We start from the raw sequence: 67,431 nt of genomic DNA, 5'->3' as shown, positions 1-67,431 counted from the left end.
AGCTTCTTCTCCCCCCACCCACCGCACACCCCTAAGGAGACAAGGAGGGGCAGGTGCAAGGTGGGGAGGCGGCAGCCACGTCCTGAGGACCCCCCCGTGCGCCCAGCCCTCGACACGCACGGTCTCACTTCATCCTTCCCCGCACGCCACGAGCTACGGGATCTTCACAGAGGCTCTGACTTGCCCAAGGTCACGGAGCCGAAGCGTGGCAGAGCGGGAGCACAGGTGGTACGAGGGGGAAGAGAGGCCACAGAGCTCACCCCCTTCAATCTCCGGGGGCCACCCGTCCGCCTGCCCCCACCCACGTCTCCTCCAGGGTGGCCAGAGGGGCCCCCCCAGCCCTGCCTCCAGACCAGGCCCAGGGCGCTCAGAAGCATAAGCCCCAGCGCCTCGCGCTCTGCCCCCAGGGGTCTGCCTGATGTCACGAAATGGACAATTTACTAATCCTGCATTGCCCCCACAAGGCCCCCTGTGCCTCCACACTGACCCCGTTTTGCCGTGGGGAAGGGAAGAGGGGGCAGGTCTCAGTGGGGGGCCCACTCATACCGCAAACAGAGGCGAGTCAGGGACAGAACCCAGCGTCCTTCTCCCCGTCTGGGGCTTTGCTGGGCAGTCTGGGAGCTGGACAAGCCCCTCGCGTCACAGGCCGGCTGGGCCTCCCCACGTCTCCCGACCCTCCTCCCGCCTCCCCCAGCTCTGGCTCTCCCGCCACAGCCTGCTCTGGCTCCCTGCTGCCTTGCTGCTCCTGACCTGTGTGACGGGATAGTCCTTCTCCTCCATCCGGTCTTTGATGATGCGGATCAGCGGGCCAATGTTGTAGAACTCGGCTTCCTCTAGGACCCCTGGCACAGACAGAGAGGCCCCCGGGTCACTCGGGCTGCCCCCGTGCCCTCCTCTCCCCGTGTCCCTTCTGCCCCACACCCACCCACACCCGCCAGCACCCCCATCTGGGGGCTGCTTCAGGGCTGGCAAGAGGCAGCAGACTCACTGGGGCCGGAACCTAGAACATCACAACAAGAAGGACCTCGGCTGACCCCCCATCACACAGTCCCATCGATGAAGCCCGTGCTAAGTGCCAGCTACCGTGCTAAGCATGTTACGTTCTCTACTGCAGTTAATTCTTAGCGCTAGAAGTAGGTACTGTCATTGCCCCCACCGAACGATGGGGGAAACCGAGGCCCGGAAAGAGAAGCAGCTGCCCAAGGCTCTACCGCCGGTAAGCGGCAGAGCTGGGATCCAAATTCAAGTTCCTCTGACTTCAGAACCCACTACAGATGCATCATCTTTGTACATGTCCGTCCCAACTACCAAATCCTTTACAAAGCCCCCTCAGGCACTCAGCAAGAGCCCTGGGGACACAGGGAAGCAGGCATTATTGTCCCCACACAGCTGAGGGAACTGAGAGTCTCACCGACAAGCGGAATGGCCCCAGGCCTTTGGAGTCTCCTGAGTGCCTACAGGGCAAGGATCCCTCTGGTTCTTTCCTTGACTGGCCTCCGGCCCCCCCCCCCCCCCCCCCACCAAGGACCGGGCCGTGTCTGATCTAGCCTCTGTCCCAGGTTGCCTACACAGCACCTAATACCAAGTAGGCGGCCCGCGAGTGTCGCTGCCTGAGTGCGCCTTGGGGAGCCCTGCCCATGACAGATGACGAACACGGCGTCAGTGACCCTTGGTGCCAGGTGCTGCGCTAAAGGACATACTTGTATTCCTTCCCTCCGCCCTCACAGCAGCTCAGGAAGGCGGGTGCTCTCGCCACCCCGCTCCACAGACGCGGGCATGGAGGCACAGAGAGATAAGTGACTTTCCGGGTGTCCCACAGCTAGAAAAATCTCGTCCCAGATCCTCCGGGGCCCTCGATGGGGGCCCCAGCCCTGTCTCAGGTGCCGGGAGTAGCAGAACCGGCAGAAACCCAGCACCTGTAAACAGATGTCGGCGGTGACGCAGTGTTTACGTCCCCTCCCCGCGGGCCCTGTTCCTGGGCCCCAGCCGTGCCCGGGTACCTGTGCTCCCCTGAGGGGCTGCCCGAAAGCCGAGGGGCTGGTGCCTACCGTGGGCTCCGAGTTTGAAACCCCAGCCCACTGGGGAGCTACGTGGCCTTTAGATCGCCATGTCCCACGGGGGTCAGCAGGGGAGACCGTTGGCCCTGCGTGAGGAAGGATGGGCTGTTCTAAACACCCACAGGGTACAAACACTGGGATTCAGGACACCTGCTGTCCCCAAACACGCTCTCCCCGATGTAGATCGCCGCCCCTAATTGATATAGACATGTGGAGGCTCAGAAAGGAGAAGTGACATGTCCAAGCTGGCCCGGCAGGGTCAGCTGACCCGGAGCCACGCCTTGTGCCCCGAGGAAGAGTTGACTTGGAGCTGTTTATAGTTCTTGCCCCCCCACCCCCGGCTGAGGCTTTGCCCAGAGGATATTGGCTCGGGCATGGCTTCCCCGCCATCTGCTGAAGCCGGACATGGGCATCTACAGGGCCTCAGCCCTAGGCCCCCGGAAGAACCAAACCCCTGCTGGGGAACTGGCTCCCCCTCCCCCACCTCCACCCACAACCAGCTGTGCCACAGAGGCTGCTGGATTTGCAGAAGAGTCACCTGCTCCACCCGCCTGCTGACTGTCAGCCCTTGCCAGGCATCTCAGATACCGGATCACCCGCAGAAAGAGAGCCCGTGCCTCCTCCGGTGCCTGTCTCCACCCTATTCACACCTGCCTTCCCAGGAGGTCAGGAGAAAGGGCATCCCTGCCCACAACACACACTGCCGGCCTCACTGTCTTCTGCCTTCTCCACCTCCGTCACCTCCCCAACAGCGCTCGGCCAAAGCTCAGGCTGGTCAGCTTGGTGCAGCCCCCAGGCTCAGTCCAGGCAGAGGCTTTGCGATTCAGTCTTGTCAGGGACAAGGAAGTGGGAAACATGGAAGGAATCAAATGTCCCCCCAGCCCTGACTGGGAGAAATGGCTTTGGACTTCCACGGAAGGCTCTGGCCGACTGCAGAGGGCAGGCCTAGGTAGGATGCAGTCCCCCCGGCCAGCCCCCTGGACCAACTCACCCTCCTCGGCCATGTCCTTGTCCAGCACCAGCTTGCCATGTCGGAGGAAGTTCAGGATGGGCCCAAAGTAGGTGGGGTCACGGTCAATGAGGTAGGCCCCAGTCTCATCCTAAGGAGATAAGGGGCACAGGCAGTGAGAGGAGAGGCCTCCCCCAACCCACCCGCTTACTTCAGGCCCAGCAATGGTTGGAGGGAGGGAGGGAGGGAGCGTTGAGTCTGCTCTTCCCTGGAATGAAGTGGCATGATGGGACAGAAAGGCTTTGCTGTCAGACCCACGTAGGTTCAAGTCCTGCCTCTGCCATTTCCTCACTATGTGACCTGGGGCCAGTGACTGGGCCTCTCTGAGCCTCACTCCGCTCCCCCATAACCAGGGGTCATGGTGAGCATCCGGTGAGTTCTGAGCAGCACCTGCCGCAGAGTAGGGCTCGGTGATTGTCCCTCTTAGAGGTTGTTCCCCTGAAGCCAGCCCTACACTATCTCCATCAGATCCCCAGTCATTCTGGGGATGTTGGATGTTTACAAGTTTCCAAAGGAGTCGCTATCTCATTGGACAGGCTCGGCCTGCAGGGAGGCAGGGCGGGCATCTGGACAACTCTACGGAGGGAAAGCAGGCACGTCAAAGGGTGAGGAGACTTGCCCAAGGTCACAGCATCAGAGGGTCAGGGAATGAGGGAGAGGGGGCCCTTCAGGTCACCTGCAGACCAGCCTCCTCTGGTTACAGACAGGAGGAGGCTGCTCCTGGAGCAGGGAGGGGTCCGACCCAAGGTCATGCAGGCAGTTTGCAGCAGAGCAGGGATGGGAGCCCAGAAATGGTGGCCGACAGGCCAGGGCTCCTCCCTGATGAAACCCAGCTCGGAAGGCACCCCAGGACTTCTCTACCCAGCGCGCAGCACTCCTAGGCCACCCACACCGCAAAGGGCCCTGGGGAAGCCACCGCAGCCAACTCCTTCCCCGGTGCGGGAGTCCCGTTTGGGTAGGAGGGAAGGCCCCAAAGGAGCGCGAGGGTCCCGATCCACCAGCCTCCTGGGGTGGGAGCCCAGGGCGGTGGTCCGAATGCCCTAAATGGCTGCGGCCCGGCGTTGTCCCGTTGCCACGACAATGGGCACATCCCGCGCTCTCCCTCCTCCCTTCCTCCGACCAGCTCTTCCTGCCTCGGGCCCTGGGGAAATCAAAGCAGCCGAGTTCCCGGCCAGGCCGGCCCGGATTCGGGCGGGCAGAGGACCCCGCCCGACGGCCGCCCCCCGCGCGGGCCTCACCCGGTCCGACTGCAGCTCTTCCCCCTGGCACAGGCGGCTGAGGAAGGACTTCTGCTCCCGGCACAGCGTCTGCCGGGTGGTCAGGAACACCGTGCCCCCCACGTTGAGCCGCACCCACTTGCCCCAGCCGCCCGGCGCGCGGCCGCCCGCCCCCGCCGGCGGCGCTGCCTCCCCGGCCTCCATCCTCCCCGCTCGCCCCGGCGTCTGCATCCTCCGGGCGCGGCGGCTGGGGGCGGGCAGGTACCGCGCGCCGGGCATGCCGGGAGCTGTAGTCCGCGCCCGGGGCGGGGCGGGGCGGGGCGAACGGGGCAGGGCGAGGCGAACGGGGCGGGGCGAGGCGGCCGGGGGGGCGGTCCGCGGGGCCCGCGCTCCCAATCCCACCGCCTGGGTGCTTCCTGGGCGGCCGGCAGACCCGGCCTCCAGAAGAAGCTCTTTGGCCAAATCACCGTGTTTGGGGAAGGTCAAGTTCGAGGTCAGTGGGGCAATAGTGAGTGCCACCCCAAATCGGTGCTCCTTCCTCCTGCGTGTTCTTCCGATAACTGTTTTCTCTTGCTCCAGTTTGGGTTATTAAACAATTGGTACCGGGAGAAACGTTTGCTCTCAGGATTCTGTAGCACTCACCTGTATCTGTTTTCCAAGATTCTTTCATTCTTTCATACTGCCCTTTGGGTTGGGGGGGGGGGTTGTTGAAGCGGGGGATGAAGGGGGGGAGGCTGGGTTCTTTGCCAACATAAATTGAGGACAGCATAGTTGGGCTTAAAGTCGACTGACCACCCACTACATTCCAGATGCTTTGTATGTCTGTATTTGGCCCTGAAGCTCTCAGCAGCCCTGTGAGGTTGGTATTACTGCACCCATTGTACGGATGAGGACACTGATGTGAAGTGACCCCTCTGACTCACACGGCTGGTGAGTGGCAGGCCAGCAAGGACCCAGGTGGGCTCCAGGTGCCTTTCTGCCACCAAGGCCCCTTTCCTGCTCCCCTGCCTTGGGCTGTCAGTGCTCCTTGGGAAAGGTTTCTAGGGAAGAGGGTGGAAGGGGCACTGGATCAAAGTCGAGAGAACTGGGTTTTCATCTTGGCTTTTGTGGGACGAGGTACTGGGCAAGGTCTCAGCTTTCCCATCTGTAATTTGGGAGGGAGAGAGGGACTGGTTGTGTGCGCCCCCTTCTAAGCCAGACAACTTGGAGTTGGGACTGTTGCCATCATGGGAACTGCAGGGTGGGGAGGGGAGGGGACTGCAGGGTGGTCCTCTGGGACCAGGGAGGGACAAGGGCTGAAGGGGAAGCTGTCCTTAACTTTCTCACCTTCTGGATGCTTGAGTCTTTTTTTTTTTTTTTTAATGTTTTTAATGTTTATTTTGAGAAAGAGAGACAGAGCATGAGCAGGGGAGGGGCAGAGAGAGAGAGAGAGAGAGAGAGAGAGAGGGAGACACAGAATCGGAAGCAGGCTCCAGACTCTGAGCTGTCAGCACAGAGCCCGACGTGGGGCTCAAACTCACAAACCGTGAGATCATGACCTGGGCCAAAGTCAGACGCTTAACCGATGGAGCCACCCAGGCGCCCCAGTGGATGCTCGAGTCTTGATCCCGGATTAAGGGAGAGGGGTCTGAGGCTCCTCTCAGTGATCCCAGTGTCCCCCTCCTCCCAGGGCTCCCCACACTGGGCAGCCTGGCTTCGTGCTGAGAGGAAATCTCCTCCCCTGGGCAGGGAATCGGTCACTGCTGCTACAATGCATGCTCTTGAGCAACTTCCTCTCTGAGCCTGTTTTTCCTTTTGCAAAATGGGAACTCTGATAGTTGCTACCGTAGAGCGTTGCCATGAAGATTAAATCATATAGTGTCTATTAAACACCCGGCCTAGGATTAAATCGTATAATGTCTATTAAACACCCGGCATAGTCCCTGGTCTTTAGCCTATTGAGTTGAGCAGGGGGCTGAGAGGTCAGTCTGGGGCCAACCTGTGTTTGCCATGCCTGTGGGGCAAGTGACAGTTGTCCCTCCAGGTGTGGCGCTCTGGAGAATTACTTGGACTGGAGAGGGGAGGAGACCGCCCACCAAAGAGGACAGGAAAAGCCCCATGCGTGGGCCAGTTGGAAACAAGTTCATATGAGGAGTAGGTTGAGAAAGCTGAGGCTCAGCGTGATGATGCCTCAGGAGCCCAGGGCTGGCCAGACCCAAACTGCTCCCACAGACCTGCCCCAGGACTGGAGGCACAGAGTGACTTGCACAGGGTCACTCAGCAGGACGCGATCCGTTCCCACCTCCGTCCTCCAGAAGACGAGACCGTGGCTCCCAGACCGTGAGCCTTCACAGGTCGTGCTGGAACTGGCTGCCGAGCGCAAGGCAGCCTCCAAACCTGGTCTCGTCGTGGGTTCTGGAGCCCAAGCCAATAACCACCCTGCTATCCTGCCTCCCGCGGAGTCCCGAAGCCGTGCCCTTAACCCCGTCATCAGATGAGGACACCGTACTGCGGTCACAGGGCTGACACCCTTCGCTCCCACCAACCATCACTCGGTGCCTTACTGTTTGTTGAATGCCAGCCACGTGCCAGACATTGAAACACGGAGGTGAAGACATCAGTCGTGGTCCCTGCTTTAGAGGGGACCTCGGGTCGGGGAGGTGAATTGGAGTGGCTTTGACAAAACATGGAAGCCCAGACGGTCCTGTTTCTGATTATGGACTGGCACTCTTCCTAGGTGTGTGTGTGTGTGTGTGTGTGTGTGTGTGTGTGTGTCTTCCCCGTTTAGAGGACAAAACCACAAACGCCCCTTAGACAGTTTCTCAGGATGATGGTTACCCAGGACGCGAGCCAAACTTCAAATGCTTGCTGGTTACACCGCCCCCTGCTGTCCCCTTCTGGGAAGAGCAACTTTCAGGTGCTTTTTAATAAGGCTCTAAACTGGGCTTCTGAAGGCAAGCGAGAGAGGAGGAGAGGTGATTGATTAAGGGGCACAGGCTCCCAGACAAGGATGCCAGCCAGCCTTTGTGGCTTGCTAGCCAGGGGACCTTGGCAGAGTCGCTTAACCTCTCTGCACCTCAGTTTCCCCACTTCTAAACTGAGAATAATAATAGTATCCGGCTCATGCTGTTGTGAGGGGTCGTGTCAGCAGCATCCCTGGCTTGTCTCACATCAGCCGTCAGTTCCGTGGCTAAGATGTCACTCAGCCCTGCGGGGATTTGGGGTTCAGCCCTCCCCTCCCCACGTTCAGATGTCAGAACATCCTGATCAGCCTCGACTCTTTGTTGTTGTGTTTACATCACATCCAATCCAGTCGCTGCCTTGGCCATCAGTTCTGGCTCCTGCGTCTGAGTCACCTTTTCAGGTCACCTGAGGAGAGAAACAAGGCATATTCAGTCAGGGGGAGTGTGTCCTGACCAGCCAGAAGTATTCGGACAGACTTTCAGAGGCCAGTGGTCCAGGGGGTGGACTCCCCGGCTCCCTGGCTGTGAGACATGGCGGCCAGTTACACAACCTCTCCAACCCCCTACTTTACGGCTTTTGCAATATTTACATCATAATGTTATTCATACTTCTTAGCACTCTTTCATGCACTAAATGTTAGCTATTATAACTGACCACTTACTGGGACTAGAAGTATCACTCCAGCCTAGGTCAGTATTATTGTGCCCATTTTTACAGATGGGGCTCAGAGAGTCGGCACAACTGATCCGTAAACTTGAATATTTATTAGAGAGCAAAGATGCCTCGATGTTTTTACCTAGACCTTCCTCTGATGGGCAACATTCACCAAGCCAGCACCCCCCCCACCCCTCCCCCCCACCCCCCACCCCCCCTCCCCCCCTCCCCCCCCACCCCCCCCTCCCCCCCGCCGCCAGCGCTGGACTGTAAAGTTTCCAGAATCAAGGAGCCCCAGACCTTCGCCAGGAAGAGCTCACACAGCCGGCCCATAATTTCTGCAGGCTCCAGGGGGCGCCATTCGCACCGCGAAAAGGCCGTCGAGTGTGTGGAGGAAGGGGCGCCTTTCTCTCCAGTTTGCACCAAAGGGCCGCCGGGCCTGGCCGCGACACTGCCCTCCCGCCCCCTCCCCTCCCCTCTCCTCCCTTCCTCCCCTCTCTTCCCCTCCTCTCCTCCCCTCCCCTCCCCCGGGTCCTCAGCCTGGGCTCTGCCCTCTTCAGCCAGGGGTCTGGACCTCGTCCCGGGGGCCGGCGGCAGGGGGCGCGCCACCCCGCCCGGGTCCGTGGAGCCCCATCCCGCCTCCACCGGCGGCGCGCCCCCAACCACCAGGCAGGCCCACGCGGTCCGTCTGCTCCTGCTGGTTCTCTTTGCAGCTCAGCTCCCGGGAACTGGGGCCCTGACAGTCGGTGGGCTCAGTCTTAGCGGCCTTCTCCAGGGACCTCTCTTGCCTGCAAACGGCGCTCTGGCTCCTGCTGATGTCCTCTCACGGCTTGAATTAGGACTCACAAGGAACCAGGAATCTACTGCCCATCCCCCTGCCCCCCTCGGCTGCCCCAGGGACATTTATGAGCACGTCCATGGGCCCACCTCTGCGCCATGCACTTTCACGGATTATCTCTTTTCATCTCAACCCAACAGGGAGCTGCGATGGTGATTGCCGTTTTACACAGGGGGGACCCCCTCGGGGTGTTCTGTGCGCCCCCAGAGTCCCCTGCTCCTCCCCCTCCTCTCCTCGGTGGCTGGTGGGGAATGAAGATGGGAAAAGAAAGGGAAGATTTCCCTTGCCTGGGGCGCACGTCCTCTGGTGGCTTGGCTCTCGCCAGAGCGACGACCCAAGCTGGCTAGGTTTTTTTTTTTTTTTTCCTGAAGGACTGTTTCGAGGGTTCTTTGGAGCCCCCACTGCTAGGAGAGGCTCACACTGTACTTTCCTTCCTGGGCAGGGGCTCCTCTGGGGGACACCGTACTCAAGGACCACCTCCCACCGGGTGCCACTGCCCACTCCCCTTGTGTCCTGGCCCTGCATAAAGTCTCTTCTGGGCGGCAGCAAGTCATGGCTCCTGACCCAGGTCCTCAGCTGGCCCCCTGGAAGCCAAGGCCCGGCACTGACGGGGTTCACCCCGTACATCCCATTCCACCACGGACCAGCCTGCCGGCTCCGCTTCCCGCCTACAGGCTTTCCCAGGCTGGGGTCCCGCCTAGCCTCTGAGCGCCACCGCCACCCCTGTGCCCCGCCCCCCCCGCCACCCCTGTGCCCCCACCCCCCAATCCAGGGCACAAAGGCCAGGCTCTGCAGATGGCCTCGTGGAAAACTCTCTTACTCAGCCTTCAGGGAGGGGAGCACCACCCCACCCCCCACGGGGCGGGAGAAGTAAAGACCCACAGCACCCCAACACCTCCCTGTGGAGAGAGCCCCCCTCTGCCTGCCAGCTGCTCCGATGGCGTCTGTCTCCGCCGTAGGTGGGAGGCACGGTCTCCCGAGGCTTCTAAAACTAGTTCCCAGCCACCTGCTTTAGAAGGTCTAGCACCTCGTTTTGGAATGTGGGTGCCGTTGGCAGCCCTGGCTGGAACCGGATCAGAAGAGCCTGCGTTTAAAAAATAGCATTTTATTTTGCAGCACTCTCAGACTTTGAGCAAAGCCGCAAAAATAATACCAGACTGGCGGAGGCTTCACTCAAGAGTCACCAAACGTTCACATTTTTTTTTTTTTTTTTTTTTTTTTTTTACTACATGTGCTCTTTCATTCTCTGTCCCTCCTTTTCTCGTTTTTCTGAACCGTTGGCGAGGAAGTCATGGAGTTAGTGGCCTTTCGCTCTTAAACTCTTCAGGGTGATCTACAAATGGGGACCGAGGTACAATTACCCGCGTCAGGAAACGAGTTGTCCTGCTAATGTCCTTTGCGGCCAAAGGGGGGCGGGGAGTACTTGAGGCTCCCCTCCAGAAAGGGTTCCATTCCGCTGGCCTGTCGCTTTAGTCTTCTGATGTGGAATGATTCCTTGCTCTTGCTCTGTCTCCCATTCTTGGGGAGAAGACGCTGTGTATTTCGTAGAATGCCTTCAGTTTGGGTTTGTCTGAGATTTCCTGGCGATTACACTCATTGTGTGCATGTTTGGCAGGAATATCAGAGCGGCGAGGCTGTGCGCTCAGGGTCCCCCCGGCACGAGGTACACCTATCAGTTTATGCCATCACTGGTAAGGTGAACTGATCACTTAGTCAAGCCGCTGATCGATACAGTTCCTCTCTCACGCTTTGAGTGTCTCAGCATCTTGGTGGGGAGATACACTGAGGCTCTATTAATATCCTATTTTCCAGCAAACACATTTATCTCATCCTTAATTTTAATATTCGTGGATGGTTCTTTTTTTCTTTTAGGTTTACTTATTTATTTGGAGAGAGAGAGCGCACAAGCAGGGGAGGGGCAGAGAGGGACAGAGAGAGAGAGAGAGAGAGAGAGAATCCCAAGCAGGCTCTGCGCTGTCAGCCCAGAGCCCAACATGCAGGCCTCGAACCCAAGATCATGACCTGAACCAAAATCAAGAGTTGGACGTTTAAACGACTGAGCCACCCAGGCGCCCCCATTGATGATTCTTGCTATAATAAGTACTATGGAGATTGCCGAATTGTGATTTTTTTTTCTAATTCCGCCATTTCCTCTATATTCTCAAAAAAATTTTTTTGATGTTTTATTTATTCTTGAGAGAGACAGAGTACAAGCAGGGGAGGGGCAGAGAGAGAGAGAGAGAGAGACACAGAATCCGAAGCAGGCTTCAGGCTCTGAGCGGTCAGCACAGAGCCCGACACGGGGCTCGAACCCACGAAGCGTGGGATCGTGACCCGAGCTGAAGTCGGATGCTCAACCAGCTGAACCACCCAGGCACCCCTCTTCTGCATTTCTTAGTGGCATCCTCTTGTCAGATGGGAGCTGCCAGAGCAGACCCCACAGCGAGTCAGGCCAAGGGCCAAGTCAAGAAGGTGGAGGCCGGACATGAGTACCAGGCCCATGAAGGGCAACCAGGCACCTGAGAAGTTGCTCAGGGCCAGGGGAGCGAGGAGCCAGCGGGCAGTGAGGGTGGGCAAGCCTGAGGTCACATACCTCCCCAGGGGACCTCTCCAGCTCTGCTCCCAGCGGTGCCCAGAGCAGCTCCTGGTGGCCGGAAGTTCTTGCCTGGCCCACTGCGGTCTCTAGCTGTTTCTGTCTGTCCCTGTCCATCACATCCCGCACCTCACCTCTCCCAGAATCGTGTGAAGCCACAGGCACCGCGTTTGTAGCCGCAGGCTGTCGGAAGAGCCGTCATGGGTCTGGTACCGAACTCCTACCCTAACCGGCCCTCCACAGGTGGGGGTGGGGGGAGTGCTTACCTACCACGTTGGACCCCAACCCTCTTGGAGAGGAGAGAAAGGGGTGCTTCCCGGAACCCTAGGGAAAGAAAGAAACCCAGGTGAGCAAAACTCATTACCTACCTGCTTTCTTGCTTTCTTTTTTTTTAAAGTCAACCGGGCAGCATTAAAAACGTACCCATCCTGGGGTGAGGTTTTCTCTTTTCGTGATCTAGCCCGGGGGTTACACGAGCATCAAAAGCCCATGCTTTTCACCCACAACGGAAACTCTTGGGCCGTTTACTTGATTTGCTCTCTTCAAGGGCTTGTAACTGCGTTTCAAACCTTTCATGGTTCAGAAATGGGGAAAGTCTGTGCCAGGAAGCAGAAGCTGGCAGGGGAAGAGGAAAGAGCAGACACAGCCAGCCTCGGTGGGGGAATAAATCCCCACGCACCAGCCCCGGGAAGCCTCCCTGATACCTTGGCCTGGGGACTCCTGCGGGCCCCTCCTGCCTCGTTCTTGGCCACACATTCTGGAGCGTGGCTCGTGTCTTCAGCGAACTATTACGGCCGTATACTCATTGCCTCCAGGACTCCGATCCTCGCCCTAACCGTCCTGCCCCCTCTCTAAGGCCTGACGCTCCTTCTCTGTAAAATGGGGGAGAAGAACACGAGTTCTCAGGGTTACGGATCCAATGAATACAAAAACACTTAGCATCTTCCCTGGCAAGGAAGGTGCTGGATAAATAGGAGGGATTATTAGGGTCTCTCTCAGCCCCGCCAGGGTATGGATGCGATGGCAAACATTCACAAAGACCTGTGCACGTCAGTCACGGTGCTAGGGCCAGGAGGAGAACCATAGATAAGATAGGCACCGTGAGGGTGTATAGGCCGTCACAGGGAGGCAGGAGTGAGGGGCAGCACAGCATGTCAGTTACAGTAATAACGCATCTATGTGGTGCTTCCTGGGCTGGGCTTTGTTCCCAGTTCTTTGTATAAATCTGATCCTGTGAGGCAGGTCCTGGGTTAGACCCACGGAGGTAGAATCTGGAGACTCACTGCCAGGTCTGGGCACGGACGACCCCGGGGCGGTGGCCTCGCGTCCTGAGACAGGGAACATGGACAGGGGAGCGGCGTTAGGGTACCAGCAGGCAGTGGACACGGGGGTCTGAAATAAATAGGGATCCGGGCCCAGCGAGCTGCTAGGGGCCCAGATTTGAGAGCGACTGGTTGAGCAAAGTGGGTTAAGCCACCAAAATGGCTTATCCGTTATCCAGAGAGCATGGGCCCACCTAGAAGCAGGCGGAGACTCTGGAGAACATGCCAGTAACCGGGAAGGACAGTCAGCAAGAATAATCCAGACTTGGGAGGACCTGGAGAGTCACACGGCAGTTGGGGCCACTTAGTTTAGGGGCAAAGCGCCCCCAGAAGGTATCAGTAAAGCCGCTGAGTGCTCAGGTGCCCCCGGTACAGCATGCTCCCCCTCCAATATGTTAAACCTTTCGGTGCTTAAAATGATAAAGCTTCGGTAACCTAAAAATCTCATCTCTTCCTGAATGACTCATTCCCCACGAGTTAAGAATAAACCTCTATTGTGCTCATATAGCTGGGTTATTCCAGTGGGAGTGACACCTGATATTGTTGTGAACTTTACCTTACCTGACATCACATCTAGAATTTGCTCTCATTTCTCAGCCTGGGCGACTTGAGCCCCGCCCCGGCCTGAAGGATCTGGAAGGCAGACCTTTCGGGGGGCCACGTGCAGCCCTGCTTCCACGGCCCCGGGACCGATTCATTATTCAGTCCGCCGTGTGCGGGGTGGGGGCTTCGGGCCCTGATCCTTCGTGGCAACGATCCAAGGAGTGAACACGTCCCAGTGCAGCCGGTTAGACGAGGCTGGGAAACTTCTGACTGTCCCTGACACAGGAGGGGTGTTCCGGCAAATATTTGCCAAGCGGATGAAAATTTCATCATCCTTGTTATCCAGGGCGGCAAGTTCCTGCCGGGAACACAGCCGGTGGGTAGGATGGGCTCTGGCAGAGGCCAGGACCCTGCAGTGAGTGGTTAATTATTCTGGGAGTTCAGACTTGAAGGGGCTGAGGGCGGAGCCCAGCCAACTCCTCAAAACGGCGGCTCCGGGAATCCTAGAAAGGCGAGGCTCAATTTCCTTTCTCCCGCCTCTGGGCCCTTCTCTGAACCTGTCCAGACCCATCCAGGACCTTCCCAGGAGGAAAAGCCTCAGCTCGGATCAGCCTGGGTTCCTTCCTGGGAGGAGGACCCAGGGAAGGGAAGGGGAGCCTAGCTGAACTCCTGGCTCAGAACCCCACAGCTCAGAGGGTCTCCTCGTGGAGCTGGGAGACACGTGGCCGTCCTCCCTGAGCTTGTCACTGGTGCGTCCAAACCCTGCGTTACACTCCATTCTCCCTTAATCGTGAAATCTGGAAAACCACCACGGGCAAGACCCACTGGAGGGGCGTCTCCCCTGCAATTTCTAACTGCGGGTGAGGCCCCGCTCTCACACTAGCTGTGTGCCCTTGGGCAAATCGCTCAACCTCTCCGATCTTGTTTTTCTCACTTCTAACAGGAGTCTGTCATCACTTCACGGTACTACTCCCTTCCTTCTGGAAATATGGTAGCACGGGCCAGTTTTACTCCCTGGCTGGGAAGCTTTACCAGGGCAGGAACATAATTCTCACATTCATTGTCCCCTCTCCCTGAACGCAGACGTACAGGAGACACTCAACATGCTGCATAAGTAAAAGTCCCTTAAAAAGAACAACAACAGGGGGCGGGGCACTTGGGTGGCTCAGCTCAGGTCGAGATCTCAGGGTTTGTGAGTTCGAGCCCCGAGTCGGGCTCTGTGCTCACGGCTCAGAGCCTGGAGCCTGCTTCAGATTCCGTGTCCCCCTCTCTCTCTGCCTTGCTGCCGCTCTCTCAAAAATAAACGTTAAAAAAAAAAACAAAAAAAAAAACCAGGGGGGCACCTGGGTGGCTCAGTCAGTTAAGCTTCCTACTCTTGATTTCGCCTCAGGTCATGATCTTATGGTTCGTGAGTTCGAGCCCCAAGCTGGGCTCTGCACTGACAGTGTGGGGCCTGCGTGGGACGCCTTGCCAACACCTCTCTCTGCCCCTCCCCTGCTCTCGCTCTCTCAAAATAAATTTTAAAAAATTTAAAAAATAATAAAATAAAATTAAAAAATAACAGGAACACCTGATATTTACTCTGATATTTACCTGATATTTACTCTGTGCCCAGCACCAAGCTAAGCGGTTTCAGTGCATTCTCTCATCTAATCCCCGTATTTCTCAAGGAAAGTATGATGACTCCCTTTTTAACGATGAAGAAACTGAGGCCCAGAGAGGCTCAGCAGTGTCCAAGGTCAGGCAGCCTCGTACGGGGCAGCTGAGACAGAAGCCAGATCCGAACTCACATGCATCTGTAGACGAAGCCCTCTCCCTGAAGCAAAGAGGCGGGGACGTTTCCAGGAGAGAAAACGAGGCTTGGAAGCATAAAAAGGAAGTATAAAAGGAAGGAGCTTTCTGGACGGCTAAACTCAGCCTCCAGGGGGAGGGGTCGTGATGAAGGATCCCCTCCACCTTGGGAGTCCTTGTCTACACTGTTTCTGACTGCTGTGCTCAACTGTTATTTGCTCCTAAAGCAGTGGGTCTCAATCGAGGGTGATTTTTGCCTCCCGGGGGATACTTGGTGATGCCTGGAGACGTTTGTTGGTTGTCACAACCGGTCCGTACTACTGGCTGGGGGCCAGACATGCTGCTAAACGTCCTACATTGCACAGGACAGCCTCGGCAACAAAGAATTATCCCGCCCGAACGTCAGGAGCGCTGAGGTTGTGAAACCCTGAGCTCGAGAAATGGGACTCCGCAATGCCGAAACCTTTGTCTGACATCCTCCTCCCGAGCTACGCATTATTTCCCTTTTACAGGTGAGGAAACAGACTCAGAGAGGTTGGGACTTAATTTAGAGCTCTCATTCAGAAAACCCGATCCTATCCTATCGGCTCCCTCTTGCCCGTGGACTTGGGAGGTGACTCAGTGTCAGAGGAAATGGGATGGGCGGGGGGGGATCGCAGGTACAAAGAAGAGTAAGTTCGGAGTTTGGGAAATCTGGGTCTGGTCCAGCTCTGTTGTAATCCATCGTGTGACCTTGGGTAAGTCAATGCCCCCTCTGGTTTCATTCTTCTAGGGTTTAACCCCAGTATCGACTGATGCGGCCTGTCTACTACTGAGGGGTTCTTTGGGGGCTTGGAGACGGGGAGGGGTGACCTGGCTGCAGGCAGGGGCCATCTGGGGCCTTCTCAGACACCATTTCCATCTCTGCACAAAGGACAAATACAGAAGGAAGAAGACAGAGCCTCGACCCTTGGGCCTGGGGTGGGGGGTTTGGGGGGGAGGCAGAGGTTTTCCTTATCACAGCAAGATTCACCTTTCAGTAGCCCAGAAGCCAGAAGGGGAGACCCCCAGCATTATGGGGTGGAGGATGGTTGGCTGGGGGCATTCTGCTCACAGGACTAGAAGGGCTCTGGGGCTCCAGCCCTGCTCGGAAGGCAGGGGCAGGATCCCCCAGACCCTCAGGCTCCACTGAGCTCCCTTTGCTGGGCATTCTGGAACCACCGGCTCCTTAGGAAAACCAGGCAGCCCCACAGTTGGCAGCATTTAGCACTGTGCTGTTTTATTTCTTCAACAGGGAAAACAGAAGGGAGGCAGGACCCCCGCTCAGCACGTGGGGCGCTGCCTCCCTCTGTCCCACCACCACCTTCTCTCCGGCCTCGGCTGGGAGCCCGCAGGTCGACAGAACTCCTGGCCTCTGGGATGTCGCCCTCTGCGCCACCTGACTTGCAGGAAGAAACACTCTCTCGGTCGAGGCAGAGTCAGAACAACCAGGCCGGGTGCTGCCTCCTGTGTCCTGACCCTCCCCTCAGTGGGTCTTGCCCCGGCCCTCGGAGATGACTTCCTCTGGCTGGGCTCGCATGTACCACTCTACCCAGGAGCCATCATAGATGGCCACGTCGGGCTTGCCGCAGACGTAGGCCCCCAGTGCCACGTGGCAGGCTGTGACGCCGGAGCCGCACGTGGCCACCAGTGGCTGGGACAAATCCACCTTCTTGTCCTGGAACAGACGGCGGATCTCCTCGGGGCTCTTCTCCAGGCCCTCCTGGGTCAGGAAGTCCGTGAAGGGGATGTTCACAGTGCCGGGGATGTGGCCAGGTTCGATGCCTGCAGCAGGAGGGCAGGAAGGAGGGAACACATACAAAGGGGGTATGAATGGCCCCTGGGTACTGAGAGCCTCCCATGCGCCCACGGAGCTAACCCTCTATGTGCATCATCTCGTGTAGTCCTCACAGCCAGGCAACCCAGGCGCTATTCACAGGCATTCCCGTTTTACGGACAGAGATGCTGAGGTTCCGTACTGCCCAAGGTCCCGCATCCAGCAAATTGCTGGCTAGAATTGGAACCCAAGACTCAGACCCCACCAGAGCCTCACTCTGCCCCCAGTTTCCCGATCACCTATGCGCCCTGGGGGCAACAAAGATAAGTAAGCCCTCCGCCTGGCCAGGAGTCATTGCACTTGTCCTACAGAAATTGATCTGGCAGGGCAGACAGGCAATAACTGAGCCATTATGAGTATGAGGGTGTTACACCCTGCGGGGGGTTATGGGGGCATATTATAAGAGGTATTAACAGTAATCATGATGGCTCGTGTTACTGAGCGCTTACTTTGTGCCGGGCACTGTGCGTAGCCCCTCTGCTGTATTTTCTCCCCCCCGGACTCTAGGGGACAGAAATGATCATCCTCCCTTTTACACAGACGAGGAGCGTGAGGCACACAGACTAACTTGCCCGAGTCAGAGGGGCCCCAGAGGGTGAGCAGGGTTCTATCAGGTAGAGAGGTCCGGGCAGTGGGGGCTGAGGGCACGCCAGGCTGGGGAAGGGGAGTCTTTAGAGGGGATAAAAGTCATTGGGCCAAAGCCCAGACATGGGGGGAGGTCGAGGCCCAAGAGGAACCAGGAGGCACGGGAACACCGTAGCAGGCCTGGATTAAGACGTAGGGCTTTGGGGCACCCGAGTGGCTCAGTGGGTTGAGCGTTTAACTTCGGCTCAGGTCATGATCTCTCAGTTCATGGGTTCGAGCCCCATGTCGGGCACTGTGCTGACAGCTCAGAGCCTGGAGCCAGCTTCAGATTCTTTGTCTCCGCTCTCTGCCCCTCTCCCACTCACATTCTGTCTCTTTCTCTCTCTCCCAAAAATAAATAAACATTAAAAAAAAAAAAAAAAGACGTAGGGCTTTGACCTGACTGCAGGGGGAAACCAGACTTCCGTTTTCAAAAGATCATTTTGATCCTAGCACAAGAACCCTAGAGGGCAAGGCTAGAACGCTGTTCATAAAGAGGGCCATTCCCCTAAACCCGGTCATTTTGGTTTCACCACCCTCTGAGGGGCAGGTGTTAGTAATATTCCCATTTGCACGCCAAGGACTGAGACTCGCAACAAAATAAACCCTCACAGCCCATGATTCAAAAATCCCGGCCATTCAGACTCTAGGGTGAGGCTCTAGCCTCGTGGCTTCTGCCTCGATTTCCCCCTGCAGCGGGTGACACTCCTACAGAGAGCTGCGGACCCGTGTCGACAGTTACTGCTAGACCTCAGCACCCGGCCAGCGCTCTGAGCCCCCTGGTGAGGTTGGAACGCGCCCTGCACCCCCAGTTAGGTGCAGCAAAGCCTCACTGAGAGACATCACGTAGAGACCAAACTGGAGCAAGGAAGGAGAGCAAGCTCTCGGCCCAGGTTGGCCGCTGTCCGAGCAGGGCTGTCCCCGCGCCTCGAACCCCGCCAAGCAAAGCAGGCTTCCCCCACCCCTGCTGAACGACGGCAACGCCGTGATGCCCTCCACTGATCTAGATCCAGCTTTTACGCGCACTGGCTCGGTCGGTCTCTACAACAAGCCTGCTAGGTGTGTGCCATCATCTCTTCCTTTACGGGTGAGCAAGCAGGAGGGGTGAGCATTTAAGCGCCTCTGTAAAGCGCCAGGAGCACGGACGAAGCACACAGGAATTACGTCACCCTCCTTGAGGGCACCTTATGTGTGCTGAGCGCTCTATACGTTTCTTCTCGTTTGACGTTTGACGCTCACCGCATCCTTACCAAGCCCTGTTTCTCCTCTGATTTTGCACGCGCAAACGCTGCAGTTCAGAGATTAGATTAGGTGACCCGCCAAGTGGCTCACTGCCCCCACCCCCTCCCCCAAAGGGCTGAGCTGAAGGACCTAACGGGTTCAAGGTGGAACCACATAAAATTGTCACCTATGCGGGTTCCAAAATGGCTGGCTATCAGCAGTGCCCTACGGTTGGATCTCAGGTCAACACTGCTCTGCACGGTTCCATGCAGCGGGGTCCTTCTCGAGTCCCCAGATCTCTCTGGGACGTTGATCCCATGCCAGCTGTTGGGTCAGTCTTCGGGGATGCACGGGGAGCAGGGCCGACCCTTACCCTGGGGCCATGCGGAACAGTGAGAGGCCGGGATGGGCCCAAGCCGCTTTGTAAGCACTGAACAGAAGCCCCACCCTCATTCAGGGGCGGTAGGGAGGTGGATGCCATTCAAGGACAGACTCCCAAGACCAAGTAGCAACTTCCTTGCATCCCCCCTGAAAAAGGCACCAGAGACAAAAGGCTGGGTAATGACTGCTTGCTCACTGCAGTTAAATGTACCGCCCCAGCGCCTGGCCGGGCTGCTTCCTGACCTCCAGCAAGGTAGCCATTCTGAGACTCCATTTCCTCCTGGGTACAATGACGGCACCCATCTGTCGGGGTCATTGAAAGGCTCACACGACCGTGGCCATTGGCCTACCCGTTTGCGGGGAGCCCTGCCCACGTCATCCAGGGCTTCCCTGTGGTCTCCTTGCCTGGAGAATTCAGCTCCCAGACACAGGGCTCTGCTCCAACCCAGGCCAGCAGCCACCTCTATTCAGTTTCTCTCCAACCTGGGACCGGTGATCCCGCGCGCGCGTGCGCGCACGCATGGCCCCTCTCTCGTGCCTTCTGCAAGCCTTGACCCCTCTTAGGGGCCTTTCATCCACTCCCCTACCCCAGACTCCTCCCCCTCCTCCTCCTCCTCCAGTCTGCCTCCATCAACAGCGGGGGTGGGTACACCCGATCAGGCCCCATCCCTTTGGGGGCTTTTCCTGCCGCCCCTCCTGTTCCGCAGAAACCGCCCTACATCCGCAGAATTGGGGTGGGGCTGTTTGGCTTTTCTCACCCTAATACAGGGCACCCTGGGTTCCCAATGAGTTTGGGGGCGAAGCAAGTATTCGTGTCCACTTTTAAGGAATAAAGCCCGGGAGGCTCAGAGAGTGAGACGACTGGAAACCGCATCTCACGGCCCCGCCCCATGCGGCGTCCTTCAAAGGCGAGGCCGAGGCAGGGCTCAGCGCGCCCCTGACCCCGAGCCCCAGGTGACCTCCCGCCCCTTTGCGCGTGTTTGTTACCGTCTCGGGGCTCGGGCTCGGTGCCGCGGAACCGGCCGGCGGCGCGGGCGTCCACTACCTGGAAGCGCCGGGATTCAAGGTTCTCCTTCATATCCTCGTACGTCTTGACGAAGGCGGGGTCAAGCGAGGCTCGGAACTCGGCGGGCGCCGGGCGGCTCTTCCCCGAGCTCAGCGGGAGACCCAGGCGGAGCCAGTGGCGGAAGCCGCCGTCGAGCAGCGACACGGTGCGGTGGCCGAAGGCGCGGAACATCCACCAGACGCGCGGCGCAGAGTAGAGGCCCTGGTCGCTGGCGTCGTAGATCACGACGTGGGTGGCGGCGCCCACGCCCAGGTGGCCCGCGTACTCCGCGAAGTGCGCCGCGCTGGGCAGCATGTGGTCGTAGGGGGACGTGCGGTCGCTGCACTGGTCGATGTCGAAGAAGGCGGCGCCGGGGATGTGGCGCTCCTCGAACTCGCGGCGCGCGTCGCGGCCCAGCTTGGGCAGGTACCAGGAGGCGTCTAGCAGCTGCAGGGGCTGTCCCGCGCGCGGGGTCCGCAGCGCGTCGGCCACCCACTGCGCCGACACGAGCGCGCGGAAGAGCTGCTGTGGGGGCATGGTGGCGACACCGGGGCTGCAAGCCTGGGCGACAGGGAGGATGTCAGGAGGGAATCGAGGAACAGGCCGGCCAGGTCGCTGCAGATGCCCGCACCGCTGGGTCTGGCACTAGCCCGCAGGGGCGGTGGAGCCCCCGGAGGGCAGAGTCCAGGGAACACAGAAAACCGGCAGAGGCAACCCCAGGGGCAGACTTCGGTCACCGGGGCCTCCCCTCCCCCCCTCCCTCCCACCCAGGGCACCTACACGGGGAAGAGCAACGGAATGACCCTGACCCCTTGGAGGGGGCCAGGCGGACCCTTCATCGCCGCTTGCCGGGGTCAGGGGGGGCGGTAGGGACAGGTTCAAGCACGGGAAGACAAGCAGAGGGCAAAGTCTCAGCCCCTCCCCAAGGTCCCTGGTGGAATTTGTAAACTTCTTCATCAAACGTTTATATAAGCAGCCTCACAGGAAATAGTAGCTGAATTTACTGACTCCTTGCTATGTATCATTTCCTCTCACAATACGTCGGAACCCTGCAGGACACAGAGTAGGCTCTCAATTATTCGCCGGACAAGTAGCCTCCGGAAGGTTGGTAGGGGATATTCTCACTGTCACGGAGGGCGGCACTGAGGTTCAAAGGCTCCAGCGGCCAAGGTCAACAGCTAAAGTGGCGGCGACACCAGAATCCTGACTCTGCTGGCCAGTGCCGTGCAGGCCCTGGGGGTCCAGCCAGGTCAGATTTTGCCCCTTGGGCCTGAACTGAGTCTCTGAAACTCGGGGCAGCAGCAGCTACAGGGACAGCGCCTCCCCGCCCCCCCCCCCCCCCAGTCCCTTCCACTCCCCTGCGGGCCAGCCACTGAGAGTACACACAGCCCACGACATGACACGCAGGCCACAGCCTGCCAGGGCCAGGATGCCCTGAATGTGTTGGGCGCCTGTGCAGACAGCCCCTAGTTCGTCAGGTGCCTCCACGCGGGTTAGGGAAAGGTGCCCCCTCCGTCAGGGCATGTGACTTGGGTGGGTGGAGCCTGAGCCGCAGGTCAACCCCCATACCCCGTTGGCAGGGCGTGGCCTTACCATCCATTCCAGGCCGTCCTGCCACAGAGAAGGGGTGGGGAGAGAACAGGTGCTTCGTGGGCCAGGCCACACGCTAAGCCCCGTGGCCTTTAGTGGTGGGCATATGACGATGTCTGCCTTCTGCGCGAGGCAACTAGAGATGTGCTTTGGCCTTGCTCACACAGCTGGTCAGCTCCGGAGGCTGGACCTCTTCCCCAGCCGCGGGTCGGTGGTGACCAGGGCCTAATCAGTCCACAGTGTTACGCCTCGTACCCAGCCTCTCCCAGTCTGGCTTTTAGGAACTCAACTCCACCCACGCGGCCAGGCCTTGTGCTGGACACTGAGAAACTCTTAACGTTGCCAGGCCCCGGAGGACGGGGGGCTGTGGCGGGTAAAGACAGGCCACGGGCCTGCCCAAAGGACAGCAGCATTGAAGAAAGTCTGGGGTTCAGTGCAAGCACCAGGGACCGACACCTCAGCCTAGGGTGGGAGCAGAGGAAGTGGGAAGTCTTCCTGGAGGAGGAGGAAGTGCGCGCAAACTGATTTGACCTTTCCAGGGGCCCAGGAAACTGCGGCTTGACCTTCAGGATGAGGAGGCTGCCCCGAGGTGGCTTTTTTTTGGCTAAGGGGTGATCTCAGTGCCCGTGGGTCCTACCGCAGCTGAATAGTGTTGGCAGATGCTGCGGGTCCCTTCTTGAAGAACCCATCTGGGAACCACAGTGGCTCCTGCCCCCTGGGATTCTTGGGGCTCCTGGTTTTCTATCCAAGGATCCATTTAGAGTAGAAAGAACCCTGGACTGGGAATCAGAGCCCCGGCCTCAAGTTAGTGCGAATCACTCGGCTCCTTAACTAGCCGTGCGAGGGCGGGCATGGTAGGCTCCCCGGCCATTTTCACTTCTTATAATGGAGCTTCCAACCTTCAGCTCTTATGGTGGAGATTAATGAACAGTTAATGACTGTCGAGGGGCCATCACGATGCACTACAAATGGCCGGTGTCAATAATCATTAAAAACGGCTTAATAAAAACCCAATGATTTCTGAAAAGTTATTCCCATAGGTGGCCTTTCAACAACAACAACAACACATCTAGAATCTTAAGAATTTCAGGATTGGGTGGGACTTGGGAGGTCTGGGGTCACCCAGCACCCCCCCCCCCCCCGCCCCCGCTTGATGGTCAGTTCTCACAAAGGACTGCAGGAGGCAGGGGAGGGTCCGGGGAGCAGGCTGTGTGTCACCGAAGGGCGGGGCCCAGGTCCTGGCCCACTCGCCAAGCCTGGACCACCTCAGGTGGGGGTGCTCTGGGAGTGAAGGACTCCAGGACCCACAGGACAGCCCTAGCTGTATCTCGCGAGTGTCTATACCCACTAGGGGAAGTGTGAGCCCCAGGCTGCCATCTAGGGGGGGGCCCTGGAAGAAGAGGGGCTCCAGGCAGACTGGGCTATCCTCGAGGACTTCCCCCTAGTCTGCTCCTTCCTGGTACCCCTCCTCTGCACGTCAGGGCCAAGCACAAAGTTCGGAGGATTCTGGAGGCCGAATGCTTGTCAAAGTATGAATTTCTCAACTTCCTGTGAGACTAGCATTATTTCAGAATAAAAAAGAGCCTTTCCAAGGGCGAGGAGAAAAAGCATTCGGGACATATGTAACACGAATGCAAAAGCAGCTCAGGAGAGCAGGGGTGAGCCACCAGCTTGCAAGGACCAGTTGTTAAGATTTTTCAGGAATGATGTCGCCTGGTTGTTAAACGCGGCCCATTGTTAAAAATCAAACGCTATAACCTTATAATTAAATAGGTTAATTAAAAACAAAGGCAATTGTTTTGAAAAGCATGAGGCTTTGGGGTGGAGCCAGGTAAACCGAGGCAGATCCGATGGGCCTCAATTGCTTGGTGTGCCCGTGGGGTAACCAGCTAGGCCTGTCTGTCTGCTCTCGAAATGTAAAGTTTCTGGCCTACTCCGTAGGGTTGTTGTGAGAAGTCAGTAAGGCCCTAGGAGCGAAGTATCTCACCGAGCAGGCCTTGGCCAATGTTAGTTTCGTTTTGCTCCGGCAAGTTCTTGGCCAGTTTCTCCTCTTGGAGCCTCGGCCTTGTCTCCCTGGCCTCTCTGTGGGGTTTCATTGGTCCTCTTCCCTCCCTCTTACCCTCTATGGTGGCACCAGGTGACCCCCCCACTCCACCCCTACCCCCCCCACCTCCCCACCCGCCACTCACTCGGACGTCACCCAGCAGGCCGCCCCGAGCGGCGGCGGACAGCCATCCTTAGGGCGAACTCCGGGGCGCGTCTTCCCTCCTCGACTGCAGCCCCCTACTCCGCTCTGGCCCCGCGGGGGAGCCCCGCGCCGCGCACCCCGATGATCGACCTCCCCCCAGAGAAAGGCAAGCGCGACGCCGCAGCAGTTACCCCGGTCTCGGGCTCCGCGCTTCCGGGCTCGGTCATGGCCCCAGAGCAGGGCGCCCCCTCCCCGCGCCCGAAGTCGTCCCCTCCTCCCGCCACCAACCTGACGCCGGCCGAAGGGAGGAGACTCGAGCACTGCCCACCGCCGCGGCCACTCGGAGCCGCGGCGGCTCGCGCCTTCCACTCTCTGGGCCAGGGGGACACCCGCGCCGCCGCGTCCCGCCCCGCGCCGCCCCCGCGCCCCCCGCGCCCTCCCGGCGGGTCCCCGGGGTCCGAGTGGCGCTGCGCGCGGTGGGACGGCGCGGGGGGGGCGGCCGCGGCGGGACTGCACGAGGCGGGGGCGTGGCGGGCGGCGCGCCGTTCCCCCCTCCGGCGGCGGCGCGATGGTGCGGGCCGGCCGGGGAGTTGTGAGCTCTGGGTTTGAACCGGCCAACTTCTCCGGCGGTCGGGGGCGAGCGCCAGGGCTGCGGCGAGGGCGAGTGAGTGCGGCCGGGTGGGGCGGCGGCCAGGCACCCCGGCCGCTCGGGATTGGGCCTCCGATCTGGCCCCGGCAACCCAGGGGAGGGTCCCCCTGGCGAAAGCGGGACGGGGTGCCCTGGGAGCCTCCGACCCAGCTAGGGTACCGAGCCCGGGCGAGTCTGGAGGCGGGCGAGTCCGCCCAGGCTGCCGAGATTGGCCGCGGGCGCGCTTGCCGGGGGCGCGAGCGAGGGCCTCTGCGGGCTCCAGCGACCCCTCCCCCCAGGCGCCCACTCCCCTACCCTCCCAACAAAGGGGGCTCCCCCGCTCCACATGTCATTTCCTCCCACCTCCTGGCCATCTTTTCGCCTCTCTCTTCTGGCAGGACCTCCAACGCCTGTATGGTAGCTTCCGGAGCCAGATGCCCTCCGGGCCAGCTCCCCCAGTGGGGCTCCGGGGAGCTCTCGCCCCGCCCCCTTCGGCCCGGGGCCCCAGGGAGGGGCGGAGCAGCCCTTCCTTAGGGAATGCAAACCTTCCCACTGGGTGCCCGGGCCCTGCCGGGTGGCTGGGCCGCTGCAAACACGCAGCCCTGCGGGGAGCGCGGTGGGAAAAAGCTCCTCCCAGGTCCCGCTCCCCTGCGCGCACGGCCCTCACACGCTGCTCTCTTTTCCTGGTTTCCACCCGCGCCAGGTGATGCGCAGAGCTGAAACCATGGTCCATCAGGTACTCTACCGGGCGCTGGTCTCCACCAAGTGGCTGGCGGAGTCGGTTCGGGCTGGCAAGCTGGGGCCTGGCCTGCGGGTGCTGGACGCGTCCTGGTACTCGCCGGGCACCCGCGAGGCCCGCAAGGAGTACCTGGAGCGCCATGTGCCCGGCGCCTCCTTCTTTGATATAGAGGAGTGCCGGAACGCGGCGTCGCCCTACGAGATGATGCTGCCCAGCGAGGCCGACTTCGCCCACTACGTGGGCCGCCTGGGCATCAGCAACCAGACCCACGTGGTGGTTTACGATGGTGACCACCTGGGCTCCTTCTATGCGCCGCGGGTCTGGTGGATGTTCCGTGTGTTCGGCCACCGCACCGTGTCGGTGCTCAACGGCGGCTTCCGGAACTGGCTGAAGGAGGGCCACCCGGTGACATCTGAGCCCTCACGCCCAGAGCCGGCTAACTTCGAAGCCACACTGGACCGCTCCCTGCTCAAGACCTACGAGCAGGTGCTGGAGAACCTTGAGTCTAAGAGGTTCCAGTTGGTGGATGCCCGGTCCCAAGGACGGTACCTGGGCACCGAGCCAGAGCCAGATGCAGTAGGTACGTGTCCTGCTGGGTGGGTGATCCCTGGGGGAGGGGAGGGGGTACTGCCCAATGAAATGATGGAGAGCAGGGATGTCTGGGACCCTCTCCAGCTTTTGCCCTCAGTTCCCCCATACGTGGGCCCCAGTCTGCATCTGTGAAATGAGAGAATAGAGCCAAATCCAAAAGCTTTTTCAGCTGTGATGCATGAGGACCTACATACGTGTTCCCATAGCCACGTGCTAACTAGCAACCTGGTATCCGCATGGGGTGGCATCAGCAGAGGTGACTGGTGACATCTCCACCCACGTCCCTGCCCAGGCGCTCCTCCCCCACATGCCCAAAGGTATGCCCATGAGCCAACACGTGCATCTCTGTGCAAAGCTCCCAAGGACACCTAGCTTGTTGGGGCCGCTCCGGTTCCCCGGAAACCCCCACAGACATCAACCCTGCCCTTCCCGCAGCACCCCCTCCCTCCTTCCAGCCCTTCCGGACCCCCTGACCTTTCCAAACAGCTGCAGCCTGTTTGCAGAGCTATTAAGAGTAGCTGCCATTTCGTGCTGAGTAGTTCACATTGCATTGTCTCATCCTGTCCTTCATCTGAGAAGGCCTAATATCCCCATTTTAGAGAGGGGGAAACTGAGAAGTGAGGACATTAAGTTACTGGCTCTGTTAAGTGGCAGAGTCAGGAATTCTGCCCAGTGCCGACTGGTTTCAAACCAGTGCTCTAAGCCAGGCATCCACAGGGAGGTGGCTCGTGAATCCTCTGCTGCGGACAAAGGGCAGGCCTGGGGGGTTCTACATTGCTGGAGGTGGGGGGAGTCTCAGGAGAGGACATGCTGAGTTCTAGAACCTCCTAACAGAGAACCATAGCAGTCTCACCATCACCCTGCTAGGTTTCCTCCGGCCCCTGCCTGGGCACCTCTGGTGGCCGGGACCTCACTGCTTTGGGGGTCTCTGGTGGCCCCGGCTGGCCTGAGCCCTCAGAATGATCGGCACCTCCTGGCTCTGGGCTCTGTCCTCGGGCAGGGTCTGCAGAATCTAACTCCCGTGCAACATTTTTCCTGACTTTCTGTGCCTCTGAGGGGAGAGGACTCTGTGACAACAGTTTTGGACACTCTCCGGGCTGGAGGTCCTGAAAGATCACCTCGTGGGACAGAGGGGAGACTGAGGGAGACTGAGGCACACAGAGGCAGGGGCAGGTCAAGGCCACATGGCCAGTTAGTGGCAAAGTCCTGGACTTCTTCCAGGTCCCATGTCCCCCCGCCCCTTGCTCTCTGAAGGTCTGGAGTTGAAGATTCAGAGACTTCTGGCCCGGCCCTTCCAGCAGCCCCACCCTTGCCTCGGTTCCACAAGTCTTCTCTCCTTAGAACTTCCGGTGCCCCTTGAGAGATGAATGGTGGAGTTGATTCCCTTGCTGCCTCCGGGCTTGCCCTGAAGCAAGCTGGAAATAAGCGAAGAGGTGTCAGATCCAATCTCCTCACTCCCATTTTAGAGATGAGGACACTGAGGTTCAGAGAAGAGTCCCTCCCCATTCTCCCTCCTCCCACCGCCTCCAGATCCCAGGGAGCATGGATCCTCAGGAGAGGTCAGCCCCCCCTGTGTGGGGGGATCTCAACCCGATGTCTTGGCCTCTCTGGGTTCCCTCATTGTAAAACGAGAAGAGGAAAGCCCAGCCCTCCCCACCTGGCTGGAGGGGTATTTTGAAAAGGGGGGGGGAGCTCTGCAAAGCCCAGGGCCACCCAGAAAGCATGGAGTGGCACTCCCTTCCCTCATTCCCTAAGAGGCTTTGCTGGCCTCCCAGGCAACATAGTTTGGGGGCACAAAGGCACATGAGGCTCCCTGAGTTCACGGTCCCCAGCTTGGGGTGGGCTCAGGGAGGCAGCCCGTGAGCTCCGGGGTCCAGATGCAACACCCAGAAGGAGGGTCCTGAAGCAGGAGCTGGGAGCAGGGCCTTGGACACCCCATGAGCTTGCATGATACCCTATGCAGCCTCGCGGAGTCCTTGGCCTCTGAACCCTTCCCTCCTTAATGAAAGGAACGGGCTCACCTTATAGAGCGCCGGGGAAAGCCAGCGAAGGAGGGGACGGTCAATCCAGCCCAGTTATCTTCATAAACCTTGAGGGCAGTGAGGGTGAAGAAGGTATCGACCCCCTAGTAGGCATTTTTATCAGCCCAGTGTTTTATACATGTTCTCTCCTGGTGGAAGGTGGGGGTTAGGACTGATCCCAGTTTACAGGTGGGAAAGGGAGAAGTGGGTTCTCTAAGGAGGCAGAGTGGCCAAGGTTTGACCCCAGGCTGCAGGCCTCAGGGTGGGGCTGTTTCCCAAGGCCACTGCTGTGTCAACAAACACAGGGACTGGGGGAGAGGGGAGGCCGGGGGAGGGGAAGTCACAGCCTCACAGTATAGTGTTGCTTCATGGGATCCTGTGTTCACAGCCTCCTCAGGAGCTGGGAGCCTCCCCCCCCCCCCCCCCCGGGGTAATCTGAAACCTACCCCCAGATGCAGAGGGCAGGGCAAAGCCTAAGAAAGACCAGGCCACTTCAGGTGGGTAGGTGGCCGTTTTCATATGCAGGGGAACTTACAAGGCTTGTCTTGGCTGGCCGGCCTCAAGACGGGTAGATGTCCGCACCCGCCTGCCAAATCTTGAAAGTTTATACAGAGGCATTAACTGGGTTGAGTCACATACACACGGTCCGGCTGGTCTCAACACCGCATCGCTATCTCAATGCCATGTCCTTGGAGCAGCCTCTGGGAGCCCGGAGGTCAAGCAGAACGCACATCCCAAGGACGGGAGGGGGAGAGGCATCTCTAGCTGTCCCGGTCCAGCTCATGGGTCAACTGGTGCTCTCCATGACCTCCCCCGACTTTCTACCCCTCACGTCAGCTCTCACCACCTCACACGCATGCCCCCTCTTCTGCACTGTGCCCTGAGGCGTCAGCAAGGGGTTTCACGGGGCCTGGTGGTGGCTCCTTTGGAGGCTATGAGGCTGCATTGGAGGCAGGTGCCATAGCGACAATATACGGGCACATGCAAGAGAAAATACAGAATTAAGACAATGAACCCGCAAGTCAGGGATGGCATTTTCCATCAAGAGCCCCGTCATCTGAACCATTGGTTTATTAAGTCCCCTGGGCTGGGGTTCAGATAATTCAGGGCATTTACTTGTATTCTCACGTGATGCAGTGAAGGTGATGCCTAATAGACGCACCAGATATGAACACACAGCATTCTGTTTGGATAATGGCCTCCTTGCAAGGCAGCGCCACCGTCTAAGTCCATCCTGTTTCGGGGGGTAGCTTTTCTCGCTAAAGACATTTCAGGGTTCAGCAAGGACAGGTTTTGGTGACTATCATTCAAGGCTGGCTGGGTGAATTTCGTAAGGGCTGGCGCATGTGCTAGAACATCCGCCAGGATGGGGAGCGAGACAGCAGCCCAGTGATGTACCAAGCGGGAAACGGCATATGCCCACCTGGCCTCAAGGAGACGGAGATTGTCAGCTTTAGGACCTCTGTCTGGTTGTGCGCACCACGTGTAGGGGCCGGGGGGCGGGGGCGGGGGGGGGGGCGGAACAGCGCTTTCAGGTGGGAGGCGATGGGCCTGGGGGCAGGATGTGCCCGACCAGGACCCCCACCTCTTCCCCTCTTCCGTTCCAGAGATTGCGCATTTTCGCAGGCCCCTTGCAGCAGGACCGCGAGATCCCAGTGGAGACTGGGCAGGTCCCCCTCACCCAGGGGCGTGCGAAGTAACTCGCCCATCCTGGTGGGATATTTCACTGCAAACTGCAGGAGGGGATACCTTTCCATGGAACCCGATGGGGGCCGGGCTCGAGCTCATGAACCATGAGATCATCACCTGAGCCGAAATCAAGAGCCGGCTACTCAACTGACTGAGCCACCCAGGCGCCCCTCTGTTGTCCCCTTTTGCAGTATGACCCCCCCAATCACTGTTTGGTTGATGAGGGTGTCTAAACATGGCGTTTCGTTTCTCTAATCCCCTAATGGTGGCAGCCTGGTTTGGTGAGCGGGGAAAGCTTGGGCTAGGCCAGACACGGTGTCTACACAAAGCAAGCATAGCGAAAACCTTCACTGAGGGAGAGAGGAGGCAATATAACCAATTTGCCCCCATGTCGTCAATGGGGAATTCTCGTGAATGACCCCAGGCCCCTTTGCCAGTCACCTTGGGTGCTGCTTACAATACACGGGGCATGCTGTTAGTGGATTAACCAAATCACTGTATTTCAGGGGCAATCGAGCATCCTTGGCAATAGGCCAGCCTACCCGGGCACGCTGGCAGCCGCTCTCTCCGTGCATCCGATCGGCTGTATCTACTGAAGGTTGTACCCGGGCTAGGGCCTCAGCCTCCTGATTGCCAGGGGGGTGTCAGTGCCTCGTGAGCCGGGATATGGAGAAGGGGAGGACTGCCTAAGACTCTTGCAGGCGAGCCCAAATATTCCCTCATATGCCCTGACCCCATAAGGGCCCACTCATGGTCATCCACCCCTCCGCAACCCCAGTAGGGTTGATCCCTTTAAAATAGGCCAGCTGTCGGTGCAAGAAGGGCAAAAGTCCAGGGTGCAGGGGGAGACTCTCAGCCCTCTGAGTTCAGCCCACTGGCTGCCGTGGCTTACTCCTCCCCGAGAGTCTCCATCCGGAGGAGCCCTGTGGACCCACTGCCAGGAGCTGGTGCTCTGTGGGGGTGACCAGAGGTTTTGCCCCCTTTCCAGAGCTGCGACTAAAATCCTAGGGGGACTCTCTGTGTAATTAATTCTTATTCAGGTCAGTGGTATGATCTTAGTTATCAGAAACCTCTATTTCTCCGTCTTTTCCATGAATCTCCCCGAAGGTGGAACACCTGAGGGGGACGGAACGCTTTTGCAAAAGCATCCGAAGTGAAGCAGTAACTCCGGGTAAGAGTTCATGCTAATGCAATTGACAAGGGGATTCGGTTATTTTGAGGGTATATATTTTAAAGTAATCACCAAGGTTGTGATCAATTGATGCTGTTATACCACGACATACCAGAGTTTTAGGAATATTTTTTAGGGTTTTTTTCATTTTATTTTGAGAGGGAGAGACAGTACAAGCGGGGGAGGGGCAGAGAGCGAGGGAGACCCAGAATCCGAAGCAGGCTCCAGGCTCTGGCTGACAGCTCAGAGCCTGACGCGGGGCTCCAACCCGTGAACTGCCAGGTCATGACCTGAGCAGCAGTTGGACGTTTAACCGACTGAGCCACCCAGGCGCCCCTCCTTTTTAGGAATTTTATATACTTTCTGGAACACTTCTATTAACAGCTTCCATATACATATTTCCTAAGGAAAATGTAGTTAGCATTTCTTCCTACTTGACTTCCCATGTAATTTAACATGTGAAATGAGTCTAATTAGTTTCATATTTCTCTTTTACAAGGAGGAAAAAACCCAAATCTTTTGAGATGGTCCAGGAAAATCCCCAAGTTAGTCCAGGGTAGGTAAGGTTTCATTGAGAATTTGATTTAGGGGAATTTTGTCTAAAATATCAAAAGGTTTTATTTATTTATTTATATTAGTTCGTAGATTTATATAGAAGAGTTTTAGATTCGCAGAAAGAATTGCAAAGAAAGGACAGTTCCCATATACCCCCACACCCAGTTTCCCGTATTATTAACATCTTATATTAATTAGTGTGGTACATTTGTTACAGTTAATGAATACAGGTACAGTACATCCATTCATTTAATATAAAAAAAAAAAAGTCAGAGCCAAGAGAATTCTAAGGAGACAGGAAGATTAAATATAATGTGGTCTCCTAGACGGGGTCCTGGAACAGAAAAGGCATTTCATAAAAGTAAGGAAATGTGAATAAAATATAGACTTCAGTCAAAAGGTTTTAAAATACACGGTCGCATAGGATCGCGGGTCGTCGTGAAACAATATTCACTTATCCGTTTAACCAAAATGACAATTAAAGGCCTCAAAGGCAGGTATAGAAGTTGCATGCTTGTAGAAAAAAAAAACAAAAACAAAAACAGAAACAAAACTGAAAACCAAAAACATAGCTCTTTTAATAGAGAAGACTCTGCTTTTTTCTTAAGTAATCAAAGACCTGATCAAGACTATATGAAGTATAGGAAATTATTATTTTATTATTTTTTAAATGTTTATTTTTGAGAGAGAGAGAGAGAGAGACAGAGCAGGGGAGGGGCAGAGAAAGAGGGAGACACAGAATCCAAAGCAGGAGCCAGGCTCTGAGCTGTCCGCACAGACCCCGACGCAGGGCTCGAACTCATGAACTGTGAGATCATGACTTGAGCCGAAGTCGGACACTTCACCAACTCAGCCACTCAGATGCCCTGAAATTATTTCGATAAAACACAGTATCTTTGTTTGACCATCCCGTCAAGAACGGACTGATAGTTCAAGAAACTGTTATCCTTTATGGCGGGTGAGAGCAAATGAAATTTCAATTTTACCTAAGTGCACTTTGATATATAGCTTATTTTTAAGCTGATTAAATAGAGCTCTTGTACAAATTAATTTTGGTGATACCTTCAGAAGGTAGAAAAACATATATACTTAGCCCATAGCCATAGACATATGTAAACGTAGAAACAGCCAGAGACCCTGTAACTTAGCCTTTGATGAGTAATCTTAGGAAGGCTGTGGGCCAGGCTTTGGACAAGGGAACTTCTAGAGCAATCTGTACGCTTCCCCCTGCCCTCCCCCAGATTTTGTCCTCCAGTCTCTGTGGATAGTGTTTTGGTTAACTCTAGGGGTGTTTACGTATCAAAGACGTGATAAAATTTGCGACTGTGACTTTCCAGAGAAAGAATGTCGATTATCCCCTAGGATTGGGGGCAATTGCTATTTATTTATTTATTTATTTAAAAATGCTTATTTCTCTATTTTTGAGAGAGAGAGAGAGAGAGCAAGCAGGGGAGGGGCCGGGAGAGAGGGAGAGAGAGAATCCCAAGCAGGCTCCGCACGGTCAGCACAGAGCCGGACGTGGGGCTTGAACTCATGAACCTGGAGATCGTGACCTGAGCCGAAGTCAAGAGTCAGACGCTCAACCGACTGAGCCACCCAGGCGCCCCACAAGTGCTATTTAAGGTTCTGCTTTGCATTTGGGGTGGGAAGGCAGGGGGGCATTTCCACTTTCTCCTCCACCGCAACATCCTCGATTCTGGTCGCTTGCTCAAGGATTCCCCTCTCGGCGCCCTAATCAGGCTTTGTCACAGGCTCCTGAATCTCAATCCACAACATCTCGTGCCTTCCTCACCTTGCACAAGGGCACGCTAACCTCCGATGGACTGCCCTGCTCTCCCACCTTGGCTGCCGGCCCCGGAGCCGGCAGGGTAGGAGACGCCCACTCGTCCTTCTCAAACCTCAGCTCTTCCCACTTTCCAACTTGACTTTCAGCCAGCCCCAGATGCAGAGAGCAGGGGGAGACTGAAGAAAGGGGCAGACGGCTCCAGATATGTGGGTGGCAGGTTTAAGAAGCAAGGGAACTTACTTACAAGGCTTGTCTTGACCGGCCGCAAGATGAGTAGATTTCTGCATGCACCTGCCAAGCCTTAAAAGTTTATACGGAGGCCTTGACTGGGTTGAGTCCCATACACGTCATGCAGCTGGTCTCAACGCCGCATGACTATCTCCAGGCCATGTCCTTGGGGCAGCTTCTGGGAGCAGGGAAGGCAAGCAGAATGCACATTCCCAGCGCAGGGGTGGGGACGAGAGGCGTCCGAGGGCCAGGGTCCAGCTCATGGGGCAACCAGCGGTCACACCCTCTCGATGACCCCCCCCCAATGACTGGCCTCCTCCTGGCCAAAGCTGGAACCCAAAGTCCCAGGCCTCTGAGCAGCTGAGGAATATGAGGGGTCATCTCATCTTTCCCCCTGCCTCCTCTCCCTTTCCAAGAAAGGTTCAGGGTGGTCCAAGAACACAGGTTTTTAGGGTCGGACACGCCTGACTCCACAGGCCTGTGTGTCCTGAGGTAAGCTACCTCACCTCTCTGAGCCTGGGCTCCCCATCATCTCCTGGCTTTGTGAGGATTTGGGAGGTTCTGGAGCGAACCCACTGCCTGACGCCTGGGGCCAGAGGTGTCGGCCTGGCGGCAGGCCCGCTGGGGGGAGGAAAGCCACGGGCCTGCAGTGGAAGCTAGGCTTAGGAGAAAAGGCCCCTGCTTCTGGGTCCTTCTGCCGGCTGTTCTCCAAGGCTCTCTGGGCTGGGTTTGTCCCGGCCCTTGCCATGCACAGGCAGTCAGCACCTACTCATTTAAATTCCTCGGACAGGCCCTGAGCCCTCGCTGGCAGAGACGAGGGGGACCCCCGCCTCCTGGGGCTGGCCCAGTTTGGGAAGCCAGAGTCACGGAAACCCCCAGTCTTCTCTACTCCCGAGAGGTGCCTTTTATGCAACCAAGAAAGCAGGGGTGCTGTTGGCATCGGGGACCAGAGGAAAGAAACAAGACGGCATTCAGAACGCCACAGACACTCGCGCTTTGAAATGCACTTCCTTTCAGCCCACTGCCTGGATGCCCAAAGATTTCTAAGTTGGATTTCTTGGCACAGGAGGCCCTTGAAGCCAACAGATCCATTGGCTTCTCCCTGGTAGGGGCGGCAGGCGTCCAGCCTCCAATGAAAATTTCCAGACGAAAAGACAAAATTCCCACAGGAAAGACTCCCCGGAATGTATAAGTGGAGACCTCTATTCGGTCAAAGGAACCCCTGACTCATGCCGGTGGATTTTTGGAATCTTCTTTGGCTTCAGGGGATGGGGGTTGGGACATTGCTGGCATGACTGTGCACCTACTGTGTGCCCGGGGTCACTAGGGGCTTCTGCCTACAGTGGCTAATCTTCCCCATGAGCCTGTGACGTAGGCGGGGTTATCTGTCCATTTCATGGGTGGGGAGGCTGAGGCTTAGGGATGCAGGGCCTCCTGGCTGCACCCTGCCCCAGTGTCTGTCTTCGTCCAGTCCCCTCCCTCCCCTTGCTGCCCACCTTGGTCCTGCTCTGTCCCACAGGCCAGGTTAAGGGGGGTGGGGTGGGGGATTTTGGAGGAAAGGGAGCTCCAAGAGGCGCCCAGACCTGCCTTGGGCCCCGCTCCCAGCATCCAAAGACTGCCAGGGTGTGGGGTGTTTGAGGAAGAGAGGAGTGGCCTTTGGCATGCTAAGGGTGGGACCAAGGCCTCCGCCCAGACCCCTTTGCCCCACTTGCTGGCTATTCTGAAAGCACATTTGGTCTCAGACTCACTGGGAGGGGAGACTGTTCCGGAAGGGACCTCGACCAGCTCAAACCTCCCACTGTGCTCCTAGCCAAGCCTCTCAGGGTTGCTAGGACGGCCCTGCAGGGACCACCCCTCGCTGTCCTCACCTGCCCCCAAGGGAGGCGGTGAGGTGGCCAGAGCATCGGCCTCTGAGGGTGGGTGGGCCGGCCTCAGTAGTCGGGGCCTTACCCCTGACAACAGCCCCTGCCCGTGAGTACTCTCATTCCCGTTCAAGCCCTGGGGGAAACTGGGGCCCAGAGAAGTGACGGGACTTACTTAAGGGGTCACCCTGCTGGTAAGTGGCAGAGCTGGGATTCAAGTGTACGTCTAGCACCAGGTCACATGTGCTTAACGGGAACCTCAGGGGACTCGGTAGAATCCCGGGTCTGCCTTCGCCTCTCTGTGTGGCCTCAGCTGAGCCATCGCGCGTGGCCAAGCCTCAGCGTATTCATCTGTAAAATGGAGCGACATTATGTGTAACGAATCACGGGGTTATCCGTTTAGCGTCTGTCTTCCCCCCCTGGCTGTGATCTCCCCGAGAGCCGGCCCATCTCTCCCACCGCTGTGTTCTTCGCCATCAGCACAGCTCGTAGCGTTCGCTTCTCAGCAACCCTACGAGACAGCTGTGTGCCATTGGGCCCATTTTACAGACGAGCAAACCGATTCAGAGAAGTGAAGCGTTGTCCGGGGTAAAACGGTAGTGTAAAGGTTGGTGAGCGGCAGAGGTGAGACTCACCCCTGTCCCCTCAAGCAGGTATGACTTCGGACATCCCTGCTTCAAGGCAGGGTTTGGGGGCAGAGCGCCCTTTGGCTTCTGTCTCAAGCATTGACTGTAGGTTGGGCCAGGGGGAAATTGAGCTCCAAGAAGGGCAAAAGCCTTACGTTCCTTCGTGTAGCTCCTATCCTTATAGCCTAGCGGGTTTGGGCCCCCAGGCCACCCTTAACCCTGTCCTTCCCCCCCTTTGCCTTCTGCTGCGCCCAGGACTGGATCCGGGCCACATCCGAGGCTCAGTCAACATGCCGTTCGTGGACTTCTTGACCGAGGACGGCTTCGAGAAGAGCCCAGAGGAGCTGCGTGCTCTGTTCGAGGCCAAGAAGGTGAATCTGGCCCAGCCCCTCATTGCCACCTGCCGGAAGGGAGTCACCGCCTGCCACATTGCCCTGGCCGCCTACCTCTGCGGCAAGCCCGACGTGGCCGTCTACGACGGCTCCTGGTTCGAGTGGTTCCACCGGGCCCCCCCGGAGACCCGCGTGTCCCAGTGGCAGCGCGGGAAGGCCTGAGCGGTGGGCCTCCTCGGTGGCCAGAAGCTCCTGTCTGTTCAGTGACCGCAGTCTGGCACACAGCACGTACCTCGCCGGCAAAGGAGACCGACTAGGTTTGAGAACTGCCGGGCAAAGCTCTCCTTTCCTCCCAGACACTGGAATAAACCGCTTTTTCTGAGGAGCTGTGTTTGCCTGCCTCTCTCTGGCTTCCACCCCGGCCCCCTATGCCCGTCTCCTCTGGACTCCCTAGAGCCCATCGGGGCAAGAATCCTCCCGAGCAGCCCCTAGCTGGGGAGGCCGCCCTGAGGGTGCCACTCTATTATTTAGTTCTGGCAGAAGAAGTCGCCTGCTGTCGTCCCATGTCCGGTGGAGCACGCGGGGACCCACTGGGAAGGGGCCCCAGGAGGTGGAGAGAAGTGAAAGCAAGGACAGCCGGGCACCAGCCCCCTCCCCCTCCTGGTGTAGGCCCAGCCCTCGGGGGGGTGGGGGGAGGAATGGTGGAGGGGGCATCTGGCCTTCCAAAGAAGGGATCGAATGGGCGTCACACAACACAGGCCCTGGGGCCTCTCAGAGGAGGCGATGCTCAGGGGCGCCTGGGTGGCTCAGTGGGTTGAGCGTCCGACTTTGGCTCAGGTTATGATCTCACGGTTTGTGAGTTCGAGCCCCGCGTTGGGCTCTGTGCTGACGGCTCGGAGCCTGGAGCCTGCCTCGGATTCTGTGTCTCCCTCTCTCTCTGCCCCTCCCCTGCTGACGCTAATAAATACACATTAAAAAATTAAAAGAATAATCAGACTTGCTGAACGAGGGGGGCACAGGCCACCCCCACAAAGTCAACCGGTAGCCCCCTTGGCGTCTGAGCCCCCTCTTGGAAAAGTGAAAGAAAACCCTGTGGTCCTTTTGACTAAAGGTGGTTTCAGCGCACCCACACAGAGGAAATCAAGTCGCAAGATTGATTACTTCCAGATCCCAGCCATGGGTGGGGTGGGGGCGGTGATGAGCCAGGGGAAGGGCGGTCCTCTGTCCCAGGTCCTGCGTGGGCAGGAGAGACGAGCAGGGCAGCGAGTTCCCATTAACTCACAGGGTGGTTGGGGCGGAGGGTCCTCACTTTTCACGGGCTCAGCTCTAAGTGGTTATTTCAATATGTGCCCCGGGAAAGGCAAAGGCGGAATTTGACACGGGAATCCTAAGCTCAGGTCCTTATCTAAATGTCCAGACTCGGGCTGTGAGGAGGGCTGTCATATTGTCAGCTGTCTTACTGTCTTGGTAGTGCTTCAGGGTGGCTGTTTCCTCCTTTCTTTCTTTCTTTCTTTCTTTCTTTCTTTCTTTCTTTCTTTCTTCATTTCTTCCTTCCTTCCTCTTTCTTCCTTCCTTCCTTTCTTTATTCCTTCCTTCCCTCCCTTCCTCTTTCTTCCTTCCTTCCTTTCTCTCTTCCTTCCTTCCCTCCCTTCTTCTTCCTTTCTCTCTTCCTTCCTTCCTTCCTTTCTTTCCTCCCTTCTTCTTCCTTTCTCTCTTCCTTCCTTCCTTCCCTCCCTTCCTCTTCCTTCCTTCCTTCCTTCCTTCCTTCCTTCCCTCCCTTCCTCTTCCTTCCTTCCTTCCCTCCCTCCCTTCCTTCCTTCCCTCCCTCCCTTCCTCTTTCTTCCTTCCTTCCTTCCCTCCCTCCCTTCCTCTTCCTTCCTTCCTTCCTTCCTTCCTTCCTTCCTTCCTTCCCTTCCTCTTTCTTCCTTTCTTTCTTCCTTCCTTCTTCCTTCCCTCCCTCTTTCTTCCTTCCTTCCCTCCCTTCCTCTTTCTTCCTTCCTTTCTTCCTTCCTTCCTTCCTTCCTTCCTTTCTTCCTTCCTTCCTTCCCTCCCTTCCTTTCTTCCTTCCTTCCCTCCCTTCCTCTTTCTTCCTTCCTTTCTTCCTTCCTTCCTTTCTTCCTTCCTTCCTTCCTTCCTTCCTTCCTTTCTTCCTTCCTTCCTTCCCTCCCTTCCTTTCTTCCTTCCTTCCCTCCCTTCCTCTTTCTTCCTTCCTTTCTTCCTTCCTTCCTTCCTTTCTTCCTTCCTTCCTTCCTTCCTTCCCTCCCTTCCTTTCTTTCTTCCTTCCTTCCTTCCTTCCTTCCTTCCTTCCTTCCTTTCTTCCTTCCTTCTTTCCTTCCTTCCTTTCTTCCTTTCTTCCTTCCTTCCTTCCTTCCTTCCTTCCTTTCTTCCTTCCTTCCTTCCCTCCCTTCCTTTCTTCCTTCCTTCCCTCCCTTCCTCTTTCTTCCTTCCTTTCTTCCTTCCTTCCTTTCTTCCTTTCTTCCTTCCTTCCTTCCTTTCTTTCTTCCTTTCTTCCTTCCTTCCCTCCCTTTATTCCTTCCTTCCTTTCTTCCTTCCTTCCCTCCCTTCTTCCTTTCTTTCTTTCTTTCTTCCTTTCTTCCTTCCTTCCCTCCCTCCCTTCCTTCCTTCGCTTCTTTCTTTCTTTCTTTCTTTCTTTCTTTCTTTCTTTCTTTCTTTCAAAGTAGGCAGTGCAGAGCCCAGCGTGGGGCTTGAACTCACAACCCTGAGATCAGGATCTGAGCTGAGATCAAGAGTCCGACACTTAACCAACCAAGCCACAGGAGGTCTGTTTTCTCCTCACAGCCTCATGAGCCTAGGCCTCCCCTCCTGGAGGTTCCCTGTTGCCACTGTGCAGCCTTCCTGGGCAAAGACAGGGTCATGGAGGGCCAGGGGACCAAGTCTGTCAGTGACCTACCCCAGGCCCTAGCCTGACGTTGAGGCAGGTGGGTGCTCAGTAAACGCTGAGGACACTGGGGTGTCACGCTGGGTCAGGCCGGATGCCTGCAGAGTCTGTGCGGAAGAGGGCTGGGACTGACCCCTCCCCCTCCGTGCTGTCGTCCTTGTCATGCTAGCTTTAGGTCCTTTAGTGGAGCCTCGAGTGACCAGAGAATCCAGCTAAGCCATGGCAGGTGCCCTGACCCACAGCAGCTGCCATAATAAATGTGTGCGAAGCGGCTAAGTTTGTGGTAATACTGTTATGCAGCCATAGAAAATTATGGGGCGCCTGGGGGGCTCAGTCGGTGGAGCCACTGACTTCGGCTCAGGTCATGATCTCACCGTTCGTGAGTTCGAGCCCTGCCTCAGGCTCAGAGCCTGGAGCCTGCTTCAGATTCTGTGTGTGTGTCTCTCTCTCAGCCCCTCCCCTGCCTGCGCTCTCTGTCTCTCCCTCTCTCAAAAATAACATTAAAAAAAAAAAAGAAAAGAAAATTAATACAGGCAGGAGAGCAAACCCAGGAGGCGAGGGAGGAGGCAAGAGGTCTGGACTGGGGGCAGGGAGAGATGTGGAGGTGGCTAAGGGCGCGCGAGTCTGGTGTACTTGGAAGGCCTTGCTGATGAGTGGCTTATGAGGTTAGCACCGGGCTACAGGCGACATCTCTCTGTGGCGGGCAATGCGCCAGGCATTTCCCGAAAACGACTTCGCTCAATCCTCACCCTTGCTCTCGGTGGTGAGCTGTCTCTGTTTCACACGCGAGGAAAGTTCAGCCAAAGAACTTGACCAAAGTCACGCTCTTTTTTTTTTTCTTTTTTTTAATATGTATTATTTATTTTTGAGAGAGAGACAGAGAGAGACAGAACGTGGGCAGGGGAGGGGCCGAGAGAGAGAGAGAGAGAGAGGGAGACACAGAATCCGAGGCAGGCTCCAGGCTCGGAGCTGTCAGCACAGAGCCCGACGCGGGGCTTGAACTCACGGAGATCGTGACCTGAGCTGAAGTCAGACGCTTAACCCACTGAGCCACCCAGGTGCCCCACATTCACGCCTTTAGTATTCAAGTCCCTTCTAAACTGTCAAACTCCTATACATCCCTCAGAGGCCAGCTCAGATGGCCCCTCCGAGAGTCCTGACTCCTTTCTCCAGACAACACTGATCGCTCTACTTAATCCGCTGTGGCTCCGAGAACTTTCTTTCCACCTGATGGCATCCGAGCCCTCCGTGTGTCACATGTGCGGGGCTCGGGAAACATTTTGAGTGGAGACAGAGCAAAGCTTGAAGGCCCCTCCTTCCCCTTCAGTACCGGCTTCCCCCGGGCCTCTGTTCCCCGGTGGGGGTGCAGGGGGGCGGGGGTGCGGGCCCTCTGAGGTAACAGAGCCCTATGTATAGCGGTCACCATGGCGACTCCAGGGAACAGTGGGGGAGGGGGGCGCTCTGGCACCCAGCCAGTGGTCTTCAGGAGTGGGTCTGCCCTGTGGATCTGCGCTCCTGAACTTCAGCTGACATGAGAGAGCGGAGAGGTGAGGCAGGGGCCTGTGAGGTGGGCCGGGGGTCTCTCGGGACCCAGGATTTCGCCATCCCTCTCTCTATTCAGGGCCGCTCGTGAGGGAAGAGTGCCTGGGCCCAACAGGACCTCCTTCCCCGTCCTCCTCGACTGACGTCTCTTGGGACCTTTCTTTCCAGATCAGAAACCGGCAGTGAGTCCACACTTCTGTTCCAGCCGGTCCAGGCTGCTATGGACTGGGGGTGTCGCTGGGGCAGATAGGACACTGCTGTGGGCACATGGGCGGGGGGAGGACTGGGATGGGGGGGTGGGGACGGGAGCAGACGGCTCACTCGAAGGAGGCAGAAGAGGTCGGGCTTGGGTTCGGTCCCACTTGGCTGAGGTCCTATTTCTTTTCTGAGCCTCAGTGTCTCCATCTGGGAAAGAGGGTGAGTTAATACTTTCTCTGAACACCTGCTTCCTTATGAAGACGGATTAATCTACTAAATGTAAGAATGCATAGCAGATGAGCTGTATTAGTTATCCCTTGCTGTGTAACAAATCACCCCAAAACTTAGTGGCTTAAGAACATTTTTTTTACAAACCTTTTTTTTTAACATTTATTTATTGTTGAGAGACAGAGAGGGACAGAGCACGAGCAGGGGAGGGACAGAGAGAGAGGGAGACACAGAATCCGAAGCAGGCTCCAGGCTCTGAGCCGTCAGCACAGAGCCCGATGCGGGGCTCGAACTCACGAGCTGTGAGATCATGACCTGATCATCATGAGCTGTGAGATCAGATGCTTAACGGACTGAGCCACCCAGGCGCCCCAAGAACATTTTTTTTTTTTAATCTCACAACTCCTTTGGGTCAGAAATGCAGATGCACTCCCATGGTGGCCATCTCTCAAGGTCATTCACGGTATATAATCAAAGTTCAACTAGAGGAGGACCCCTTTCCAGAGCTACTCATATGGTAGGGCTCCGTTGCTCACGGATTCTTGAACAGGCCTCCCTCAGATCCTTGCCAGGGGGGCCTCTCCTGAGGTTAGCTCACAACGTGGCTGCTGCTTCTGTCAGAGTGAGCGAGCCAAGAGCCTGACGGAGTGTGGACAAGACGGAGTCGCAATCTTCTACGTTCACTCTCCGAGTGGCATCCCATCCACTATTCTATTGGTTAGAAGCGGGTCAACAGGCCCAGCCCACGTGCCAGGGGAGGGATTATACAAGGGTCCCCCGGAGCCATGTGGGCTGCCTACCTCAGTGACCCTTCTAGACCCCAATAATATACATGCCTTCTTTTTATTTTTTTTAAACTTTTTTTTTTTTTTAGTGTTTATTTATTTTCAAGACAGAGAGAGACAGAGCATGAACGGGGGAGGAGCAGAGAGAAAGGGAGACCCAGAATCGGAAGCAGGCTCCAGGCTCCGAGCCATCAGCCCAGAGCCCGATGCGGGGCTCGAACTCACGGACCGCGAGATCGTGATCTGAGTTGAAGCCGGACGCTTAACCGACTGAGCCACCCAGGCGCCCCCATGCCTTCTTTTTAAAAAAATTTTTTTTTAATGTTTATTTATTTTTGAGACAGAGAGAGACAGAGTGCGAGTGGGGGAGGGGCAGAGACAGAGGGAGACCCAGAATCCGAAACAGGCTCCGGGCTCCGAGCTGTCCGCACAGAGCCCGACGCGTGGGCTCGAACCCACGAACCGCGAGGTCGTGACCTGAGCCGAAGTCGGACGCTTCACCGGCTGAGCCACCCAGGTGTCTTCTGAATTTTGGCATCTTTTGGCACCTGAAGAGGATGAGGTTTTGCAAAACCATCAAGTTCTGCCTCTTTTGTGTTTAACGGTGCTTCCTTCAGTGTTTCTTTCCCCTATGATACTTCGCTGCAAGCAGCAGCAAGAAACCGGGAGGCACCTTCCGAGCCTTTGCTTGGAAATCTCCCTTGCTACCTCTCCTGGTGCATCAGTCACATGTCCTGCTTCCCACCTAACTGTCAAGGACAGTGTCACTAAGTTTCCTTCGCTACCTAACGAGGACACGTCTTCCTCCAGTTTCGAAGAACGCGTTCCTCACATCCTTTCGTACATCCTCCAAGCCCAGGTTTCTACTCATTATCCGTTTAAGGCAATTGAGGCTTTTTCCATCCCGTTCCTCAAACTCTACCCACGCCCCAACCACCGCTTGGTTCCGAAGCCACTCCCACAGTTTTAGGTTATTTGTTACAGCAGCGGCCCATTCTCGGTACCGGAATCCATGCTGGCTATCTATTGCTGCGTGACAAATGACCACAAGGCGTAGTCACTTAAGACCATGTGCTTGACAAAAGTACAAATTTATTATCTCACAGCTTCTGGGGGTCTGGATCCTGAGTGTGGCCGGGCTGGGGCCTCTGGCTCAGGGTCTCCCACGAGCTATAATGAACGTGTCCGCTGGGCTGTGTTCTCATATGAAGGCTCAACCAGGGAAGGATTCACGGCCATGCTCATTCGGGTGAAGGGTCAGGTGGTTCTTTGAGGACCATTGGACCAAGGGTCTCCATTCCTCATGAGCTGTTGGCCTCTCCCTGGGGCAGCTCAAAACATGGCAGCTGTTTGCGGCAGAGCAAGGAAGCTGAGAAGAGCCAGAGAGAGAGTGTGAACGAGACAGAAAGCACTAGGGGCCCCTGGGTGGCCCAGTCTGTTGAGTGTCCGACTTTGGCTCAGGTCACGATCTCACGGTCTGTGAGTTTGAGCCCCACCTCGGGCTCTGTGCGGATGGCTCGGAGCCTGGAGCCTGCTTCGGATTCTGTGTCTCCCTCTGTCTCTGCCCCTCCCCCACTCATGCTCTCTCTCTCTCTCTCTCTCTCTCTCTCTGTCAAAAATAAATAAACATTAAAAAAATAAAAGACAGAAGGCATTAATCTAACACCTGCTCTCGGCTCTCCTGTGTTGGCCAAGCCGGTTCCCTTCGCTCACGCTTGAGCGACCGGCTGTTAAAATGGACACGTTGTAGGGAGGCAGATAGTCACCAGGATGGGGGGGCCTGGGGCAAGGCACCCCGCAACCAGGGGCCCGCTGGGGGCTCCCAGGGGAGCACAGGGTGCTGCAGATTGGGGAGAAGTGAAGGAAAAGGCAGCAAAAGGCAAGAGCAAGGCTCAGGGCCTCCAAGCTCTTTGAGAAACATTTTTGGGGCCCCGGCATTGGATGTGACTGGGCTTTCCAGAGAGGGCAGAGTGGGCAGGGGTCCAGGAGGCAGGCCAGGGGGGATGGGGGGCTCACTGAGTACCAGAGAGCACTGGAAACAGCATGGAGGGGCCCCTGGGTGGGGGCCGGACAGACGACCACGGGCCTTCGTGTTCAGCTCCAGCTCACCCGCCTCTGCAGAGACTGTGTGTCATCTGAGACGACCACATGTGACCACATGTCAACAGGACGAAGCTTGGAATTACTTGTCCCAGAACAAGAGTCCATGGACCTGAGCCGCCGAGCAGGTAGGACAGGCTGGCCTGGGATGAGCTCCGCTCGGGCACCCCAAGGGCAGCAGGGAACAGCCCCTTCTCCCCCTCCCTGGGTCTGGGTCTCTGTCTTGCTTGGGTCTGCAGACCCACGGTGGGGCCCTGACTCCCTCTGCATTCTGTTTGAAGACAGAAATCAAAGGCAGGGGGAGGAATATCGCTGGCGCCTCCCATCCACCCCTCTGCCGTGTCCTGTCTGCAGGGCTGGGGGGGGGGGTGCGGGGAAGCGTGCGCCCGAGGGCAGGGCTGAGGGACAACCCAGCAGGGGCCTGGCTGGGTGTCCAGAAAGTACATGTAAGTCCTAAGCGAGCCCCGTTCAGGGAGTGGTGTGGCCCAAGGAGGCGAGAAGGGAGTATCCAGGCATGGTGAACAGTGTGGGCAAAAGTCTAGAAGTCAGAGGGCTGGTGCTTTGGTGGAACCTAGAGAAGTCGATATGGCTGGAGAGGCAGAGTGGGGGCCTGACCCCTGCATTGGGGGCTCTGCCCTCAGGACAAGAGGAGGGCTTTCAATGCAGGCGTGACTGGGTCGGGTCAGCTCTGAGAGGGGCCCCATGGTGAGTGGCCTTCCAGTGAGATCGGGGAGGACCCACCTGCTGGAAGCTGTCTCCAAAAATCCAAGGACCCCGGCCTTGCTCAGTCTGGCTCGGATTCCAGCCTCTCCCAGCGAGGTTCTGATGCAGGCGCTGGGAGGGCCCTGGAATCCGCAGATGTGTAAGGAGCGGGGGCGTGATTCTATCGAGGGCCAAGCTGGGGAAACGAACCATTTGACCCTTACTCTGCCCATTTTACAGCTGAAGGGATGGAAGGCTGGTAGAGTTGCAGTGAGGTTCCTGAAATGCCAGCGACATTCATTCATTCATTCATTCATTCATTCCTTTGTTCATTTGTTCATTCATTCGTTCATTCATTCATTCCACAAATATGTAGCTCCAAGAGGACAGGGGTTGGCCCTTTAGTTCACTGCTGTGTCCCCAGCGCCTGACCTAGCACCTGACGCGGTCCGTGCTCCCTCGGTGGATGGTTAGTGAATACGGGCTCTCTGAACCAGGGTCCGGCGAGTGAAGCTCTTGTCACCCCAAAGGGCTGGCAGAGGGTGGGCGGGCAGTTCCGCTGTAACTTGCGGATAGATGAGGCAGTCAGGGGCTCATCCTGGGAGAAACAGGGAGCCCTGCCCCTTGAGTCCTGAGCTCAGCCTCCTGTGCTCAGCCCCAGGCCCCCCACGGGCAGGAGGAGGGACCGTGGTTGATGAGGTGGGCGCTGAGCGCACCCCATACTCTGCCTCCGCTCTGTTGAGAAGGGTGCCCGTCCCCATCCTCGGCCGTCCCCAGAGGCGCGCCCATTTGTTCGCTGGGGCGGAAGCAGGACTAGATGGAGGGAAGGCCATCTGGTCCGGCCTCAGGAACAGGTTCTCCCTCTGCCTTTTGTGTGGATGACAAAGGAGCAAGAATGGAAGGGCATCTGATTTCACCGGTGGGGGGCAGGAAGGAAGGCAAGCTTTTTCTAAAGGCGCTGCGGCAACCCCCCCCCCCCCCCGCCCTGGCCCCGGGGAAGGGTCTACAGCTCCTCATGGTGGGGGCGAGAGGGGCTTACACAGAGCACCACCACCCCTTGGTGACGGCGCTCCGCGAGAGTGAAATGAAACCCCCAGTGATCGGGGGTCAAAACCCGCTGCTGTCCAGCGGCCTTCTCTGGAAAAGAAGCCTGGAACATTCTGAATGCCCACCCGCGGGGCAGCTGCGAAGTCCTGCCCAGTTAGGTCTGTGTCTGCCGCCGTAAGTCAATCCCCGAGGCACAGTGGTGCGTTTTTTACCAGCAAGTTAACAAAGCAACAGGTAGAATCCGATCTCCTTTGTAAACAAAAGCGAAGCAAAACTGTGTATCCTTCAGGAGGGCTGGAGGAGCCGTGTAGAATGCTTTGGAGGGAAGCTCCCCAAATGCATTTGCAGCCTTAACCTGGGATTGAAGACTGGGGAGCAGGGGTGAGGCTGAGGCTGTGTGGAGAAAGGGAAAAGCCCAGGGTGGTGAGACGTGTGTGCAGCCTTCGGCCAGGCCAGCCTGGGGTGGGTGTCAGGGAGGATTCTTGGTGAGACAGCATTTGAAGGAACCGAAGGGTAGGGTTTTGACTCCGGGAGAAGGAAGGGCAGGCCTTCCAGGTGGCGGAACCAGCCTGAGGGGGGGCGCCCACCGAGCTGGGTGGTGGGGTATTACAAGGTGGGGGTGGGGCAGGGGCTGCCGTTTGGTGGGAGCCAGGGGTGGGTGAAGAGAATGCGGGCCGGCGGGCTGGGACTAGAAGTCCGGGCCAGAATGTGCGGCTGCTGGTGGGAGAGCCTGAAATGGCTGGGGTGATGCCACCTGCAGAGTGAAAACAGCAGAAGGAAGTGGGGGTTGGGGGGGCAGCTCTGAATGGGGAGCAAGGACCTGGCCCCTCCAGCTCCATGACTGGGCCAAGCCAAGGAAGCCCTCTGCCAACTTCCTTCTGCCAAGCTGCTGGCTTTCTTCACTGGATCGCTGTGGGGTTCAAAGCCGGGAAGAGAACTAATCAAACGGAGCTAGGTTCACCAAAGCACAGAGAGGTCAAGGTCACACGCGGCCAGGCCTCAGGGCTGCAGCTCCTGTTGTCAAAACCAGTGTGGGTTGATCCTGTACCGTGGGAGGCCTGGCCAACGGAGCCACCGTCTTCCTCGGTCTCTCCTGATTTCTCACCTGTGCTTCCGCTGGCTGCTGTGACCGCTCTCTGTCCCCGTCCCTTTGACCGTCCCTTTGATGCGGGCTGGCTAGGTCCGAGGACCCGGAGAGGTCCCGCCGGACCAGCCAAGAGGGCCCTTGGCTCTGCACGGGATGGAAATGAAACGCAAGCTGAGAGGAAGTGAGAGCAGAGTTTGTTGAAGATGCAGAGAGAGATGCAGAGGCAGACAGAATGTCCGGGAGGCTCAGGAGGCTCGGAAAGGAGAGGAAAGGGAGCGTCGTTGCCCCATCGCCGTCTCCCTCCCTGTCCCCCACTCTGCGTTTATCTGTCTCCTTCCCTCCCTCCCCTCCCTCTCTCCCCCTGTTCAGGTACCACCACTTTGACCAGGGCCCATCTGAACAACGAGGGAGGCCAGCAGGACACGGACCCCTGGAGAACTGCCTGCAGCCCTGTGGGCACCTCCAAGTTCAAGTACCAGGCCCCAGTCTCCCCACAGCAGAGCCTGTACCGGGGAGGCAGCCCCCTAAGGCAGATCCACTTGGAGGAGATCCGACCTCCACCCCCAACGGCCATCAGTAGGGACTCTCTGTCCTCGGGGTTGGACCCACAGTGTGGGTCTCCGAGGAAGGCAGATTACAGACCCTCCTCGAGGGAGAGCAGGGCTTCTATCCCAGAGGGGGCTCCGCTGTGCCAGGGACTGAAGGAAGGTCCCAACGCGGGAGCCCAGGACCAGGAGAGCAGCGTCATTCCTGACAACATTCATCACAAGTTTGGGAGCAACATGGTGGACGAGCTTGTCTCTGAGGAGCAGGTATCAGAGCGGGCACAGGAGGCTGAGGGCGGCAGGTGGGTTCAGCATGGAGACTTAGGGGGACCCCCAAGGAGCCTGCCCTCAAGTACAGAGTCTCTACGATAGTACCATTAACGAGTGCTGGCTGTGCACTTGCCTGTTCTGGCCCTTGCGGACTTTTCAGCGTTAAGTCTGGTGTTCGGATTAGAGGCTTTTAACTGGGACCAGTCTCCTGAAGGAGACCGCGTGGAGTGGATGGAGAGCACTGGCTGGGACTCAGAAGATTTGGGCTTGAGCCCTGGCTCCGTCCCTGAATGCTGGGTGACTTTGGACAAGTTACTTCCCCTCTCGGGGCTCCGGTCTCTACATCTGTAAAGGGAGGCAGCTGGACGACATCGGGCTGGCAAACACGTGACACGCCTACCACACCGTTCCTATCCTGCACACGGCAGACATCGCTAGTCGATGCCGGCACTGTTCCCCACCTGATAGGTCATTCAGTGGAGTCCCTATTGATCAACTGAAAAGTTGACATAAAACTGCTCTTTCTGGTCAAACGCTAAGAGCTCTCCTGGTCTGGCGTTTTGAGAGATATTTTCTTTTCTTTTTTTAACGTTTATTTTTGAGACAGAAAGAGAGAGAGACGGAGCATGAACGGGGGAGGGTCAGAGAGAGAGGGAGACACAGAATCCGAAGCAGGCTCCAGGCTCCCAGCTGTCAGCACAGAGCCCGCCACGGGGCTCGAACTCACGGACCGTGAGATCATGACCTGAGCCGAAGTCGGACGCTTCGCCGACTGAACCACCCAGGCGTCCCTTGAGAGATATTTTTCAAAGCCATCATCTCGACCCTCACATGGTGCGAGTTATGGCTTCTTTTTTGAACAGATGGTACAAGAGAAGTTCAGAGAGGTGCCGTGAGCCACTTGGGGTCACAATGAGCAAGAGGAGTTACAAGGATCACAAAGGCTGTGGGCCGGGCCCCCCTCTGCTTTGTCATCATAAGGTGTGGTACCCACACCCACCTGCTAGTCTGGGAAGTCACAATCCCAAGCGTCTTGAGGACCTTGCCCCAACCTGAGGTTGGCTCTATGATCACTACTTGTCACTGCCCCTCTCGGCCTCAGAAACGTGTCATTTCGCCCTTTGGTCATCATTGTCCTGGGCCTGAATAGGGACCTGGCTTTTCTGTCTAGCTTTGACACAACACAGATGTCACTGAGCCAGCAAATATCAGAGCTGGAAGCTACTTCAATGACCATCCAGTTTGGCCCCCACCCCCATTTTTTACAAGCAGGGAAACTGAGGCCCAGAGAGGGGCAGAGACTCGCCCGATGTCAGCAGCTGGGTTATGGCAGAACTGGGACTCCCACCCTGGTTTCCTGGTTCCTCAGCCAGTCTGAGCCTCGGTTCCGTGCTACAGGAGGGGGCTGGCCCTGATGAAATCTAAGGGGCCACCCAGAGCTGACCTGGGTGATGCCTCGGTTCTGGGGGCTCTGTGGTTCGCCAGCTGTGACAGCAGGGCGAGTCCTGCCCCGAGGCTCGAGTTCCTCATGTATAAAAGGGCAGGAAGAATATTACCTTATGAAGACCTCTCCTGATGGTGTATACATTAGGTGCTCAAAACAAGGAAGAGGCTCTATGATCATTACCGTCTCCGATGCCCCTGTGGCACGTGGGGACGTGTGAGTGGTGGAGGGCCTTCAGGTCTCCCAGTCCCTGGCCCCGGGCCTGGTTGAAGGCTGCAGGGTAGGGGTGGGGTAGGAGGTGGCGAGGGCAGGGTGAGAGGGAGGAGGAGTTGGAGGGGAGCTAGGGGGCTGACCCTGCTTCCCTGGTCTCTTCCTCACTCGCCGCGCAGGCTCAAAGGGCCATCGGTGAAGGCTCTGAGGGCCAGAAGAGGGCCACCTCGTGGCCCAGCAGGACCCAGAGTCCCATGGGAATCAACGCCATCTTCTCAGACTACTATGATCTGGGCTACAACATGCGGTCCAACTTGTTTCAAGGTCAGGCCAAAGGGCAAGGGTGGAGGTTGCCAGGCATAGTGGCAGGGGTATTCACCTTTGGGGTACTCACCCCTTCCCGGACCCCTATGGGGTCTGAGACCTAGGACTCATTCCCAGGGACACTCATTTCACAGCCACCAAGGGCCCTCTCTGGACCAGGCCCTGTGCCACGTGCTGGGAATGTCCAGGCTCCAGGCACATCTGTCCTCCCCACGCAGACGACCCATCCCAGTTGGCAAACAGTCCCTCACTCCCTCCGACGCCTCCCGTGTCCTAATCTGGTCACAGTGCCGACAGTATCGGGCTTCCTAGGTTCAAAGCTCAGCTCTGCCACTCCCTGGGTGTGGCCTCAGGCAAGATCCTTCACCTCTCTCGGCCTCGGTCACCTCCTTGGCACCGTGGGGATAATAATGATGCTGTGGCCCTCAGTGGGTCAGTGACGGGATTCTGAAGTGCCGCGTGAAGCCGCTTGGCCTGGGGCTCCAAGTGAGTAGCTGGCGGGCCATTAGTTTTCCTTCCCAGCACGGGTGGTGGCAGCACCAGGGGGACAGGGCCGGTTGGAGATCCGGACATCTTACAGGGCTGCTAAGGGACAGCCACAGTCATGTCTGTTTGGGGGCAAGAACTGTTAGCTCATTTCACAGGTACATCGGAAAGTTTGCCCAAGACCTCTCAGTAACAGGAGGTAGATCAGAGCTCACACCCACGGTTTTCTTCTGCCTCCAAAGCCCCAGTCTTTCAGGTCCCCTCCCCACCGGGACCCTGTTCCCAAGGGCTAACGGATTGCTCAGACGAGGGTCCGCTCCGCGGCCATCGTGCAGGGGGCTTCTCTCTGCCCCCACGTTCGAGTTTGGCCTCACTGCCACATATGACCTCTGTCTGGCCCTCTTCTTTCCTCCCTCTGTTACGCTAGGCCCTCTCCAGCGTCCCCAGGGCCTGGCAGACCTCCTCACTTGGCTCTGATCCCCGTCACCCAAGGAACCAGACAGCCACTGGAAGCCTTCCTGGCTTTTTCTTTGAGCCTGGAGGAGGGGTGGTGCTGGGGGAGGGAGAGAGAATACAGCTCAGCTTGTCCTCTGCTCCAGATCTCAGGGTCCCTGCCTTCCATTCGTCTCTGTAACAATAATCACCCATTGGCACACACACCCTTGTGGGGTAATGTCCACACAAAGGGAAAAGAATAGTATCAAAAGCCTCCGGGCGCCCATCACCAGCCAGAGAGACACAGCCTTGGCAGGGCTTGTGCTGGAGCCGCTCCCACCAGCTTGCACCAGCTCACAAGAGTCCCTTGTTAAATTTCCCTTAACTGATTGGCATCGCAGTGCTATTTTACTAGTATCTGTACTCTGGAAATTGGCAAGGGCCGTCCGCTTGGGCTTCACCTTCAGCACCAACTCCCGGTGAGCTTTGCCCGTGTGTCCCTTTCGTTTCCACTCACTCTGTCTGCCTTACGCTAGCTGTTTCAGGTTGTGGTTGAACAAGAGCGAGGGAGAGGAGGGGGCGCCCGGCTGGCTCGTTCAGTTAAGCGCCTGGCTCTTGATTTCAGCTCAGGTCATGATCTCACGGTTCGTGGGTTCGAGCCCCGCATCGAGCTCTGTGCCGACCGTGAGGAGCCTGCTTGGGATTCTCTCTCTCTGTCCCTCCACCACTCATGCTTTCTCTCTCAAAATAAATAAATAAACTTGAGAGAGAGAGAGAGAGAGAGAGAGAGAGAGAGAGGACGTCAGAAAGGCAAAGAGCTGGGTGGGGAAAGCCGCCAGAAAGTCTTTCCTCTTGAGGGGTTGGGAAGCCAGGGGAGGGTCTCAAGCAGGAGAACGGCATGTTTTTGACTTAGGTTGAAGGACCATTCTAGCTGCCGTTGAGAACTGTGGCAGGGTTGCTGGGGCAGAAACAGGGAGACCGGTGAGGAATTGACTATAAAGGTCCAGGTGGGGCAGATGATGGTGGCTTGGTCTAGGGAGCAGGGCTGGGACCCTGCACAACTCGGGAGGCACCATTGTGCAATATGGCGGCCCAGGGAGGCCAGGCTGAACGTGGCCTGATGTACTAGGTGCCTGGGTATCTGTGCAAGCTAGAGCATGCGGAATATGTCAATAAATGGATTTGGGGTGTAGGAGGGAGGAATGAAGGTGGATTCCAAGGTTTTTGATCTGAAAAGCTGGGAGGATGGAATTACTATTTCCTGAGAGATAGAGTTCCAGAAAGACTGGGTTGAAGACATCCTACCCCGTGTGAGTCTTAAAGAAAATCTCTTACAGAGTCTTCTAAAATATTTAGTTTTGCTTTTCACACTTGGGTCCCTAATCCCCCTGGAGTTGATTTCTGTTGTCAGTGAGAAGTAGGGATTCCTGTTTAATTCTTCCTTTATGTGGATTACCAACTCTCCCAATACCTTTTACTGAATAGTCCCGCCTTTCCCCCCCAGTGACCCACAGTGGTTCCACTGGTGTCCACCGAGCTTCCACATGTGCAGGGGTCAGTTTCCAGGCCCTCCGTCCTGCCCACTGTCCAATGTTATGCTTTTAATGACCAAGTATGAGAGGTAGTCCGGTATCTGGTTGGGCAGGTATCAGCCCCCGTCTCCATCACGACTACCAGCATTAAAGCCTTGGCTAGTCTAGGTCCTTGATTCCTCCACAGAGATTTTAGAAGCAGCTTGTCTATTTCTACAAAAAACAAACGAAACAAAAGCCCTTTTGAGATCTTAGCTGGAAGTATGTCGAATCTATAGCCTCAAATTAGGGGCAACCATCTGCTTTATGATAAGGTTCCCCTTCTCTGTGCTGCATTCTAGTTAATTTCCTTGTCTATATCTTCCCGCTGGCCATTTTTTCTTAGCTGCATTTAATCTACTATTTTCCCTGTCCCCTGAATGTGCCTTTAAACATTCAGATGTCGGGGCGCCTGGGTGGCGCAGTCGGTTAAGCGTCCGACTTCAGCCAGGTCACGATCTCGCGGTCCGTGAGTTCGAGCCCCGCTTCAGGCTCTGGGCTGATGGCTCGGAGCCTGGAGCCTGTTTCCGATTCTGTGTCTCCCTCTCTCTCTGACCCTCCCCCGTTCATGCTCTGTCTCTCTCTGTCCCAAAAATAAATAAAAAACGTTGAAAAAAAAAATTTAAACATTCAGATGCTAATTTTCAAACTTAGAAGAAGAGAGAACAATGAAATGGCTACATGTCGCACTCAGAACCCAGCTTTGACAATTCTTAACACGTGGCCAATCTTGTTCCATTGTTTCTCCCACCCACCCATCGGCCTGCCCTGCGTTATTTCAAAGCTAATCCCAGACCTCTTGTCATCCACTGAACTTAATTTTCAATTACTATATGTTTCATTTTCTGAGGTCCCATTTGCTTCTTTTCCTAATCTATTCTTTCTGGGTAGTTTCTTATTCTTTGCTTATTCTTTTTGTCTCTTGTGACTTGAAACATTAAATTCATTTGTTGCCCATTCTGTGACCGATCATTTGAATCCTTGCTATCTTTGGGGATTTGGTCCTCTGTTTGGTGTTTCTGCTGACTTTTGATCATGGTAACTTATTTCTTTTGTGTGTGTGTGTGGTTTAACTGTACGCATAGAAATACATTTTCTGAAAAATGGACATATTGATTGCCCCATGCCAGATGCTCCAATGAATCTCCAGTAATGTGATCTTCCCAATCTTGCAAGAAAATGTTATTCCTTTGGATAGAGGAAGAGGCCAAAGCTCTGAGAGGTTAAACACTGGCCTGAAGTCACACTCCATGAATGGCAGAGCTGGTGTTTGAACCCAGGCCCACCTCCTCACACCCCTACCTTCCACAGTCCACCATCCATTGGGGAAACTGACATCCAGGTATGAAACCCTGAGTGCCTGACCTTCGTTGACTTGAGGCTTCTGGGGATTTCTTTATGGGGTTCCACAGGGGCCTCTGAGGAGACGACGAGCCTTATGAAGGCCTCCTACACCCCAGAGGTGATTGAGAAATCAGTGAGGGACATAGATCACTGGCATGGCAGGAAGACGGATGATCTGGGTATGTTCAGGGCTGCGGTGAGGGAGGCGGGTGCTCCCCTACCTGGGCAGGGTGTGTTGGCCCCAAGGTTGGGAGAGAAGCCACAGCAACAGGTAGAGCTCTGGGGCGGGCCTGGAAGAGGCATGGATCACCGCTGGGGCCCCGGGGCACTCCAGAGATCCTCTGGATGATCTGAGCTGGCTCCTTCCCTGCTCTCTGCAGGCCGGTGGCACCAGAAAAATGCTATGAATATGAACTTACAGAAAGCACTGGATGAGAAATACGGAGAGAAGGGCAAAAGCAGAAACTCAAAGTACTAGATACGACCGAGAAGAGGTGCCTTCCACTCCAAGAAATGGCAAAGAATAAAGAAAGGCACCCGTCTGAATGTTCTCTTTGTGGTGCCTCCCTTTCATGTTGGGGTGGGGGCTGATGTGAGGTGCTGGAGAGGCCATCTGAGGGAGGAGAGAAGCCCGGAGGGCCCAAACTCACCCCAGACCTTCCCCTTAGACACGCACCCCTTCCCTCATAATTCCCGGGCAGGATGTGGGAGCCGAGCGGTAGGCACCCATACCCTGTGGGAAGGGCCTCACAGTGGTCCCTGCGGGAACTGAACCTTGGATGCCTTCCCTAGCTGAACCCCAATTACTTCCAGACACCCATTCCTCCCCCAGGAGCCCCTGGACTTGAGAAGAATCAAACATGCCCCTCCTTCAAGGCAGGGGTGGGTTTGATTGGTCTCAGAGTAAGTTTTACCCCTCCCCCTACACACACAAACTGATTGGTTCAGAAATGGGCGTATGACTCAGTTTGGGCCAATGAGAAGCAAGGAGAGGTGGGAGCTCGCGGAGCCCTCTGGGAAATTCTTTTCTCCGCCCGGGAGCCCGGGAGAGCGGAGGGAGCATCTCTCTCTCTCTCGCGCCGCCGTGTAGAGGGTGCAAGACGCAGGGCAGACCGCAGCTGGCAGACAGTCTGGGAGCGGGGTGGGGGTGGGGGGGGGTGGGGGGAATCGAAGACGCCGCGGCACAATGTGGGTTGTCCGTGACCTCGCTGAGCTGCCCCATCCCCCTGGCCGGAAGCCGCCGCCTCTGGGCTTCTTATCGTTGGAGCCTGGGCAACTTTGCATTGTTTAAGCCAAAGTCATCCTTAACCAGTCACGATCCCCGGAGGACCTGGGAATTGGGTTCCCAGGGAAGAGTCCCCCCCCGAGATGGTGTTGCAGGTTAGACAGTCACGTCTACCAGCTGATCCTGAAGTTCTTTTTGTTTTTTGTTTTTTTTTTTTACCTGGTGGGTCCCCAAGCCAGCAGCTCACCCCACCCCGCATGCCACTGACGTGCACTCTCTTTCACCTGTCCCACTGGGCCATTACTTGCTGTGTTCCAGACCACCCTCAAACCTAGAGGCTTAAAACGACAAGCCTCATCTGTTTGCTTGGGATTGTGCAGTTTGGCTCATTTCTGCTCCGCGTGGCACCTGCTGTGAGATGGCGGTTTCTCTCATGAGCCTGGGGCCTCAGCAGGGATGGGCGCCGTCGCTGGGGGCCACCCTCCTTGTGGCCAGCTTCGGCTTCCTCTTGACATGGTGACTGCGTTCCAAGCAGCAGCCTTCCAAGAAGACAAGACCCTGATGTGTAAGAGCTTATCGCGTCTTGCACAGGCTTGTTAAGGTCCCTGTGGTCAAAAGGACATAAGGTCCAGCCCAGACTCGTAGTAGGAGACTGTGCAGGAGTATTGGTATAGACAGGAGAGGTTCAGGGGGATTCACCACGATACCAGACTGCCTCAGTGATCGTCATGCTTTGGACGAATGCAAAGCAGATCCCTGCCAGGAGGAGCGGGGCCGCAAAAGGGAGAGACTTCCTCAAGATCAGATTGGACCAAGGTGACGTACCGGAAGTGAACTTGACTTGATTTAATATCGATTGGGTACCTAATGATGTGCGCGGTGCTGGGTTCGGCTAAACCTCTTTGCCGGGTACCGAACTTCTACAAGGCACTGCTCTCGTGCTGGAAAACCAGATTTCGTTTTTACTGAGTCGCGACTATCTGCCCACCACATGTGGCAGCTGAAAAACACGAGCCATCCCAAGTGTTGCGACGATAGCAGACCCCATACTATTTTGACAGAGAAATTATAACGTGCCCGGTGCCTATGATTATATGTCAAGTGTTTTACACACATGATCTTTTTCATCCTGACACCAGTCCTCAGAGCGATCATCTTTATGAAGAGGAGAAAAATGAGGCTTGGAGAGGCCAAGTAAATTGAGCTCAACAGGAAGCTGGAGACAGACACGTTAGTATATGGACGCTCAGCAGTTTTACACAGGGCAGCAAGAAGTCCATACGGGGCAGAGGAAGCACAAAGGAGAGCTTGGGATGGGATGGGGCTGGGGGTCACGGAGGGCTTCACAGAGGAGGTAGCTCTTGAGTCTTGGCACATGAACAGGTACGTTAAGGTGGACCGGAAGAGGGGCGCCTGGGTGGCTCAGTCGGTTGGGCGGCTGACTTCCTCTCAGGTCATGATCTCGTGGTTTGTGAGTTCGAGCCCGGCGTTGGGCTCTGTGCTGACAGCTTGGAGCCTGGAGCCTGCTTCGCAGTCTGTGTCTTCCTCTCTCTCTCTCTGCCCCTCCCCACTCATGTTCTGTCCGTCTGTCTCTCTCTCTCAAAAATAAACATTTAAAAAAAATTTTTTTAATAAAAAAAAAAGGTGGACTGGAAGAACCACAGGGTTTGAGACGGAGGGCACAGTGTGAATAGAAACCCAGCACGGCGTACTGGGTCGCCCACACACCCTGGGTGTCTTATTAACCTTGGACAGTAGGGCTCCCAAGGTGGGGCACAGAGGCCAGATGGGAAAGGCAGACGGAGAAATCTGTGCCTGGATGGGGTTGCGCCCTGGGGAGAGGGGGGCTCAGATGTGAGACCCAGCCCCTTCCTCCAGAAGCTCACAGTCTAGCCAGATCAGAAGGGTTAATAATGACTAAAGAAACCAGACAGAAGAGTATCGCCAGGGATCAGAGAGATACGCACAAAAAGTCCTTGGGTTGGCAAATATTAAAAAGCAAGTGTAGGGGCGCCTGGGTGTCTCGGTTGGTTGAGTGACCGACTGACTCTTGATTTGGGCCCAGGTCATGATCCGAGGGTTGTGGGATTGAGCCCCGCATTGGGCGCCACACTGAGTGTGGAGCCTGCTTGAGATTCTCTCTCTCTCTCCCATAAATAAATAAAATAAAATAAAAAGCAAGTGTAGGTGAGGTGGGACCCCTCATACACGCAATGAATTGTGAGCACAGAACAGCAAGGAAGAATTTAGCAACATTGAAGTTCTATCTTACAGCCTAGAAACTCCCATTTCTGTGTAGCCTGGAGAAGCTCTTACATGCACACAAGGAGCCCCACACAAAGACACCCATTGCTGCGTTGTGTGCACATTACACGTCCGCCAGCAGGAGAAATGGACAGATGGGGGGATCTATAGCAGGGGAAAGACATGGCCCAGGTCGTCATACGCCAGCGTGGAAAGATCTCCCCGTATGTCTCCGTGGGTTTTGGAAACGACGGTCTGCAGGACGAGCCCTTCAGTATGACACACATCATTTGTGTGACCTTCAAAAGGCACACGCGGAGCCGTGTGAGTCCTTTGCTGACGGACTCAGCGAAGAGCAGTGGAGGTGGGTTGGAAGGATGCTGCGACTTTCAGCTTCACATGGTATTGATTTGGCGCTTTTCAGATGCTTCGCTTTCTGGATAGCTTAACATGTTTTAAACTTATTTTTCAGTAATCTCGACACCTGAGATGGGGCTCGAACTCACAGCCCTGAGATCAAGGGTCGGGTGCCCTTCCAACTGAGCCGGCCAGGCGCCCAGTTTTGCCTTTTGTAATTGCAAGAGACACCCTCCAAGAGAACACACACGCTAGAAAGGGTGGCGGAGTAACTGAACGCTGGGGAGCTGATTTAAAGGCAAGCTGGCAATTTCAGTTTGGACACAAGCGAGACATTGTAACAGATTTCATGACTTAGCCTCAGTTAAAGATTTCACCTCAGATCATGAAGAGGAACTCTTTGAAATTAAACATGGAATATTCTGGAGACAGAGAAGCTGTAATACCGGCAAGATAAGACAAGCATGGGTTTTCTTAATTTTTTAAAAATTTATTTTTTACTTAAGGCGTTTATCCCACTGGTGCTGTTTCCAACACTGCTCTTTGTGCTTCTGAGGCCCCTAGACGGTGGGATTCACAGTGATTCTTTAAAAAAGAATTTTTTTTAATGTTTATTTATTTTTTGAGAGAGAGACACGGAGCATGAGCGGGGGAGGGGCAGAGAGAGAGGGAGACACAGAATCCAAAGCAGGCTCCAGCTCTGAGCTCTCAGCACAGAGCCCGACACGGGGCTCGAACCCATGAACTGTGAGATCATGACCCGAGCGAAGTCGGATGCTTAACCGACTGAGCCACCCAGCCAATGCCCCCCATTCACAGTGATTTTTAAGTTTCAAGGAGGTACGGGGACCAGGACTTATGTTGCATTAATTCACATGGCAGAAAAGGCATCCATTCTCTAATCCTTGCCGTCTCATTTGCTCAGAGGGATTCAGAACCATCTTCATAATTTCTGTTCTAAGTACAACCTGAAGGAGGACCTAAAAAAGCAAATTCTGAGGCTCTTCACCCCAGAGCCAGTGCAAGACCTCCTAGAGCTATTTTCTTAGTCCCGCCCGCCCCCTGGTGGCAGTTTCTCTAAATTGCAAGCCGAGTCCTTAGGCTTCATAAATCCAGGAACCTAGAGATCATCAGGTTCCTTCCATCTTTCTAACCACGCCTCTTTTGCCCCTACCCAGAGCTCCATTCGCAGATGAGGAAACTGAGGCCCCGTTGAGTGGATATATGTCCAATCTGAAAGCGAACCGTCCATGTAGCCAGCTTTGCAAATCCAAACCGTCAGAGGCGGCGCGGGGTGGCAGACAGAACCTTTCCCTTTCTCCCTCCGGGATTCACGGCCTCTGCGGTAAAGGAGGAGCCAGCAGGGACTGCGGCAAATGCAGAGGAAAATCCAAATGCGGGTTTGTAGTCCAGAGGCGACAAGAGACTTTGCAGCCGAGGTCTGTGTAAAGATCACCCGAGAAAATGCACGCCCCGGACGTGGCGTGTAATCAATGCTCGCTCCTTTCTTTCCATCCGGTTCAGGTTTCGGGGAACACAGCACCATGCTGATAGGTGTTCTGTAAAAAGTGTTCCCTTGTCACATGAGTTTGGGTTATGCTGGTTTAAATAACGCTAAACAGGTTTCTTTTGTGCAAGACTTCTTAGAACCTGGAATATGCTAGAATTCATTGCATCGCTCCAAATTACTGCAGGCAGGGTTCCCTGTTCCCCCTGGTGCCTGGCACAGAAGGAGCAAGCCACCGACACCTGTGACGATAATAATGATTTTATTAAAATTGCAGGTTCAGAAACCCGGGAAGTCAGCCCGGAAAGAGTAACCCTGTTTTGGGGGGGGGTGGTGGCGGTAAATGGACCGATGTGTGAACCGAGACGCTCATTGTCAAGGTTCCTGGAGAACTGTGGCCGCCGAAGGGCCTGGCCGCCTGTTCTGTCTGGCCAACCTTGCAGGCATCTGACCTGTCATCAGGTAATCAGAGTGAGCCTGTCCTCGGGACAAGGGGGACGAGTTTTACGACCGGTGCTGCGCAAGGCGGCTGAGGGCCGTCCTAGCCTTCTGCTCACTGCTCTGTATTGCTGTCTTCCCTGGTTTACAAGCAAAAGGATGGTCCACCGCAGGCAATGGCCGGGAGGCAGGCCTGGGCCTCTCCTATTCCCAATCTCCTTCCAGTGGGCTGGTATTTGCTGAACACCTACTATGTGCCAGGTGTGTGGCACCATGGGAGAAACGGCTATGAGTTGTCCTTCTGTGCAGAGGGCTCCCAGGCTGAGGTGTGATCATGGGGGACACAGATGAACCTATCAGCAGGGAGGGAGAGGGTCAGGACAGGACGAGGGGAGAAGGCGCAGCTCGGGCAGGCCCCCAGGAGCTGTGATGTCCTGCTCCAGGCCACGGGACACTTAGGGTAAATATCGCTGGAGCCCTGGAGGAGGGGGTGAGGGTCCTGGTGGGGCAGAACATTCCAGATCTGAGGGAAGGGGATTTGTGACTGCCGGCCTGGCGGAGGTCCGAAGTGAAGGGCTCCACCGCTGCTTATTTGCCCCCGTTAAAAAGAAAACCCCAGGCCCAAAATGGAGTCACTTACGCCAAGTCACCAAGGGGGGGGGAGGGGACGCTTCATACTTCACCTAACGCCGTTCCAGCCTCCCCCGGGAGCTCTTCTGGTCAGCACCGATGAGGTCATCAGTCATAGGGCCTCTCCATCCCCCGGAAGGAAGATGTCATCTGCGCACCTGCTCTGCTCCCTCAGGGAAGGTGACCTTGTCTGAACTTTTCTTTCTCTTTTGCTAATTGCCCCCGCCCTGTTTCCGCCTATAAAACCCTTCCATTTTGTACAGCTCGCCAGAGCTCCCCTCCATCCGGGATGCCGGCTGATCTGTGAATAAAGTAAATCTTGAGATTTACTCACCTGAAATTTTGTGAGGTTTATTTATTTATTTTTGAGAGAGAGAGAGAGCAGGGGAGGGGCAGAGAGAGAGAGGGAGATAGAAGATCTGAAGCAGGCTCCGGGCTGTCAGCACAGAGTCCGATGCGGGGCTTGAACTCACGAACCGTGAGAGCATGACCTCTTCGGACGCTTACCTGGCTGAGCCATCCAGGCACCCCTCATTTTGTTTTTTTAACGGGCCCCGGCTCAGTCCCAGAGCTCGTTCCCTCTGGTTCTCTAGGCTCTCAAGCCCTTGTGATTGTACGGTTCTTCCTTCGCTTTCTCTCCACCTCTGGCTCCTAACGGATTTCCCCTAGGTTCTGTTTTGCCTTTCAGTTGGGTCTGTTTCACCCCAGTACCCAGGGTAACTCCCCATTCCCCGGCCCCTTTGCAAATGTCCAGCACAGAGAATTTGAGTCACTGGGGAGACCGTATCTCCCTCACGGCACCCCTGCAGCCTACGTAGGGGCCTTTACTGTCCCCATTTTACAGATCCAGAAGTGGAGGCACAGAGAGGTCCAGTGATTCGCCCCAGGTCACACAGCGAGTAAGTGCCAGAGCTGAGATTTGAATCTGGGTGGTCTAAGCCTGAAGTCGATGCCCTTGGCCACTAGGGCACAGGGCCCGACTCAGTGTTCTGAGCAAAGGTAAACAGTGGCTTTCTGAGAATGAGTACGAGGCTTCCGGAGTGTGCGTATAAGGAATCCAGACGAGGAAGTTCACGCAGAGATTTTTAGTATTTGCTGCTGGTCTCTCAATTCTTCCCGACGGTGACGCACCAGCGATGTTTTAAAGCTGGGGAAGGAGGAGGAAAACCTGAGGAGCCTTTGGTTTGAGCGAGCGCCAGGCAGTGTCTGCGAAGAAAACTCACCCCGGGGGGGCGTTTGGGGGCGACCAGACTGTGAACTGGGAGTCTCTAGATCACGGGCTCCCTCCCTAAACAAGAGCACGGGGCACGAAGTCTGGAAGCCGTCGAGGGACCCCGTGCCTTCTTATTTAACGCATGGGGAAACTGAGGCACACAATAGCCAGTGAAGTGGTATCTCAGTGACCTCGTGACTCTTGCCCGCTCGGCTCGGGTCTGGCAGCACTGGGACCCGGGTCTCAGGGGTCTCCCTCCAGGTGCCGGCTCAGCCATCGAATGGCTGTGAGGTCCTGGGCAAGCTACTTAAACCTGCTCCCGGCCTTGGGGTCCTCATCTGTGATGGGACAGAGAGCCTCCCGCCCAGGGCGGCTGTAAGGGCCAGAAGTGTCCCTGAGTGTGGCGCCCTGTGGTCGCGCCTGGCACAGAGGAGGCGCCTGATAAATGCTGTTGTCTTATTCTTGCCCACATGCCCTTGCTCCCCAGAAATCATTAAAGACGAAAGAAGCGGGGCCCCTGGGTGTCTCGGTCGGTTAGGCGTCTGACTCTGGCTCAGGTCATGATCTCGCAGTCCGTGAGTTCAAGCCCTGCGTCGGGCTCTGTGCTGACAGCTCAGAGCCTGGAGCCTGTTCCAGATTCTGTGTCTCCCTCTCTCTCTGCCCCTCCCCTGCTCGCCCTCTGTCTCTGTCTCTCTCTCTCTGAAAAATAAAGAAACCTTAAAAAAAATTTTTTTTTAAAAAAGAAAGAAGCAAAGAAGGGAGAAAAGGAAGAAACCCTTTCAGTTGAGAAGCAGAAAAGCCGAGAGAGAGGACGGGAAGGATGCCCGTAGGGTCAGAAATCGGATCCCCAGGCCCCCTTTCTCTGGCGTGTGAGCCAGGCTTTGCCTGCAGGAGACACATAAACACATCACCCACATACCGGGCAGTCCTCGTCCGTCGTCAGCTGGCTGAGCAGAGAGACATTGGAAACAAACAAAAAACCCAACAGAAAACACCTCAAGAACAGTCCCTGGGAGCAGAGCCCTGATGGCGGGCATGAGCCTTGGAGGCGGCCTCAGAGATTGGGGCGAGGATCTTACGAAGCCCCTTCCCGGGAGAGGCCGGTGGGGAAGGGAGAGAGAAGGAAGCCAGTGAACGAAGTGTATGTTATCTGGTAAGTTACGGCTCCGACGACTGGAAGGAGCTTCGTTCTCCCCAAGGAGCTCTGGATGCCGTGTGGACCCTAGACGTCAGAATCATCCCACCAGAGGTCGTGGGATGGGAGCCCCTCCCAGGGCGCAGGCTCCCTGGCACTTGTAGCCTTCGGGAGGTCCCTGGGAGGCCACGCAGACCTGGGGGCAGAAGTCGGGTCAAGGGCCCGGAATGGGAAAGGGGGCGGGGGTGTGGCGTCAGAGGTGAACAAAGCCAGACATCAGTTAACAGGGGAAAACACAGACTTTGAAAGGGAGATCAGGGGGGTAGGGAGGAGCTCAAGTGACAAGTTACAAAGGGCTGGTCAGCGTAAATGCCACCAGGCCAGCTTGTCTGCTGGGAAGGTGGGATCCGGTCCTCCCACAGAGACTCGGGGGACAGAGGCTTCTCCTTCCAGATGACTGCATTTCAAAGGAATGGCTTTCAGGTCCCAGAGAAAGACACTGTTGGGCCATAAGAGATCCAGAGAGGTATCCCAGGGGCCACAGAAAGATCTACAAGTCCAAGTTCTTTTTAGCGAATGCCCCGAGAAAATGAGCGGAGGGCCCTAGGGTCAGCTGTTGGCTAGAACAGTAAGTTCTGGCAGCCCTGAGCTTGCCCGGGCTGGCATCTCGGTGGGAGCCTGAGCTCATCCTGGGGACACGGACTGATGCTGCTAGAAGCCACGTGAGAGCTTGGTCAGGTCTCCTAGTGCAGGGGTTTGGATGGAGTTGTTATATGCTGCGAGTTCTTTCCGTTCTAGAACACCTGTTAGGGGTCGTGTCATGGATGCCATTTGCCATATTCCCCCGGCAGCCTCAGCTGGAGACCTGAGGCTCTCGTGACCCAGAACACAAAATCCTGCTCTCTCTCTCTCTCTCTCTGTCACACACACACACACACACGCACACACACCATGCTCAAACATACACAAAATCACCTAAGAAAACGCGTACTCGCATCACACACACGCTTGTACAGGCAGGTACCCATCAACACGACGCATAGTGCAAATATACATAGTTGTGCACACACACACGCAAATGCACGGCATACGAAAGCATCGCTAACATGCGCACATCCAAATACAAGTGTGCAAGCAGGGGTGGCTTCTTGGGGACACAACCTAGAATCGGAAGGGCCCCACCCCTGGGGTAGGGCTCCACGGGTCTGGTTTTGAAACGCTTTACCAATGCACACACAGGCGTTCTGTCTTGCTCAGTCCTCCGGTCTGGCCTTTTCACAGGAATTTCCCACAAAGTTCCATCCTCAGCCCCGAAACCAGTTGTCATAAAATGAAACCCGAACACTGAAGCTGGAGGGGCCGTCCCCGCAGATCTGGGTTGAAGTGATGTCCACCATTGGCCTCAGGGTGGCAGCACCGAGCTGTCAGGAAGGAAGAGGTGTCTGTGTGGGGGTGGTGGGGACAGCAAGGGAGCGGGGTGTCCCTGGGGACGCTCCCAGCATCTGCCCTTCTCCAGAGAGCACGGACGGTTCCCGAAGCAACCCATGTTTTCATCCAATTCACGTCTTCCCCTTGATTGTAAAGATTTTTTTCTTCTTTTGTGGTCCCTCCAAACTTTCTGATTACAAATGCAACACGTTTTATTACAGAAAATAACACACACGCAAAAGCAAACGTCACGCATAGCCTGAAACCCTTTGGTTCTTCCTGTTTTAAGGCCGTGAAAGGAAGTGACAGTAACTCATGACCTGTGAGATCGTGGCCTGAGCCGAAAGCATGAGTCGGACCCTTAACCCACTGAGCCACCCGGGGGGCCCCATGAGGCGGATTTATTTTCTCCCATGGTGGCATCCTCACTCAGCTATGTGGTCTCTCCCCTTCACATCCCTTAACGACGTCTTGGGCAAATTCTCTAGACCGCTGTCTGTTATTTAAAAAATTGTTTTTAACGTTTATTTTTGAGACAGAGACAGAGCATGAGCAGGGGAGGGGCAGAGAGAGAGGGAGACACAGAATCTGAAACAGGCTCCAGGCTCCGAGCTGTCAGCACAGAGCCCGACGTGGGGCTCGAACTCACGGACCGCGAGATCATGACCTGAGCCGAAGTCAGATGCCTAACCGACTGAGCCACCCAGGCGCCCCGCGCTGTCTGTTATTTAAAGGCCCACGTCCGCCCAGTCTCATTCTTGCTGCCTGAAGGCTCGAACCCTTGCAGGGAGAACCAGACAGGGAGGGTCTTGGTCCCTTGGTTCCCCTCACCGCTCTCCTCACGCTTCCAGCTTCTCTGACCTCTTAGGGTGGGAGGGCCGGAGAAGGGTGTACCTCTTTACCGGTGTCTGGGGTACACGGACGGATGGTTGGTCTCTGGGACTCGTGGCTGCTTCTCGGGCCGGCTCTGACCCGCTGTCGGGGCCCTCTCTTGGAGAAGGGGTGCATGCTCTGTGGGTACATCTCCACGACACGGGGTCCCGCCGAGAGGGTGCAAGGGACTCAGTGAGTCCCCATCCCACCTCTGGTCCCGTCCTCTTTCTTAGAATACCCCAGGGCCTCTGCCTGCTGGGGCGTCCTCACCCAGTGGTCTGCCCCCGTGGGTGGGTTCTGGGTGGCCACCTCAATCCCTTCCTAGAGTCTAGGTGGACGTTATCCACCAGACGGGGGGTACAGACAGCCCCACTGCACCCACCACCGTCTCCGGTTCTCTTTCCTCCTTGTTGGCGGTTCAGAAGGCAGAGCCGCAAGGTCCCCACCATCTAACTGGGGTGCAACACGTCAGTCCTGCAGGCTGACCTGTCCTGCAGGCACCCCCAGCCTCAACCAGTGGCTCTCCTGGAGGCATCCTCAGCCGGCTTGCGGTGGTGGGGAGCAACCCCCCTTCCCCACAGGGAGAGAGGGGGGAAGAACCACAGCTTTTCCAGGTGGCCAAGCACTCCCCCCATGACGATCTTTCCATCTCTTCCCCCGGCGTTTCTGGGATAAGGGCGGCAGGCGGGGGAGGGGATGCCAGGGTGCGTCGCGTCGCGGATGATTTGGAGTTGCAGAACCCAGAGAGGACATCTGGCCGCCATCGCTGGTGACTCTTTTCGGATGTGGGGTCCTTGATATCTCTCTGTCTGCATTTGGGGGAACGAGATTGGATCATATACGAGAGTCAACTTGAAACAGACTGAAGACTTAAATGTGAGACCTGAAATTAGAAAACTGGAAGAAAACATAAAAGAAAAGAGCTTGACGTCGGTTTTGGCGATCGTTTTTTGGATCTGATACCAGAAGCACAGGAAACAGAAGCAAAACTAAACAGGTGGGGGTGCCTGGGGGGCTCAGTTGGTTGAGAGCCTGACTCAGGTCATGATCTCACCCCACTGAGCATAGAAGCTGCTTCAGATTCCCTCTCTCTCTCTGCTTCTCTCCCTCTCCCCCTCTCGTGCACTCTCTCTAAAATAAAATAAATACAAAATAAAATAAATAAAAATAAACAGGTGGGACTACATCAAACTGAAAAGCTTCTGCACAGCAAAGGAAACCATCAACAGAATGAAAACACAACCCACAAACGGGAGAGGATGTTTGCAAATTTTGTAGCTGATAAGGGACTAATATCCAACATATATAAGGAACTGTTACAACTCGGGAGCAAAGTCAAACAAACAAAAAACCAAACCCCCCCCCCCCCCAATAACCCAATATAAATAACAAAACCAATATATAGATTTCACTCCATATATGTTCCAATAAGTAATTATACATGTGAGTGTGTGTGAAAAGGACAAAGAAGGAAACAAAAAGAAGGAAATTCTGCCATTTTTGACAGCAGGGATTATGCTGCCAGGAGGACATTATGCTATGCGACATAAGCCAGAAGACGCAGAAAGACAAGTATTCTATGATCTTGCTCATATGTGGAGTCTACAAGAGCGGAACTTCTAGAACCAGAGGGGAGAGCGGTGGCCAGGAGCTGAGGGGTCGGGGCGGGGAGTGGGGGGGGGGGGGAACGAAGAGAGATACAAACTTGTCAAAGAGTACAAACTTTCAGTTAGAAGAGGACTAAGGCCTGGGCACCCAATGAATAGCATGGTGATTGTAGTTAGTAACACTTTCTTGTAGACTTGAAATTTGCTAAGAGAGTAAATCACGGTGTTCTCACCATAGGCGCGCGCACCCACACACAGTAACTACACGAGGCCACGGATGCGTTAACGAACCCGATTGTGGTGATCATTCCATCATGGGCACACATATTCAAGCATCATTATTTGCACACCTTAAAGATCACCGTGTGCAAGCTGGTTCGGTGCGTTTCTTATTTGTCAGTCATAGGTTAATAAAGCTGGGGCAGGACGCAGACGTTGGTGTGCTGAGACGCGGCGAGGCTTCCTGAGGATGGAAAAGCCCGCTCCCGGCAGTCATCTGGGGGCACGGAGCTGTAGCGCGGCTGTGCAGCTGCACCAGACGAAAATATTATCTCATGAGCACGCAGAGTGCTCAGAGAGGAGACGTCTTTAGAACAAGTTCCTAACAGGACGTAATTTGCGATGATGTGCCGCACTTGGGAACTGACAACAGCAGCTGGAGCTTTCAGGTGACCCCTCCCCCCCCCCCACGTCCCGCAACCTCCGTAGAGACGCTCGGTGGGGGTGGGGGGGGGCAGGTGCAATTCACCGTTGGAGGACAGAAGCTACCAGACGCTTGGCATCAGCAGCCCCAGAACTCCTTGTTCTCTTTCGTCTGTCTCTGTCGTTTTCCATCAAACAAACCACATGCTGTAGAGACCCCTGGAAATGTCATTCCTGCTTCGGTGGTGAGAGGGACCCCAGCCTCCTTGAAAAGCTCTGTAGTGGTTCTTCTTTGCAGGCCGGGGACCACAGTGGAAGATGCCGTCTTGGAGATACGCTCCCTGCATTCAGTAGGGGTGGGGGCGGGGAGGGACGGTGGGACTCAGGTGCAGTGGAGGCCGAGAGAAAGAACTTGAAAGGTGGCCGTGGTCAGCACGATGGGAAGCGGAGACGAAACACGAAAAGCATGGCGTGGCCTAAGCGATCTTTAGCAGGAGTTAATGGGTCACGGTGCACTTAGGACTGAGACAGGTGGGCGACTCTCAGGGTTTTCGTCTGCATAAGTGACAAAATTCTTAGCGGACAGAGATGGCACGTGGGCCACGTCTCTAGGATGTCCTTCTCCTTTGACCAGTTCCTAGAAGCGAGCCAGCTCACGGACCCAGAGCCCCTCGAGGAAGGACTCTGCCACATTGCCAAAAATGCATATAGTGAGAGCTTTTCCTTATTCTGAAGGTTACCTGCTCCAGAAACAAGGCTACAGTTGGGGCTGCCCTGTCGTGCTGGCCCCAAAATTCCGTTCCTGTCCCTGCAACG

At 56.3% G+C, this 67,431-nt stretch overlaps 4 protein-coding genes across 20 annotated transcripts in view; 2 read left to right on the top strand and 2 right to left on the bottom strand.

Moving 5' to 3' along the window:
* The window catches only part of KCTD17 (potassium channel tetramerization domain containing 17), a 10,616-nt gene extending 6,009 nt beyond the window's left edge, over positions 1–4,607 (bottom strand). For 6 of the 13 annotated variants that reach the window (XR_009616937.3, XM_060656416.3, XM_060656418.3 and 3 more), the window contains exons 1-3: positions 4,305–4,577; positions 3,049–3,157; positions 751–842 (exon numbers count right to left, since the gene is read on the bottom strand). Coding sequence is in view for 12 of the 13 variants with exons in the window: in XM_060656416.3 (XP_060512399.1) it covers positions 751–842; positions 3,049–3,157; positions 4,305–4,562 (459 nt within the window). In the remaining variant the exon portion in view is untranslated. Of the gene's footprint in view, positions 1–750; positions 843–3,048; positions 3,158–4,304 lie in introns of all 13 variants that reach the window. The other 7 variants (XM_060656414.3, XM_078449478.2, XM_060656415.3 and 4 more) reach the window with 6 other exon arrangements.
* Positions 4,608–16,199: 11,592 nt separating this feature from the next.
* MPST (mercaptopyruvate sulfurtransferase) lies at positions 16,200–24,321 on the bottom strand. Of its 3 annotated transcripts, none has more exons than XM_060656433.3 (3): positions 24,160–24,321; positions 20,036–20,654; positions 16,200–16,770 (listed from the first exon to the last, which is right to left on the bottom strand). In XM_060656433.3, exons 2-3 carry the CDS (start codon positions 20,628–20,630, stop codon positions 16,472–16,474), a joined length of 894 nt encoding a protein of 297 aa, XP_060512416.2. In that variant the 5' UTR covers positions 20,631–20,654; positions 24,160–24,321; the 3' UTR covers positions 16,200–16,471. The 3 variants fall into 3 exon arrangements, with proteins under 3 accessions (XP_060512416.2, XP_060512417.2, XP_060512418.2); XM_060656434.3 differs by having other exon boundaries at positions 24,063–24,169; XM_060656435.3 differs by lacking the exon at positions 24,160–24,321 and adding an exon at positions 23,873–24,153.
* A 3-nt stretch (positions 24,322–24,324) lies between these two features.
* Positions 24,325–36,484, top strand: TST (thiosulfate sulfurtransferase). The gene is made up of 3 exons (XM_060656432.3): positions 24,325–24,535; positions 25,203–25,818; positions 36,023–36,484. Exons 1-3 carry the CDS (start codon positions 24,440–24,442, stop codon positions 36,319–36,321), a joined length of 1,011 nt encoding a protein of 336 aa, XP_060512415.3. The 5' UTR covers positions 24,325–24,439; the 3' UTR covers positions 36,322–36,484.
* A 4,047-nt stretch (positions 36,485–40,531) lies between these two features.
* Positions 40,532–53,866, top strand: CIMIP4 (ciliary microtubule inner protein 4). Of its 3 annotated transcripts, none has more exons than XM_060656438.3 (7): positions 40,532–40,545; positions 40,620–40,722; positions 43,920–43,979; positions 47,057–47,499; positions 49,336–49,480; positions 53,385–53,495; positions 53,697–53,866. In XM_060656438.3, exons 3-7 carry the CDS (start codon positions 43,958–43,960, stop codon positions 53,792–53,794), a joined length of 819 nt encoding a protein of 272 aa, XP_060512421.3. In that variant the 5' UTR covers positions 40,532–40,545; positions 40,620–40,722; positions 43,920–43,957; the 3' UTR covers positions 53,795–53,866. The 3 variants fall into 3 exon arrangements, with proteins under 3 accessions (XP_060512421.3, XP_060512424.3, XP_060512423.3); XM_060656441.3 differs by lacking the exon at positions 53,697–53,866 and adding an exon at positions 49,793–49,966 and having other exon boundaries at positions 53,385–53,484; XM_060656440.3 differs by lacking the exons at positions 53,385–53,495; positions 53,697–53,866 and adding exons at positions 49,793–49,966; positions 53,103–53,375.
* Positions 53,867–67,431: the final 13,565 nt, after the last annotated feature.

This window comes from Panthera onca, chromosome B4 (assembly GCF_046562875.1).
Source record: "Panthera onca isolate mPanOnc1 chromosome B4, mPanOnc1 haplotype 2, whole genome shotgun sequence".
In the NCBI taxonomy this organism is placed as follows: domain Eukaryota; kingdom Metazoa; phylum Chordata; class Mammalia; order Carnivora; family Felidae; genus Panthera; species Panthera onca.
The sequence above is the reverse complement of the archived record's forward strand: the minus strand, read 5'-3'. Positions and strand labels throughout refer to the sequence as shown.

Coding starts and splice junctions, on each gene's coding strand:
- MPST (XM_060656434.3), bottom strand. CDS start 24,098: ATGACCGAGCCCGGAAGCGCGGAGCCCGAGACCGGG. Junction 20,655..24,062: donor GCGCGGAGCCCGAGACCGGG/GTAACTGCTGCG, acceptor CCTGTCGCCCAG/GCTTGCAGCCCCGGTGTCGC. Junction 16,771..20,035: donor CGAGCCCGAGCCCCGAGACG/GTAACAAACACG, acceptor CTCCTGCTGCAG/GCATCGAACCTGGCCACATC.
- TST (XM_060656432.3), top strand. CDS start 24,440: ATGGTGCGGGCCGGCCGGGGAGTTGTGAGCTCTGGGTTTGAACCGGCC. Junction 24,536..25,202: donor CAGGGCTGCGGCGAGGGCGA/GTGAGTGCGGCC, acceptor CACCCGCGCCAG/GTGATGCGCAGAGCTGAAAC. Junction 25,819..36,022: donor GCCAGAGCCAGATGCAGTAG/GTACGTGTCCTG, acceptor TGCTGCGCCCAG/GACTGGATCCGGGCCACATC.
- CIMIP4 (XM_060656438.3), top strand. CDS start 43,958: ATGGACCTGAGCCGCCGAGCAG. Junction 47,500..49,335: donor AGCTTGTCTCTGAGGAGCAG/GTATCAGAGCGG, acceptor CTCGCCGCGCAG/GCTCAAAGGGCCATCGGTGA. Junction 53,496..53,696: donor CAGGAAGACGGATGATCTGG/GTATGTTCAGGG, acceptor TGCTCTCTGCAG/GCCGGTGGCACCAGAAAAAT.